At 42.2% G+C, this 72,089-nt stretch overlaps 1 pseudogene; it reads left to right on the forward strand.

The window, feature by feature from the left end:
- Positions 1-9,997: 9,997 nt before the first annotated feature.
- On the forward strand, positions 9,998-43,550 carry LOC129818271 (uncharacterized; annotated as a pseudogene).
- The last annotated feature ends 28,539 nt before the right edge of the window (positions 43,551-72,089 follow it).

Raw genomic sequence — 72,089 nt, forward strand, 5'->3', positions numbered from 1 at the left:
ATTCAAATTACATTTTCACTGCAGCCTAGAGTAGAATTTTGTACTGGCTTGAAAACAATAGCGAATTATTAATTGCATTGTGGTGTTGTAGGCTAGCCTAGGTAGAATAATTGTATTGTCCCTAAACATCAATAGGGGAGCTTAACTGTTCTTTCATGTGCAATCTCCACTGGCAATCAGCTATCCCTTTTTTGTTCTTGTGGATTTTTTAACATTTATGCAGCTTTGAATGCTTTCATTTGTGGTATGATTGCTAATTAGCCTATTGCAGATCTGGATAAACGATCCACCTAGCACTATTGTCACTATGAATGGTGGATAAAGGGCAGGATGGACCACTAGACTGGTAGACTATACTGATCTGTAGTATAGTAAAAGTTACCACACAGAGAAGCCTAGTGCATAAGGGAAGTACCAAAACACCTTGATATAGGGGAGGAGCATGCAAGTAGATGAGGAAATGTGTCTAGGTTGGAAGAAATTATATAGTAAAACCAGAAACTAGCTAATGTAAACCAGGGAGAAAAATGCACTACCCTCCCCTGTGCCCAATAAAAAAAAAACACAACCCTCACCAAAGCAAAAAAAGAAAGTTTGAACACCCCTCCCGCCCAATCTGTCCCTTAAATGCTTTGAAAGCTGACAAAATTGTAATGTTATTTGTGTGTGTGTGTGTGTGTGTGTGTGTGTGTGTGTGTGTGTAAATCTACCCCTGGGACACAAATAAAATCTGTAGTTGCAAAAGCACCAATTAATTCAAGACATAGCGACAGAGGATTATATACACACTGTTATATACACACTGCTTACAACGAACATGTGCCAAGATCAGTGGTGACCTGTCATTCAGGGCAGGTGGGGCTGTTTTGAGCCACACCTGTTTAGCAAAAAAAAATGTTTTAATTGTTGTTTTTTGTGTGTGCCTGTTTTGCGTGTTATTTAGTATTAATAGTTGTCACATATCAGTTTGTCAAACAAATACGAAAATTTGAGTTAAGTAAAGCCGCATACAAACATGGTCTTGCTTTGATTGGACTGATCATGTCAACATCATACAGTACTTTCAAAATCTTAGCTAGAAAGCTAGACAAGCGGTCATCATCATAAATCACATCGACATTCTACTGGCAAATCATTTTCAATCCTTGTCATATGAAGAGAAATGATAGATAAAACATATCGGTGCTCATTGGCCACAGGACATAAACATTACACAGCAAGTTGGAAATCGCAAATTCAACAATGAGTGGTTTGGAAGTAATCAGTGGATAACTGCAAGCATTGCAAAGCAATCACTATTTTGCTTCCCCTGCTATTTTGTGGAGAGGGTGTGTGGTCCAAGTATGGGTTTAAGGGACTATTTTCCAAGCTTAAAAGGATAAACATTCAACATTGGCCATGCTGTCAATCCAGCATGACTTCTGCCGCGTTCAAAACATCTGGAAACTTGGAACTGGGAAATCTGATTTCAGTGAGTTCCAGACAACTGGGAACTCTGAAAAAAAACTAACTTTGACTGGGAAAATACACTTTGAATGGTCAACCAACTCGGAATTCCAAGTCGGAAACTCTGGCCTATTTCTAGAGCTTCGACACGAAGATCACTGATGCCGTGATTTGCTCCCGAGTGCCGCAGCGGACTAAGGCACTGCATCTTTGTGCAAGAGGCGACAATCTCCCTCACGCTGTATCACAACCGGCCGTGATCAGGAGTCACATAGTGCGGCACACAACTGGCCCAGCGTCGTCCGGGTTAGGGGAGGGTTTGGCTGGGGTAGGCCGTCATTGTAAAATAAGAATTTGTTCTTAACTGACTTGCCTAGTTAAATAAATGTTAAATAAAAATTAAATATTTTACTTTTTTTCTGAGTTCCCAGTTGTCTTATGTTGAAAGCACCATAAATCCAGAAAATGCCAGATTTTGATGACAAAGTTTGATGTCAAAATTTGCCCACAATAAGGACCACCTTCCTGTTCAAGTGAGTACAGCGCAACAGTGAGTCCAAAAATGTATTGTATACTGCTGCGTAAATTATGTAATATGCCAGGAAGATATGTATACTGTAGCTAAGAAAGTAATACTAATAATTTAATCCCTTTCCTTCTCATAATTTAGCCTACTGTTCTGACTTGGTGGTGCACATGTAGCCTATAGACTGTTTTAGAGAAATGCCATCATTGAATATTGTAAGAGTTTTCATAGTCTACTTATACCCCCTTTGTTTATCCTATGGTTCTGACTTGGTGTACAGGGAGAATACTGCAGCCCGTGTTCTGAATTCTGTCGCAGTACATTTCAAGAGTGCTGAACAAATAGTAATATTGACTTTGTCCGTCTTAGCTTGCTCATTAATGTCTTAATTGAAATTACGGATATCCTCTTATCCGCTCATCGTTCCCTTATGCCAGAGTTTAGACATCTCAAATGTCAAATGTCAAAACCACATTTGTTTAAGCAAGTCAGCCATATCAGCTATCAACTAAGGCAGTAAATGAGGCTGAAATAATTGTGTAGCTGCCAAACAAGACTATGCGGTTGGGACAGCTTTATGTAGGCCCTAACAGTTTGTGGGCACCGTTTGTCACCGTTAGAGTGCAATTAATGCATTGTTTAGTGTTGTGTTGTGTAGTAGCTTTGCTGGCATGGATCTAAAAAAAATATATATAGAGATTGCACCACCAAGATTGACATGCTAAAATCGCCACTGGCCAAGATACTACAGTAGTCTGAAACTCTGCAGAGGAGTGGGACTACAGGTGGGACTCCTGCAGTCCATCCAGGAAGCGCTTTGCTGAATACTTCGTTTGAGGTCGAGATATCAGGATGAGATAGCAGTGTGATAGGTCTGTGTAATATAATATGACAGCTGTCATAAACAAACAAATTGGGCGACTTTAGTCATGCTTTCAGTTTGATTGGAGTTTGTTTTATGGCATGGTTAGACAAATAGCCATTTCAATCTTTAACCTTGTTGCAGAATGGATATAAAAGGCTATATGCAGAATAAACAGGTATTTTTTGTATCACTCCAACAAACTAGACCATGCCGTCTAATCCAACTACTGTTTGGTTAAACTAAACATTGAATTACCACTGCAGAGTGATTTAAAATAATGTTGAAACTACTGGCCACTGCAGGGATCTCTGTGCCGGGCGACAAGTCTGGAGTTTTACCGAGATGCAGTGACCTTTTGTGAACAACGAATTGAAAAGCAATCAAGATTGCCAAACAAACCAACAACCTTCGTCTGTTAGGAATTCTTTGTGATAGTCCTATAATAGCCATTTATTCGCACACTTGTGTGTGTGCGCATTTGTGTGTTGCAATAGCCTAATCAGTTGAACTTTGTCACGTTTGCCAAATAGGCCTACATTGTTATACATCAATGCATTGTTTTTCTTTTCATAGCCTACATATCAGTTTAGACTTGATTTCTATTTTTAACACATTAGCAGGCAATGATAGGATTTCATTCATGATCATTCATCCATGGATTAGACAGGGCTTGGTAACTGACCAAGTCATGAGATGCACCAGTGACTTTGTCTGGGGGGTAGGGGTTCAATGCATTCCACAGGAGGTTACAGTTTATGGTCTGAATGTAAAATTATAACATTGTAGTCTAGTTTTGGACCTATCCCTTGCACAAAAGGCCCACATTAGAAGATTACAACTATACCCCTTTGTTTCCCCATTGAAGGAGGAAATTGTAACTGATGGGGAAATGTGGTCATGATATTACTGTTTTTCAGAGAAATCATCTGTGTTTTATTTATTTCACCTTTATTTAACCAGGTAGGCTAGTTGAGAACAAGTACTCATTTACAACTGCGAACTGGCCAAGATAAAGCAAAGCAGTGTGACACAAACAACAACACAGAGTTACACATGGAATAAACAAACATACAGTCAATAATACAATAGAAAAAGTCTATATACAGTGTGTGCAAATGAGGTAGGATAAGGGAGGTAAGGCAATACATAGGCCATAGTGTAGAAATGTATGAAGACAACATAGTGACTGCTAATGCTGAGTTGATCCCCTAAACCTGCATGCTTTGGTGCAATTTGGATAGGTGAATTGATGGGAAGCCAGGCCGTCCCAAAAATTTGACAGAGAAAAAAAACGAAAAAACATACAATTATTTATCTTTCGTCTCTCTGTGTTTCATAATTTTCCTTCAATTCCCAGGAGGTTGAATGTATCTCACAGGAGAAAGCATTCGAGCAAAACAGCATCCTTCTGTCTCTCTATTTGTAGGCCATCTATCTGATGCTGTCTGGTCCAAACAAGTATGCCGCCCGTAGCATTGAAGCGTTGAGTTAAACTGAGCGAGCTCAACTGTGAAGGGAAGCCAGCTTGGATTTTGGCGTCACTCCTATCAAATCCCATTGAAAGCATACGTCTGTCACGAACGTCGTCAGGGAAGTGACCGGACCAAGGTGCAGCGTGGTGAGCGTACATTTTATTTTATTTTAAATGTCGCCAACAAAACAAGAAACAACAAAAACGAACGTGAAGCTTACTAGGGCTATACAGGCCACTAACAAAGACAACTACCCACAGCTAAGGTGGAAAAACAGGCTGCCTAAGTATGATTCCCAATCAGAGACAACGATAGACAGCTGTCCCAGATTGAGAACCATACCAGGCCAAAACATAGAAACAGAAAACATAGAAATAAATAAACTAGAATGCCCACCCTAGTCACACCCTGGCCTAACCAAAATAGAGAATAAAAGCCTCTCTATGGCCAGGGCACGACAACGTCATTGACAGAAAAACTTGAATTGGTGTATCTCGTTGTGTTGTTGTCCTCCGGTGGCTGGCTAGATAGCCAGCTAGCTAAAATTGTCCTTTTCCTAAATTAGAAATGAATGAAGATAGGGATTTGGACTTGTGGTTTTACTTAATTCTCTGTACTGGCCAATGATTACAATGGTGATTCTGATCCAACCATTAATTCATACATTGTTGTGCCCCTGGCCTGAGAGGATGGAGGTTCAAAATGTAGCTAATGTTAGATGCAGAAGGCTAATGTTAACTAGCTAACGTTGACCATGAATGCAAGTTAGGCTAGCGAGCAAACATTTTAGCCAGGTAGCCTAGGACAACAACAAATAAAAGCGTGTACTGTATGACTGAGTTATAGACCGTTTCGTCGACATGAAAGAGAGAAGGATGGCATTGGTGTTTCTCTACAAGTAGGGTGAGTCAACATGAACTCAGAACCATGGATAGCCACATCATATTTAGCTTACATTGGTTGGACTAAATCGTTTTTGGTATCTTTTAGTTGTCACTGTATTAGACTAAACAGAGGTGATTTGATGATGTTGAAATATTGAAGTTTAAATGGTGCTGGAATAGTGGAGGCAGCTCCTGTTTTCTTTGCGACTTGCGGTAGCTCTCTGTGGTTCAAAATCAATAGTTGTTTCATGGTCTGAAAATGTAGGAAACATTAACTTGCTTGACCAGGCTGTAGGACATGTAACTGTCTGTTACTGTACATGCAATATGCTTTGTGGACTTCACCAGACAAGAGGCTGGGATAAAACAAGGGTGTGGTTGAATTTATTCTGCCACTGTGTCTTCTTATTATCTTGGCCTTTAGGCCTACAGTGCATTCTGAAAGTATTCAGACCCCTTGAGACTTTTTCCACATGTTGTTACGTTACAGCCTTATTCTAAAATTGATTAAATAGGTGTTTTTTGGCGTCAATATACACACAATACCTCATAATGACAAAGCAAAAACTGTTTTTGCAAATGTAATTTTTTTAATGAAATATCACATTTACATAAGTATTCAGACCGTTTACTCCGGGATCTTTGTTGAAGCAGCGATTACAGCCTTGAGTCTTCTTGAGTATGGCGCTACAAGCTTGGCACACCTGTATTATGGGAGTTTCTCCCATTCTTCTTTGCAGATCCTCTCAAGCTCTGTCAGGTTGTCTGAGGGGCGTTGCTGCACAGGTATTTTCAGGTCTTTCCAGAGATGTTCGATTGGGTTTAGTCCGAGCTCTGGCTGGGCCATTCAAGGACATTCAGAGACTTGTCCTGAAGCCACTCCTGCGTTGTCTTAGCTGTGTGCTTAGTGTCATTGTCCTGCTGGAAGGTGAACCTTCACCCCAGTCTGAGGTCCTGAGCGCTCTGGAGCAGGTTTTCATCAAGGAACTCTGTACTTGGCTCCATCCATCTTTCTTCCGATCCTGACTAGTCTCCCAGTCCTTGCCACTGAAAAACATCCTCACAGCATGATGTTGCCACCACCATGCTTCACCGAAGGGATGGTGCCAGGTTTCCTCCAGATGTGACGATTGGCATTTAGGCCAAAGAGTTCAATCTTGGTTTCATCAGACCAGAGAATCTGGTTTTGCGTTGTCTGAGAGTCCTCTAGGTGTCTTTTGGCAAACTCCAAGCGGGCTGTCATGTGCCTTTTACTGAGGAGTGGCTTCCGTCTGGTGACTCTACCATAAAGGCCTGAATGGTGGAGTGCTGCAGAGATGCCTGTCCTTCTGGAAGGTTCTCCCATCATCACAAAGGAACTCTGGAGATCTTTCAGAGTGACCATCAGGTTCCTCCCTGACCAAGGCCCTTTTCCCCGATTGATCAGTTTGGCCAGGCGGCCAGCTCTAGAAAGAGTCTTGGTGGTTCCAAACTTCTTTAATTTAAGAATGATGAAGGCCTCTTTGTTCTTGGGGACCTTCAATGCTGCATAAATGTTTAAGTAACACAATCCTGTCTCGGAGGTCTACGGACAATTCTTTTGACCTCATGGCTTGGTTTTTGCTCTGACATGCACTGTCAACTGTGGGACCTTATATAGACAGGTGTGTGCCTTTCCAAATCATGTCCAATCAATTGAATTTACCACAGATGGACTCCAATCAAGTTGTAGCAACGTCTCAAGGATGATCAATGGAAATGCACCTGAGCTCAATTTTTTAGTCTCATAGCAAAATACTTATGTTTTTTAATTTTTAATACATTTGCACAAGTTTCTTAAAACCTGTTTTCGCTTTGTCATTATGATGTATTGTGTGTAGATTGATGAGGGACAAAAATAATTGTATCAATTTTAGAATAAGGTTGTAACGTAACAAAACGTGGAAAAAGTCAAGGGGTCTGAATATTTTCTGAACGCACTGTATATATCACGGTCACAAGGCATATGAATTAACAGGTTATAGAGAAAACAATTCAATTATCACAACACAGAGGTAAAGCTGCTTCAGGCCTCCACACTATTTGCTTGTTTCATTCATTTATCAGAAGTTGAAAAGCAAACAAAAAAAATATTCCTTATTTAGACCAATAGATGGAGTCATTGTACTGTGTTTCTTTATTTCTCATATACTATGAGCAGCTCCATAATGTTGTCCGTTGTACTCTGTGTTTTTTAGTTCATGCGAGGAGGCCTGCTTGCTGCTTCTGTCTGTCACCAACCTCTTCACAGGAAATTGTCTCGACTCAGGGTCTGACCTCATCAGCAGGTAAAGACTTGGTTAAGACAGGGTGAAAATGTCATTACAAATAGGCATGAATTTAGGCTAACAGTGTTTGTTTCACAGTTTTTCTTTCCTGCACAGTGTTTGTGAAAAGTGATTATAGGGTCTTTCTGCAACGTAAGAACCCTTTAAACCCCCCAGTCACATGCCTTCGTGCAGTCTTACTCAAAATACACCGGCAGGACCATACCAGAAATGTATGTTTTGTTCACTTCTCTGACTACCACTTCTTGTGGAGTGTACCCCTTGTTTAAACAGCCGGAGACAGAGCTGGTGTTAGGGCTGTTCCTGAACGTGAACCCAGAGTGAGATTACAGGCTCGGTACCCTACACTGGCACAGTGAGATTACAGGCTCGGTACCCTACACTGGCACAGTGAGATTACAGGCTCGGTACCCTACACTGGCACAGTGAGATTACAGGCTCGGTACCCTACACTTGCACAGTGAGATTACAGGCTCGGTACCCTACACTGGCACAGTGAGATTACAGGCTCGGTACCCTACACTGGCACAGTGAGATTACAGGCTCGGTACCCTACACTGGCACAGTGAGATTACAGGCTCGGTACCCTACACTGGCACAGTGAGATTACAGGCTCGGTACCCTACACTGGCACAGTGAGATTAAAGGCTCGGTACCCTACACTGGCACAGCGAGATTACAGGCTCGGTACCCTACACTGGCACAGTGAGATTACAGGCTCGGTACCCTACACTGGCACAGTGAGATTACAGGCTCGGTACCCTACACTGGCACAGCGAGATTACAGGCTCTGTACCCTACACTGGCACAGCGAGATTACAGGCTCGGTACCCTACACTGGCACAGCGAGATTACAGGCTCGGTACCCTACACTGGCACAGCGAGATTACAGGCTCGGTACCCTACACTGGCACAGCGAGATTACAGGCTCGGTACCCTACACTGGCACAGCGAGATTACAGGCTCGGTACCCTACACTGGCACAGCGAGATTACAGGCTCGGTACCCTACACTGGCACAGCGAGATTACAGGCTCGGTACCCTACACTGGCACAGCGAGATTACAGGCTCGGTACCCTACACTGGCACAGCGAGATTACAGGCTCGGTACCCTACACTGGCACAGCGAGATTACAGGCTCGGTACCCTACACTGGCACAGCGAGATTACAGGCTCGGTACCCTACACTGGCACAGTGAGATTACAGGCTCGGTACCCTACACTGGCACAGCGAGATTACAGGCTCGGTACCCTACACTGGCACAGTGAGATTACAGGCTCGGTACCCTACACTGGCACAGCGAGATTACAGGCTCGGTACCCTACACTGGCACAGCGAGATTACAGGCTCGGTACCCTACACTGGCACAGCGAGATTACAGGCTCGGTACCCTACACTGGCACAGCGAGATTACAGGCTCGGTACCCTACACTGGCACAGCGAGATTACAGGCTCGGTACCCTACACTGGCACAGTGAGATTACAGGCTCGGTACCCTACACTGGCACAGTGAGATTACAGGCTCGGTACCCTACACTGGCACAGTGAGATTACAGGCTCGGTACCCTACACTGGCACAGCGAGATTACAGGCTCGGTACCCTACACTGGCACAGCGAGATTACAGGCTCGGTACCCTACACTGGCACAGTGAGATTACAGGCTCGGTATCCTACACTGGCACAGCGAGATTACAGGCTCAGTACCCTACACTGGCACAGTGAGATTACAGGCTCGGTACCCTACACTGGCACAGCGAGATTACAGGCTCGGTACCCTACACTGGCACAGCGAGATTACAGGCTCGGTACCCTACACTGGCACAGTGAGATTACAGGCTCGGTACCCTACACTGGCACAGCGAGATTACAGGCTCAGTACCCTACACTGGCACAGTGAGATTACAGGCTCGGTACCCTACACTGGCACAGCGAGATTACAGGCTCGGTACCCTACACTGGCACAGTGAGATTACAGGCTCGGTACCCTACACTGGCACAGTGAGATTACAGGCTCGGTACCCTACACTGGCACAGTGAGATTATTAATATATGTTCTATTGTCGGATACACCAGATAGGTGCAGTGAAATGTGTTTTACAGGGTCACCCATAGTAGTACGGCGCCCGTGGAGCAAATAAGGGTTAAGTGCCTTGCTCAAGGGAACATCGACAGATTTGTCACCTTGTTGGCTCAGGTATTCGGTTACTGGCCCAACCGCTAGGCTACCTGTATATGGCATGGTGAGATCAGCCTCTGCCACCCATACTGTAGATTTACCCCTCTTAGACATGCTGCTCACACTGGGCCCCAGAGAACAATCACAACTACAATGTCAGCATATAAACAATTTAACACATATTTTAGTCTCACTTTCTTTCAAAGAACTTCCTGCCCCCTTTGCACATACAGTATATTATTTTATCAGAATGTGACCGTTGGCCTTTCAACCCCCGGTCCTTCCCTTACAGGGACCATCTCATCTCTGGCTTCTGCACAATGCTGGAGGCCAAAGACAAGCCCATGGACATCATTAAAAACAAGCTGGAGTGTGAGAGAGAGGGGTGAGTCCATAAACATGTTGTCATAGACACATACCTTGTGATCACATGTAGTGGGTCTTCTCTCCTCACTTTCATCGTCACCGTCTCTCAAAGCCTTATCACTTACTCTCGCTCTCTCGCTCTCTCTCTCTCCTCTCCTGTCTCTCTCTCTCCCCCCTCTTTCTCTCTCTCCCCCTCTCCCCCTCTTCCTCTCTCTCCCCCTCTCTCTGAATAGCCAATCAGGTGAGTCCACTACATTGCTTGTTGTCTCAGCTCTCTCTGTCCATTCATGATCTGAGCTCTAGGGGGAGTAGCATGCCCACGCCTCTAAAGAAGTCTGAATGTAAAGGGAACATCATGTCTTTTCCTAGACTTATTATAGCCAACTGGGATTTCCCTGTGGCACGCAGTGAAAATTACTTTCTTTCTTTCTAAGTTGTGTACAATGATACGTCAGTATTTTCACATATTCCCCACTTTCTGAAATCTAGCATGAGTATACAGATATCAACTCTATTTGTATTTTCCATCCCATCCCAATGTATATTATCTCTGATAATAGGAAGGGTATTAATCAAAGCAGGCCTCCTACATCCCAGTCAGTGTTTATGATGCAGTTGCTGAAATGTATGGATTGTGTGACTAAAAATAAGTTATTGAATATCGTATTATGGATGTTTTTAGTAATAGAGCTGTCAGCCAATAGATTATTGTCTTACTACCATCGCCAATTCATTATGGTCCAGTTGATGACGTCCATCTTGGAATAGTGTGACCTCATGCCTCTTTACGCATCAACTACAGCCCATGAGAGGAATTGATTGGGCTTAAATTGATTGACCCTCTTGTGTTTGCTGTGTGAGTGGAAAAAGTAATAGCTTGCATTTGCAATGGCTTAAATTGTCTGCTAGGATGTTGTGTAATGTCTTTTTCATATTTTTTTTAACACTGAGTGAGTGTGTATAGTTAGTACAATCTTCCTCAATTAAAGTTGTATTTTTTATTAGGAAAAACCCTGAGTCAATTGGACCGATGTAAAGATCTCTCCCTGTGTGAGTCCTGACCTGGAGATGTCGTTAATAAGAAGCGGGACTTCAACCAGCCAGTGAGGCGACGACACAACTAAGAGCAAGAAAAAACTATTACAAGTGTTGAGATTAATCAGACCCAAACAGGTGACAATAGATGCATATTTAATTCTAATAGCTCATGAATGTGAATCTGTCATACAGAGTGAACTGTCAGGGTGGGGAGGGGAGGATGGAGAGAGGGAGGATTGCGAGGCAAAGGAGGATAGAGAAAGGGATTCGGGAGGGGAGGATGGAGAAGGAGATGATGAATAGAGAGAGGGAGTCGGGAGACGGAGGGGAGGATGGAAAAGGAGATGGAGAGGGAGAGGAGGATAGAGAGTGAGATGTAGGAGACGATCTAGAGGGAAAGGATGGTGAGAGGGAAAGGTTTGAGAGAGAGAGGGAGAGGGAGAAGAGGTGGATGGATGATGCATACTTACACGGCAGGTGAATGAATAATGCATACTTACACGCCTAGGTTATGATGGGTAATTGATTGAGGCGTGCAGGGCTGGAGTTGGGTGGAGGAGAAGGGGGGGGGGGTTCGTCATGGGTGGAGGGAGGTTCGTCATGCCCTCCTCTCACCTGAGGAAAAGCAGCTCTGCCACAACAATAACAAGAATAACAATACCAGGAGAGTGAGAGAGAAGGAAAGTGAGAGAGAAAGAAAGAGGAGAGAGAGTGGGAGAGAGAGAGTGGGAGGGAGAGACAGAGAGAAGACAAAAGTGGGTTAGCGAGAGAGAGAGAGTGAGAGAAAGATAGAGTACTTTAACCAAGACCCAGGCAGCCAGCCAGGCATCATAGCCGCAAGGCCTCACCTGGCATCATTAAGGTGGCGGATTAAGATTCCCGAGCTGTCGGAAAGACGTGAGTAATCCTCTCAAATGGAACGAGGGAGTGTGCAGCGGCATTTTAAGCCTGTCCTGTTGTCGCTTGCTGGTGGAATATTAACTCTGAGGTCAGTGAGTCTTACTGTTCTCTACAATGACCTGACTGGGGATGATGTGGCTGAGCTAGTTTCCACTAACACAGTCAGACTATTGCTGGACTCTTTATTTCCTACTCCAGCTATGCCACTGCACTCATTCCCTTAGCCCTGGACTCTTGGACTCTCACACTTCATTCTGGAACCCATACAAGACTTTATATTCCATGACAGTTGCTGCATCACCTTTGTGTCAGCCTATGATCAGAGATGGAGTCGAGACAGCAACTGTTGAGATCCACACCCATCTCTGCCCCATGTTGTGTTTATTTATTTCCCTCAGAACTTTGTGCCCAGAGCCCCGGCCAGGTGGGCCCATATGCTGTCTGCTAATGTGGTTATACATAAAACATCCACATCTGGCCTGCTGCCTGCCTCACTGCCTGGTAGCAGGATGTGCATGTCACTGGGAATAAGTACTAGGCCTGATGAGGGGTTGTAGTCTACCGGGGACCTGTGATACAAGACTGTAGCTCCCCGGCTTCAATCAGCCATCTTTAAATGCCAGGGATCACGAATACAGACATCCTAAATATGTGAGGTCATTAGCTAACTTCCCTTTTAGACTTCCACTAAACCATAGAACTAGTGTACACATTGAGGAGATTTTTTTCACTCGGTTTTTGATAGTTCATTGCAATAAAATCTATTTTCCCAGTCTTCAAATAGTTGTATTAGAATCGTATTTACCCAGATTCTCTGTCCCTGTACCATGATCAGTATTTCTTTCAGAGAACAAAAACGTGTTTTGTCTAGCACACTGCAGAGTGGTGACACATTAAGCAATGTTTTTCAAAGGCTGTGCTTGTGTGTGTGTGTGTCCATGCTTGAGTGAGTGCGTGCGTGCGTACATGCGTACATGCGTGCGTGCGTGCGTGCGCGCGTGCGTGCGTGCGTGCGTGTGTGTGTGACCTGTAGACATGCTCTCTGCTCTGCTCTGAGAGGAGGCTCTCTCTATCTCCTGCTGGTAAACAGGAAGCAGATTCTCTATAATGACACATCAGTGCCTCTCTGTGATGGACTTAATGCCTCAACAAACCCCCCACTGCCTCTAATTGAGTTAATGCAAGAGGGACAGAGGAGAGGAAGAAGGAATTCTTCCTCGGGATTCTCTCTTGGTATTGTGCCAGTCGAACACTAGTCATTAAGAGTGATTACTGATTGCATACCAAATGTATGTTGCTATAATTAAATACTTCAGATTGTTCCTGCCATGTTCATGTCTCTAGGATTTCTAGGAAAAGCAACCACTGATGTTGAGTTATAGTCAAATTACTGCCCTCACAACTCAATGCCAGTCTCCTGTTTGATTCTCTCCAAAGGACACTACTCTGGGAGGCTTCCACATTCCCATGGGTTCCGCTGCCATGTACATCAGCCACGCCATCAAAGCGACCTGGAAGTGTTGCAGAGGACTTCCTGCCAGAGAGTTGGGGTGGAAGGTGAGGACTTTACACAGAAACTCTTCTCTTATTACTTTTACAGTAGCATTATTCACTTTTCCTATCAAACAGTGTATTAAACAGTGCATCAAAACAGTGTAGCAAGACAAAAGGGAATGAGCTCTCAGTGGAGGCACGCTCTGGGCCTGAGTGTCTGTCTGTGTGCCTCTGTTCGTGCCGCTAGCCAGACTGCAGCTGGAGTTAGTCATTATTCTCTCTCTCGCTCTCTTTTAGAATATAGCCCTTCTATCTCTCTCTCTCTCTCTCTCTTCTCTAATACCTTTAGAATATAGCCCTTGTAATGTAAGGATTTGATGCTTTTGCCATGATTGGATGTTGAGATCGAAATGAAAGTTTTCATTATGCTGATGATCACATACTTTTCCTGGGTCAATTGAGCTGCCATCTGGCATTATAGGTTTATAGGAGGAACTTCTATATTGTGAGCTTATCTTGTCCTCTTCTGAAGGATTTAACTTAGAAAGGTGGTCCTCTTTAGCTCAGTTGGTTCTAAGCTGACACATGGAATTGTTTTGAGGTCATACCATGGATCATTTTCCTATTTCATTTAGAATTTTTGGACCCCTTTAGATACCAAAAAAATATATATTTAAACGCTATTTGATAAAATATTGAATTTGGCTTTTACTACTATATTCCATAGAAATGCACTTAATAACACATTCATAAATGGCAAAAAAAGAGAGTCAAAAAATATATCATAAGGAATAAGGTTTTGAAGTGTTTGTCCTATATCTTGGCGATATAAGAAAGCTCAGGAAATATATATATATGTCTTTCCACATATTAAAACCCTTATTTTTCTTGGCACAAAATTACCTGTATACTTCCAGTCATTTGTATGGGTTTAGACGGGTCACTTATGGGAGTCCTAGAGCAAAACGAAGAACGCCATCCTGTTTGTGAGAATCTCCCCTTCCCATATTGGGGTCACATTAGTTTGTAGCCCCAAATGGTTCGGACGCTACAATCAGAAGTTGGCACATCGACGGTACTGACTTCAGACGACTCTCCTGACACTTAATATTGTGGAGTAACTACAATGTTGTTGATCTTCAGTTTTCTCCTGTCACAGCCATTAAACTCTAACTGTTAAAAGTCACCATTGGCCTCATGGTAAAATCCCTGAGTGGTTTCCTTCCTCTCCGGAAACTGAGTTAGGAAGGACACCTGTATATCTGTAGTGACTTGGTGTATTGATACACCATCCGAAGTGAATACCTTCACCATGCTCAAATGGAAATTCAATATTTTTTACCAATATACTGTACCAATAGGTGCCCTTCTTTGCGAGGCATCCTGCCTAAATGACTACCGACCCGTAGCGCTCACGTCTGTAGCCATGAAGTGCTTTGAAAGTCTGGTCATGACTCACATCAACACCATTATCCCAGAAACCCTAGACCCACTCCAATTTGCATACCGCCCCAACAGATCCACAGAAGATACAAGCTCTACTGCACTCCACACTGCCCTTTCCCACCTGGACAAAAGGAACACCTATGTGAGAATGCTAAGCGTGTTCATTGACTACAGCTCAGTGTTCAACACCATAGTGCCCTCTAAGCTCATCACTAAGCTAAGGACCCTGGGACTAAACACCCCCCTCTGCAACTGGATCCTGGACTTCCTGACGGGCCGCCCCCAGGTGGTAAGGGGAGGTAACAACACATCCACCAAAGAAGTCAAGGGATGTGAGAAACTCCCCAATTACAGGTGTGCCACGCTTGTAGCGTCATACCCAAGAAGAGTCGAGGTTGTAATCGCTGTCAAAGCTGCTTCAACAAAGTACTGAGTAAAGGGTCTGAATACTTATGTAAATGTGATGTTTCTGGTTTTGTATTTGAATAAATATGCAAAAATGTCCAAAAACCAGTTATTCCTTTGTCATTATAGGGTATTGTGTGTAGATTGATGAAGGGGAAAAAGGAAGAAAAAACAATTTAATCAATTTTAGAATTACAACACAACTGAGTGGCCCAAACCCATTAAGAAGGAAAGAAATTCCACAACTTTTAACAAGGCACACCTGTTAATTGGAATGCATTCCAGGTGACTACCTCATGAAGCTGGCTGAGAGAATGCCAAGAGTGTGCAAAGCTGTCATCAAGGCAACTTTGACTACTTTGAAGAATCTGAAATATAAAATATATTTTTATTTGTTTAACACTTTTTTGGTTACTACATGATTCCATATGTGTTTATTTCATAGTTTTGATGTCTTCACTCTTTTTCTACAATGTAGAACTGGTACTGTGTGTGTATTTATGCTCCAAACTCTGACATTGCTCCTCCTAATATTATATATTTCTTAATTCCATACCTGTTCCCATGTCCGTTGGTGGTGTGAGTACCTATGCATTGGTGCAGCTGTTATGCTGCGTGCTTTATATATTGTGTATTATGGGTATCGTCCCGTGTCGTTCAACGAGGTTTACCCTGGCTCTTTTGTTTGGGTACAGCCCAGTGTTTTTGTATACGTGTTTGTTTTGAGTGTATTAAAAACCCCTATTGTGTATTCCTGCGCCTGTCTCCAAGTACTTGATATCAGCGTGACAGTTGTGAATTGTTAGATACTACTCCACTGTTGGAGCTAGGAACACAAGCATTTCGCTACACCCGCAATAACATCTGCTAAGTATGTGTATGCAACCAATAACATTTGATTTGATATTCCTGGCACGCAATGACTACATCAAGCTTGACTCCACAAACTTGGATACATTTGCAGTTCGTTTTTGTTGTGTTTCAGATCATTTTGTTTACAATAGAAATGTATGGTAAATCATGTAGTGTCATTTTGCAGAATAGAATAGATTTCTTAACACTTCGACATTAATGTTAATTCTACCATGATTACGGATACTCCTGAATTAATCATTAATAATGATCAGTGAGAAAGTTACAGAGGTTCAAAGATCATACCTCCAAGACATGCTAACTTAGTATGTCTTGGAGGTATGTTCTTTGACCCTCAGAATGTTATCTCTTATGATTATTCACGATTGATTCAGGATTATCCGTATTCAAGGTAGCAGACACACTAAGTGTTATTAATTTTATAAAGTCATTATTGCTAATCTTTATCAAGGGTGTCAATCATTTTGGACCCCTCTGTATCAGTGGAGGCTGCTGAGGGGAGGACGGCTCATAATGTCTGGAACAGAGCAAAATGGAATCCACACTTAGTGTGGATACCATGTGTTAGGTGTATTTGATCCCGTACCACTCGTTCCTCCCCAATTAAGGTGCCAACAACCTATTGTGCACTGTTTATACTGTATGTCCTTAACAATTACACTCTCATACATAGAAAATATGGGTTCTGTCAAGAGGAAAATCATAAACACATTCATTCAATATTGTCTCCAATATTTTTCCTCCACATATTTATTTAATTGTCTCATGTTGACTCAAATAATAGCAGAACGCTGTCCTTCATTTTCTTTGGATGAATCAGAAATACTACAGGGGAGGGGAAATATGAGTCAACCGTGGTAATTGTTGATTAGCCATGAGTCAACTGTAGCTTCAAATGCCTGGGTGCAGTGAGTGAGTCTCTCTAGTCGTTTCTACACTGCTGCAGTATAGCATAGAGCATGATGCCCATGGCTAATCAACAGAACAGCGTGTAAAAACTCTCTCTTCCTGTTCACTTTCCCCACCGGCAGATGGAGGCTTCATTTTCCCTGGAGGGTCCACCACTGCCCACCCCCATCCCAACCCCCACTCCGTGCCGTCCCCAGGCCTCTCTCCTCTCACTGAGCTCTGCTACCACCCCCCAACCTGTCATCCCCTCTCAGTGGTCTGATTCCTTGCCCCCAGCAGAGGCCGTCACAGCTGGTGATATGGGAACAGGAAGTGAACTGCCACTCACTGTGACCTCATACAGGGCAGCCAGGCCAGGCCAGGTCTCATCATGCATCATACCCTGCAGCAGTGGGAAGCATCTGACAATGAGGCCAGTTTGATTCACTCTCTGAACCTTTCTATCCTTCTATTATTCACTCTCTCACCGACCCCCTCATCATCATCATCATCATCAGAGCACCTACCGTGTTACTGATGCATAATTTCATGGTATGAATTTCACACATTGTTATCAGGCACTTATCAGACATTATCACAGTGTTACCACAGAATTTCACTGTAACTCTATTATGACTGTATGTTGTCTCTTACCAGGTCCTTGGGCTCTAAGCATTGACAGCCTTATCAACATTATCTCTGATACTCAGTTGTTCTCATGATAGAATAGAGATTAAGAGGAATCCCCTAGATATACAGATGCTTGTGAAAGTCTACACACCCCTTGCACAGTCTTCACATTTTTCTGCCTTAATATTACAAGTAAAAAAGGATTACATTAGATTTTTGTTCTTACCAATCTACACAACCTATTCCACAATTTCAAAGGGAAAGAAAAATAATAGAACAATGTCCTAATTAATAATAATAATACAAAAACAAAGATGTGTTGATTGTGTATGTCTTCACAACCCAGAGTTAATACTTGGTGGAAGTACCTTTGGCATCCATTACAGCTATAAATCATTTTGAATAAGATTCTACCTACTTTTCACAAATCTTAGGGCAACATATATCCAAATTGCTCAAGCTCAGTAAATTCGGCAGGCAATCATTGACGGACAGCAATATTCAAACCTCTCTGATTTTCAAGCAGATTTAAGTCAGGACTAAGACTAACCCACTCAGGAACACTCAACACCTCTTGGAAAGCCATTCTGGTGTGTCTTTGGCCTTAAAATTTGCGTAATGGTCCCGCTGAAAAATAAAACTCTATCCCAGGGTTTGTTTCGCAGAATACTGAGACAGCTTTTCCTCTTTTTAACTGGGCTTTGCTCCTTTCATATTTATTTTGATTCTGACAAACTCCCCAGTCCCTGCCAGTAACAAGCATACCCATAACTTGATGCCACCACAAAACTTGAAAATACAGAAGGTTTCACTCTGTATTGTGTTATGTTAGATTTGATGCAAACCTGTTTTTCATTTAGGCCAAAAAGTCAATTTATTTGATGTGTTTGTCTTGCGTGTAATGCCTTAACATATATTCCAGAGATGTAGCAAATAGTAAAGGGTCTGAATACTTGTAACAGGGTTATAAAGTCTTTGTGAAGCCTTAATTTAATATGATTTATTAGGCCGTTAATTAAGCGGTGCTTATGCCATCCTTTATAAAGCACAGGTTTATGTCATATTTGACATTGGTGGTTATTTCACACAGTTATGCCACATTTATGAACCCTTTATAAAGCATGACATACGGTTATAGATGATTTGTAACACATTAATGTAGTGTTTATGAAGGCTTTATAAGCTGCACTTAATTTTAAGCGGGACCAAATGTAATGTGAGAATTGCATTGTGAAACATGGATGTCTAGATGAAACACTAATTAAGTTTGGTGAAACTGTACGATTTTGTGTGTTGTTCTTAGTCAATTGAAATTGTGCTTAGCGTTTTCAAACGCCTTTTGGATGATCTGTTTTGAATTTTGTACTAAGAGTTGTGAAAATGTACCACATACTTGTGGAAATTGCACCAAACCGACAAAAAAACGGTATCCTTTTCCATACAGTGTTGACTATAACTTGACATACAATTTTTGTAGAATTTGTATCCAATATGATAGGTTGTGAGCATGTTAAGAAATATGTCTGTCCTACAGTTTTATTATACAGTACATTCGTCGGATAAATCATCAGAAATGGGGGTAATGTAAAGCAGTTGACTGCTGTGTAAACGTAGTACGGTGTTTTATGCAATTTCTGCCCCCTGTAACATTGTACAAGACCACCTTTTCTTTACGTGACTTGTCAACTGATACATTATCGCCTGTCCCTCTGCTTGAAATGTATCAACTTCGTGTATTAATACAATTCAGATAATGATTGGCATATATTGTCACATTCAAACCAGGTATTTCAGCAGTGCATTGAATACTACACTACATGTGTAATTCCAAATGGTAGAATATAGATTGACTCTTACAACTCTGTCCTATTGATGCACACTGGCTGATGGAGAAGGATGACCTATTATTTACAGCCACGTCCATATTTGGTTTTACCTTCAACCATAAATTGATGTCAAATTGATGCATTTATGAGGTAGAAATATAGAAATGTACAGTGTTCAGCAGTTATCAAACTAAATACATTAACTCGGCACTACATAATGTTGGTTCAATAGTTATCAGTTTGGAGCAGTTTGATTAAGTTCATTGTATTGTTAACAAATTAGAATAGAATTTTGGAAAAGCAGATACATAGATTGAATATGTATCCAAATTGAAAGAGTGATTTGGTGCAGTGAACAAGTGACGTGTGAATTTGTTTGTTGAAAATGTGCTTAGAGTTTTGAAAATGAACCATCGGTTTGTGAGACAGAGGGAAGGACTATGTTTATGTGTAATGTGGATGAGTTCAGAACTACACAGGCTGGTTTTCAATCAGGTTGAGTTTAATGGGAGAGAGTCCATATGCTGCATAGAAAATAAACCAGGTAATGGGGTTTATGTTGTTTTTGTTGTGGTGTTGCTCAAGGGAGGAGATGTACAGTCTGTTGTGCTGTCTGCTTTTCATGCAGCAAAGAAAAAATTGAAAGTAATTCAACCATTCATTTCCACTTCTCACTGTAGCACTGCACCACTATCAGGACTGGTAGACTGGAATGTGACGGTTTAGGGAGGACAGTGATGGAGAGACGGGGCTATCTACAATAAAGAAACTGCTTAGTACTGCTCTCTCTATCATCACACCCAGAATAGAGGCAAGCTAATAAACAACCTATTTATGTGTTCATTTCACTTTTACTTTTTGACTCTTTGTTGGTTTGCCAGACATCCACTATTATCAGAGCCCCATAGATTCCATCTCTCCATTTAGGCAGGAAGTTGATCTGGGGTAATGGAGTGTACCTGTTGTATCTGCTACTCTTCTATTTCCTCTCAGACGAGCCGGACGCTCCTTTTGGCTGCTGTTGCTATGGTTTCCATGCAGCTGTGCAACAGATGTTGTGTGCAGCTGTGTGGGGCAGGGCAATGAACTTTGTTTGTCTCCAGCAGACAGCCTTGGTGTAACTGAAACCCTGGACCATAGACAGATAGCAGCCCGAAGACATTTGGACACATCTCTTATAGCTGTTATTGAAGGAGGCCACATCAAGACATCAAGTGTTTTAATAAATCCTCTACGAGATTGGTGACCCGCCCGCGGGACGGTTGAGCTAACGTGTGCTAATGTGATTAGCATGACGTTGTAAGTAACAATAACATTTCCTAGGACATAGACATGTCTCACATGGACAGAAAGCTTGAATTCTTGTTAATAGCAGCAAAGGGGGGGGGGGGGGGGACAACTCCATATTAATAACCTTAATTTTGGAATGAGATGTTTGACGCGCAGGTGTCCACATACTTATCATACTTTTGGTAATGTAGTGTATCTGTGTTTGTATTAGTATTTATTATTCACAACAGATTTCACAACACACAAGTGTGTGCCCTCAGGCCGTACTCTACTACCACATATCTACGACACAAAATCCATGTGTACGTATGTGTATAGTGCGTATGTTAGATGCATGTGCCTATGTTTGTGTTGCTTCACAGTCCCAGCTGTTCCATAAGGTAGGGGCCTAGACAGCTGCCCTGGGGAATTCCTGATTCTACCTGGATTATGTTGGAGAGGCTTCTATTAAAACTTTTTGGGGATCGGTGTCCCTTCCATGGGACGGTTGAGCTAACGTAGGCTAATGCGATTAGCATGAGGTTGTAAGTAACAAGAAAATTTACCAGGACATAGACATATCTAATATTGGCAGAAAGCTTAAATTCTTGTTATTCTTGTCCAATTTACAGTAGCTATTACAGTGAAATAATACCATGCTATTGTTTGAGGACAGTGCATAATTTTGAACATGAAAAGTTATTAAAATAAACATATTAGGCACATTTGGGCAGTCTTGATTCAACAGTTTTAACAGAAATGCAATTGTTCATTGGTTCAGTCTAAAACTTTGCACATGCACTACTGCCACCTAGTGGACAAAATCTAAATTGCCCCTGGGCTGGAATAATGCATTATGGCCTTTCTCTTGCATTTCAAAGACAATGGTACAAAGAAAATACAAAAGAACGGTTGGATTTTTCTTTGTATTATCTTTTACCAGATCTATTCTGTTATATTCTCCTACATTCCTTTCACATTTCCACAAAGTTTAAAGTGTTTCCTTTCAAATGGTACCAAGAATATGCATATCCTTGCTTCAGGGCCTGAGCTACAGGCAGTTAAATTTGGGTATGTCATTTTAGGTGAAAATTGGAAAAAAGGGGGCGTATCCCTCTGCGTTCTGTTAGACAGGTGCTCTTTATCCACAATATAACAGGGGGTGTAAAAAGCCATAACACATACGTTTTTCCAGCAGCAGACTATGATGATAAAAAGATTGTGGGGCTGTTTTGTTTGACTTCAGAGTGGCTTTGACATTATCAATCAATTTATCTCAGCCAATCATCAGTCATTTGTGTAAGTGCTGTGCATGCTGAATGTCCTTCCTTTTACTAACGTAAAAAAAGTAACATAATAAAAATAACAATAACGAGGCTATATACAGGGGGTACCGGTACCGAATCAATGTGCAGGGGTACTTTGTACATGGTCTCTATGCATAAAGTGACTATGCATAGATATTAAACAGCGAGTAGCAGCAGTGTAAAAACAAAGGGGGGGTCAATGTAAATAGTCTGGGAGGCCATTTTATTATTGTTCAGCAGTCTTATGGCTTGGGGGTAGAAGCTGTTAATGAGCCTTTTTAACTTAGACTTGGCGCTCCAGTACCTCTTGCCATGCGGTAGCAGAGAGAACAGTCTATGACTTGGGTAACTGAAGTCTTAGACACATTTTTGGGCCTTCCTCTGAGACCGCCTAGTATATAGGTCCTGGATGGCGGGAATCTTGGCCCCAGTAATGTACTAGGCCGTACGCACTACCCTCTGTAGGGCCTTATGGTCGGATGCCGAGCAGTTGCCATACCAGGCGGTGATGCAACCGGCCAGGATGCTCTTGATGGTGCAGCTGTGAAATGTTTGAGGTTCTGGGGACCCATGCCAAATCATTTCAGTCTCCTGAGGGGGCAAAAGTGTTGTCATGCCCGCTTCACGACTGTCTTGGTGTGTTTGGAGGGGCCCCAATGTTGAGGATCAGCGTGGGAGATGTGTTGTTGCCTACCCTTACCGCCTGGGGGCGGCCCGTCAGGAAGCCCAGGATCCATTTGCAGAGGGAGGTGTTTAGTCCCAGGGTCCTTAGCTTAGTGATGAGCTTTGTGGGAACTATGGTGTTGAACACTGAGCTGTAGTCAATGAACAGCATTCTCACATAGGTGTTCCTTTTGTTCAGGTGGGAAAGGGCAGTGTGGTGTGCAATTGAGATTGCGTCATCTGTGGATCTGTTGGGGCGGAATGTGAATTGGAGTGGGTCTAGGGTTTCTGGGATGATGGTGTTGATGTGAGCCATGACCAGCCTTTCAAAGCACTTCATGGCTACCAACATGAGTGTTACGGGGCGGTAGTCATTTAGGCAGGTTACCTTCGCTTTCTTGGGCACAGGGACTGTGGTGGTCTGCTTGAAACATGTAGGTATTACAGACTTGGTCAGGGAAAGGTTGAAAATGTCAGTGAAGACATTGTTGTCCATCTCTCTCAACCATACATTTTTTAAATTCCCCATCAATCCATGGGGATTTAACAGTTTTTACGGTAACTTTGTTAATGGGTGCATGCTTATTAGTAACTGGGATAAGCAATTCCATAAATGTGTCAAGTGCAGCGTCTGGTTGCTCCTCATTACACACCACGGACCAACACATATTCTTTACATTAACAACATAGGAATCACTACAAAACATATTGTATGACCTCTTATACACTATATTAGGCCCAGCCTATGGAACTTTGATTTTCCTAGATATGGCTAATATATTGTGATCACTACACCCGATAGATTTGGATACTGCTTTAAAGCAAATTTCTTCAGCATTAGTAAAGATGTGATCAATACATGTTGATGATTTCATTCCTGTGCTGTTTGTAACTTCTCTGGTAGGTTGCCTGATAACCTGAGCCAGGTTGCAGGAACTAGTTACAGTTTGAAGCTTTCTCTTGAGTGGGCAGCCTGATGAAAGCCAGTCAATATTTAAATCGGCCAGAAAATATAACTCTCTGTTGATATCACATACACTATCAAGCATTTCACACGTTATTCAGATACTGACTGTTAGCACTTGGTGGTCTATAGCAGATTTAGGGGAGGCAGTTGAACCTGTAGCCATATTACTTCAACAGTATTTAACATGAGATCCTCTCTAAACTTTACCGGAATGTGGTTCTGAATATAAACGGCCACAACACCACCTTTGGTGTTTCTGTCTTTTCTGTGGATCTTATTTATTTTATTTTATTGCTACCACTGTATCATCAAAGGTATTATCTAAGTGAGTTTCAGAGATTGTCAGAATATGAATGTCATCTGTAACTAGCAAATGATTGATTTTATGAACCTTGTTTCTTAAACTACATATGTTGATATGGGCTATTTTTAGCACTTTTCTGTGATGATTGATTGTTTTTATTGCTTTACTGGGGAGCTTAGCAGAGGCAGACATGCTCATGTTATTTATGTTAGTGCAGGATGAGCTGCACACAGTGGACTTCCTACTAGGGCACACCGCCTCAGTGCTAACTGTATCACTCTGATTCATAGGCACATGATTACTGCATACAATACAATAGCTGTGGGATCAGCAGAGGCATTCAAGGCAGTAAGAGAAATAGAAATTAGGTTACTTACATTGTGCCTTCCAACGCCCCTGGTATAATGTATATTTGCTGAAGCATTATGACAACTCAGCGACACGATGGTAGGGATTAAATGAGCTGGACTTGGGTCATTGATAAGTCATTGTCTCAACGCAGCTTTATAATGCTGTGAAAGGATCCAGGAACCCAAATGATTTGGGTGGATCCCATCCTTCTTAAAATACGAGCTTTGTTCGGGTATCAAAATTGTCAATAAATGTTACACCCACAGAGCTGCCATAGTCTCGTAGCCAGCTATGAAGGCTACAAGTCTGCTGAACCGTTCAATGCCACGATTTAGGGAGGGCAGAGTGCCAGATATTATGGGCGTTTGTTGATGTCAAGTAGTGACCCAATACGTTCTTTAAAATCCATCTTCAGCTGTTCTGAGCTGCATTTCATAATGTCGTTGAATCCCACATGAACTATGATAGACTCAATTTCCTGATGCTGGTTTAAAATGTTTGGGAGCAGTTTATTGATGTCACGTACTCGTGCTCCTAGATAGCACAACGTTTTTTCTCCAGGGACTGAGACATTTCTCACCATTGAACTGCCCAATAGAACGTCCGGAGAAGGGAATTGAGAAATCCGCCCATTGCTCTTATTTAGTATGCGAGGTTGGTTCTCAGTTGTCAGGAGCTACTGGTCAGAACCAGGTTAAGAGAGAGGATGATGGCAGCTCCTGCTGGTTCAGCCAGCTGCTTTATTGTTCTCTGTGTGAATCATGCAATCATGAATTAGATTTATGATCCCTCCTGTTACAACGGTTCACTCCACATAATAAGGAAAACGCTTTAATGCTCTGGTTGATAGTTATTGTAGCACATTAGATCCAGGCTCCATTCTCAAGTCCTCAATAATAGTGATTGTCAATTCTCAAGATGCACTGGAGTTATGATGATGATAGAGGGGTTAATGCAGGGGTCTCCAACAAGTAGATTGTGAGCTACCAGTAGGTTGCAGCCTACCTATGAGTAGCTCGCCAAACAATTCTGAAAGTACATGCAATTTTGACGTGTTCCACTGCCAACTGTCATAAACAAATCTCACAAGTATCAGACACCACAAGCTCCCAGCTACTATCTAATCAATGCAACATTGACATTATCCCAACCTTGATTGGCCACTATTGTCTTAAAAAGCCAAACCTAACACAATACTGTAATTAATGCCAATTGATTTCAGCAATATTGCTCTTGTCTGTCTGTGTGGTGCGCACGTTTGTTTATCACTCTGTGTAGCCAGCTGATGTGATAATCATCTTGTGGGTTGACAGAAATATTTTCCCCATAACCTTCTCAATTAAATGTTAACCACAAAGTAGGCTTACCTGGCAAAAGTGTATCATGGGTAAGTATATAATTTGCTTCTATTATTTGTTATTTGCAAACTTTGCCATGAAATGAGTAGCAGCAGTAAAGAACCATCGCTAGGCCGCACATTCCTCACTCACTAGATGCACAATTAAAGGGCCAGATGCGCAATTAAAGGGCCAGATGCGCAATTAAAGGGCCAGATGCGCAATTAAAGGGCCAGATGCGCAATTAAAGGGCCAGATGCGCAATTAAAGGGCCAGATGCGCAATTAAAGGTGTGCAATTAAACACTAAACAGTCTACATTTGTTCATTTTCTTCCAGACCTAAAATAAATTGTCTTCTGATGTGATTTGGACTCAGAACATTCAATTTCGTTGTTTCTCTATGAACAATTGTAATTTTAGGAGTGAAAAATAAAACTGAGAACATAATTTTGGAAAATATAAAACAGAATTTTGGAAAAAACACAACAAAGATTTGATAGGGCCCCCCTTAGAGTTGTTTATTAACCATTCTTTTTACCAGGTATATTAACAGAAAACATAGTGCACTACTTTATCTTGTACACTAAGGACCTGGGGAAGAGTTGCAAGGGAGAGGAGAAGAGAAGAACATTCCTATTTGAAAGCTAGAAAAAGTAGCTTGTGACATGTACCATTTTTTAAAAGTAGCTCTCATTTTAAAGTAGCTCTCATTTTAAAGTAGCTCTCATGCTAGGAAAGATTGGAGACCCCTGGGTTAATTAATATCGGATGTGACATTGTCTACAAAGCTTTTGTTATTTATTCATATTATTTAACATATTTCATAATCTCTAGCTAGGTTTCCATCCAATTCTATAATTCTATAATCTGCATAAAAACAATATGTGCAATTTCCGACCAGAGATGTGTTTCTATCAAATTGATTTGTTCCGGATAAAAGGCTGTGCGTGATGACGAAGTGCACACAAAATATACAATACATTTTATTTAAATTTTATGTATACCCCTTTTTCTCACCATTTTTGTGATATCCAATTGTCCCATTGCTGCAACTCCCGTACGTACTCAGGAGAGGCGAAGGTCGAGAGCCATGCGTCCTCCGAAACACAACTCTGCCAAGCCACATTGCTTCTTGACACACTGCTCGGAAGCCGGTCACACCAATGTGTCGGAGGAAACACCGTACAACTGGCGACCGTGTCAGCATGCAATGCATCCAGCCCGCCACAGGAGTTGCTAGAGCGCAATGGGAGAAGGACATCCCGGCCGGCCAAACCCTCCCCTAACAACGCTGGGCCAATTGTGCATTGCCTCATGGGTCTCCCGGTCGCGACCGGCTGCCTGGAGTCGAACCCGGTTCAGTAGTGACGCCTCAAGCATTGTAGTGCCTCAGACCACTGAGCCACTTGGGAGGCCCTGACAAAATGTACATTTTGCTTAAGTTTTCATGTACCGAATCAAAATCTAAAGTTCAATGTGTCCATCACATTTTGAACTCTACCAATAGTTGTGTCACAAAAACTGTTGCGTTAAATAGCAAATGTGCCTACTCTGGTTTTGGCACGTGTGCTCCAGCTGGTAGCTCGCAGATAGGCCTACAGTGTGGGTAGGCTGTGCGGGTAGGCTAGTCTACATGATGAGAGTATTATGGATAAGAATGTATTTATTTGTCAAATGGCAGTCAAGCATCGACCATCATGTCACCAGAATAAGACCCGAGATATTTATTGGAAAGCAGCATCAAGCTCATCACCATGCACCTTCACTACCCTGTTTCATCTGTAGCATAACAAACTGCACCGTTTCCCGAGTCGGAGGACCACACACCATATCTCCAAGTTTACGTCAATATGACGGTTATTATATCAATGCTCTACCAACTGAGCCTCACGGGGTCACACTAAGACATTATCCCATACCACTACATTATCCCATACCACTACATTATCCCATACCACTACATTATCCCATACCACTACATTATCCCATACCACTACATTTTCAAGCTTTTTGGGGTGGTGGGGGGGGGGGGAATACATGAAAGCAATATTTGCTTTTAAACTTACAAGAGCATCAGGCTTGGTTGAGTGAGCTGTTTTGTCGTGTAGTAATGTGGTGCCTGCCTGTTTTTCCCTAAACCTTTATTTTAGCAGTACATGTGATTGAGATACTTTTTAAAAATGTCATAACATCAGTAGGTGTCCAACGTAACAACAGGTGGTGGTGTGTTGGACACAGTCATACAGATATAAAGAGCTAGCCTGTCTGCATTCCTGATTCTTGCAATCGTTAACTACCTGTGCAATATTGCCATGAGCTCAGAACCACTTTTCTTTAGCAAACATGGTCCTGTTTTATCAATTGCTGTGCTGGTCAATGGACAGTTCCTTACCTCTGTCAAATTAATATGTAGCTTCAAGTTATGCTTGTATTTGTATTTAGTTTTGCAATGAAAATGGTGACAGTGCAACAATACACATTTACAGGCCTTTATCTACAAATACATACAGCCTAATATACTGTACATATATAGGAATATGTTATTTTAATAGCAGAACACTGTAAAGTCCATTACCCCCTATAAAGAGAATGAATTAGGCTGTTTGAGAAGGTTTGCCATTGAACCCTCCATTATTGAATGTGAGCTGCAGATCTATGAATGAACCAGGGGGCATCTCTCTCTCTCTCTCTCTCTCTCTCTCTCTCTCTCTCTCTCTCTCTCTCTCTCTCTCTCTCTCTCTCTCTGTCTCTCTCTTACTCTCTCTCTCTCTCTCTTGCTCTTGCTCTCTCTCTCTCTGTCTCTCTCTTACTCTCTCTCTCTCTCTCTCTCTTGCTCTTGCTCTCTCTCGATGTCTCTCTCTCTCTCTCTAGCAGATAGCTGTTGTCATGGCAACTGGCCACCTGACTGTGCCTTTACCGATGGGGATTCCCCTATCAAAGGATCCTCTAGGATTTTTTTTACAGCAGCGGTGGCAAAGGAAGTGGGGGGTTGGAAGTGCTCTTCGCTGGGGTGGCCCAGCAAATGTTGTAAATGACTACTGTAGCTGGAAACGGCTGATTATTTATGGAATATCTACATAAGCGTACGGAGGTCAATTGTCAGCAACCATCACTCCTATGTTCCAATGGCACATTTTGTTAGCTAGTCCAAGTTAATAATTTTAAAAGAAATGATAGAAAACCCTTTTGAAATTATGTTAGCACAGCTGAAAACTGTTGTCCAGTTTAAAGAAGCAGTAAAACTGGCCTTTAGACTAGTTGAGTATCTGGAGCATCAGCATTTATGGATTCGATTACAGGCTCAAAATGGCCAGAAACAAAGAACTTTCTTCTGAAAATTCTCAGTCTGTTCTTGTTCTGAGAAAAGAAGGCTATTCCATGCGAGAAATTGCCAAGAAACTGAAGATCTCGTACAATGCTGTGTACTACTCCCTTCATAGAATATCACAAACTGTCTCTAACCAGAATAGAAAGAGGAGTGGAAGGCCTCGGTGCACAACTGAGCACGAGGACAAGTACATTGTTAACCAGTTTGAGAAACAGATGCCTCACAAGTCCTCAACTGGCAGCTTCATTATATAGTACCTGCAAAACACCAGTCTCAACGTCAACAGTGAAGAGGCGACTCCGGAATGCGGGCCTTCTAGGCAGAGTTGCAAAGAAAAGCCATATCTCAGACTGGCCAATAAAAATAAAAGATGTGCAAAAGAACACAGACACTGGACAGAGGAAGATTGTCAAAAAAAAGTGTTATGGGCAGATTAATCTAAGTTTGAGGTGTTGAGATAACAAAGAAGAAAATGTATGAGATGCAGAAAAAAGGAAAATATGCTGGAGGAATGCTTGACGCCATCTGTCAAGCATGGTGGAGGCAATGTGATGGTCTGGGGGTGCTTTGCTGGTGGTAAAGTGGGAGATTTGTACAGGGTAAAAGGGATCTTGAAGAAGGAAGGCTATCACTCCATTTTGCGATGCCATACCATACCCTGTGGACGGCGCTTAATTGGAGCCAATTTCCCCCTACAACAGGACAATGACCCAAAGCACAGCTCCAAACTATGCAAGAACTATTTAGGGAAGAAGCAGTCAGCTGGTATTCTGTCTATAATGGAGTGGCCAGCACAGTCACCGGATCTCAACCCTATTGAGCTGTTGTTGGTACATCTTGACCGTATGGTACGTAAGTGCCCATCAAGCCAATCCAATTTGTGGGTGGTGCTTCAGGAAGCATGGGGTGAAATCTCTACCTCAACAAATTGACAACTAGAATGCCAAATGTTTGCCATGCTGTAATTGCTGAAAATGGAGGAATCTTTGACGAAAGCAAAGTTTGAAGGACACAATCATTATGTATAACCTTGTCAATGTCTTGACTGTATTTCCTGTTCATTTTGCAACTCATTTCATGTATGTTTTCATGGAAAACGAGGACATTTCTACCTTTGAACAGTAGTGTACTGTAGATCATAGGGTGCCATTTGGGACACGGCTTCTGGAATATTATTAATGCAAAGGGAAGCTTGGCTTCTGACCAGAGTATTGACTAACGTGATCCTGTGTCTTTTTACCAAATGTTATGGGTCTTACTTTCTAGGAAAGAAAGCCAGCTCAGGGGTCATCAGTCTGTGTGATGATAAGTCCCTGTGTCTCTGTGCCCTTCACCGCACTGCAGACAGAGCTGCTGTAGAGGATCCCCCCCCCCCACCCCCCCTTCATCAGCTGAGGCAGGGGGCCAGGGGGCTGCTCTGCTCTGACTCACTTCTGAATCATCCCCCTCCCCAGGGTTTCATGGGAGAGAGCAGCATCCCTCTCTCCCAACTCACAAACACACACTCAGATGTTAACACAAGCAGAGACATTCCACACAAACACACACACACAAGTGCACACACACAAACATATACCAATGGACATTGCATGGATGCAAAGAGACATATAGATAAACAGACATGCAAGAAATATGTAGACTACAGTACTTCAGTCATAAGGCTAATACAACATAAGAATGGAAGCACAGCCATAGATTGATTTAAAATTGTTAATTTTATATGAATATGAATCATTGAGGCCACTCAAAAAAATATGATTACATGAATAAAACATTTTGTCGAGATGTGCTTCTATTTTTTTTATTTCACCTTCAAAGCGATAGTGCAATTTATGCCCTTTTTCTACTTACCCAGAGTTAAATTAACTAATGGATACCAATTTTATGTCTGCATGCAGTTCGAAGGAAGTTGATAACTAAGTTCAATTGCTATCTATCGTTAGCGCATTTGCTAACATCATGCTAGCTGTTCCTCTAAACTTCTAGTCATTGTGCTAACGCTAGTTAGCAATGGTTTGTGAAACTACCTTCAACTTCCTTTAAACTGCAGGTAGAGACATACAAATTGTATCTATGAGTTCATCTGACTCTGGGTAAGTGGGAAAAGTAATGAGTTACCTAATCTTGCACTGTTACACTGATCAATTTGATGTTATTTTAATGGACAAAAAAATGAGCTTTTCTTTCAAAAACAATGACATTTCTAAGTGACCCCAAACTTTTGAACAGTAGTGTATGTAGGGCTCTATCTTGGGAACAGGGTGCCATTTTGGATGCAGACAGAGCCTCTCCTTATCACCTGCCTCTTCAAATCAATCAACTCGCTCTTTGAGGACCAACATCCTTCCTAGAGCCTCTTCATCTACATAAACCCTTTGAGACTGTAGTGTTTTTCATCAGCATACGGAGAACAGTAACCCCTAACACCTATAATCCAGGCTGGGGTTCTCTCCCTCTTGTCCTGATTGCTGTCGCACTCCTCTTCAGGCCTCGTCATGTTCAATTAAATGCAGAAGGAAAAGTAATGCCCCACCTCTTTTTGATGGTGTCCATTGCGCTCTTCCCGTCATTGAGTTCTTCTTTTCTTTCTCTCCTCTGCTTCTCAGCTCTCTCCTCTTTCTCTTCTCTCCTCTCGTAGTTCCTGTCTTTTTTCTCTGTCCCTGTCTCCTCAGTGGACATCAGATGGAGTGAACTAAGTGCTGGGTTTCAGTCAGCTCTGGGGCTGGATCAGTCCTGTAAGCAACACTTATGATTGTCCAGTCCTGTTATAAGATGTCATGCATGGACCACAACCCTGGTCTCAGCAGTCAGGAAGGCAGGGTCATCTCACTTCTAGGGCCCACTGACAATAGTACACCACTCAGACTGGAGTAATCATGCTAAAAGGCAAACAATCATTTCTTAGAATGTGGAATCTCTCGAATGTGCTTTAGAATGTAATTTCCACAAAATCCCATAACTTGCCTGTTGGGACAGAGAAGGACATATAACTTGCAGCTGTGGAAACGTTATCTGTTCTGTCATTCAGAGGGACTGGAAGAGGGACTGGAGAGGTGGAGATGCTTGCCCTAGTGTGAAAATAATTTGGCCTGAGGAAGGATGACAGTGAGATGTCCTGCTGCCGCTCATTCACACCTGGCTAGTAGTCACTGACAATATGTGCTGTGCAGGAAGAGAGAAGAGCGGACCCCAAGAACACCATTCTCAGTATAATATATCTAACATTCGATATGACGATGATTTGGCGATATATCATTTTCCAAGAAAACATTCTGCATGCAGCTCTCTTTCTGAACAACCAGACATTCTAAAGACTCAAACATTCTAAGCAGTCGTCATTCTGGCAGACATTCTGATGGAACGATGGCGGTTTTATACATTCAGTTATTGTTTGTGTGGGCTGTTTTCAACCTCTATTGCTTCCTCGAGACTGTGATATGCTTGACCCCTGAGGGGTATGATATTTCATTCATCTGCAGGTGTGACTCATAGCAGAGTCCTGGACCCCTCCCTGCATCATAGCGACTGACTGCATACTCACTGGTACACACTGATAGCGATGGTGAGGCAACATTCATGCCTTGTATGCCTGTATGTTAGGTTGGGTGTAAAAAAGACTTGAATCAATATACTGTATATATTTCCCTACACTCTGTGGCATCTAAAATACTGTATGTTTGTTCAACGTGGTTTACATTATCACAGTTGCACAACTCCCAGGAAGTACAACAAAGGGGATGGAAAACCATTTCACACATTATAATAACAGTGTTGAAGCTGACCACAGGATCCGATGATCCGGTTAGAAAACACAGCTCTGCTGGATTTTGGAAGCCAGCCACTCAGAACCTGCACTTCATCTCTGTCCACTTAGTGCATTAGTCCACACTCCTGTCTCAGAGTAAGCCAATATGCTTCCTCTCACTCGGCTTCCTTCCTGTAATACTAGTGGAGAAAGAGAGCTGAAGTATATTCAAAAGCGTGTTAGTTAATATGTGTGGTGCGGAGACGAGTAGGTTCCTGCTGTCAGTCTCACTGCTACTCATTCACTACCACCCATAGACAGGTTAGACAGAATGAATGTAGGTAGCTAGAAAATTATAAACTGGGTGGTTTGAGCCCTGAATGCTGATTGGCTGACAGCCGTGGTATATCAGACCGTATACCACAGGTATGACAAAACGTTTATTTTTACGGCTCTAATTATGTTGGTAACCAGTTGACAATAGCAATAAGGCACCTGGGGAGTTTGTGGTATATGGTCAATATACCACGGCTAAAGGCTGTATCCAGGCACTCTGCGTCGTGCATATACCACACCCCCTTGGGCCTTATTGCTTAATTATACTCTGAAAAACAGACCATATGGACATATACTTTGATAACATAACATGATGTCAATAATATGGATTTGTGGATATCTACAAACCGATGTTGTGTATTAAATTAATATACACTCCCCGGACAGTTTATTAGGTACACCCATCTCGTCCGGGTCGGACCCCCCTTTGCCTCCAGAACAACCTGACTTCTTTGAGGCATTCTAGTCGGAAACATTCCAACAGGGATGTTGGTCTGTGCTGACGCGATAGCATCATGCAGTTGCTGCAGATTGGACGACGGTTCATTCATGGTACGAACAGCCCGTTACCTCAGAAACAGCCCGTTTTTTGTTTGTCGCACCATTCTTGGTAAACCCTAGCCACTGTCGTGTGTGAAAAGACCAGGAGGGCGGCGGTTTCTGAGATACTGGATCTGGCGCGTCAGCAACCGACGATCGTACCACGCTCAAAGGTCACTTTTTTCCCAACGTTAAATCAAACAGTAACTGAATGCCTCAATGCCTGTCTGCCTGCTTTATATATATTTATTTAACCTTTATTTAATTAGGCAAGTCTCTTAAGAACAAATTCTTATTTTCAATGACGCCCTAGGAACAGTGGGTTAAGTGCCTTGTTCAGGGGCAGAACGACAGATTTTTACCTTGTCAGCTCAGGGATTCGATCGTGCAACCTTTCGGTTACTGGCCCAACGCTCTAACCACTAGGCTACTTGCCTCCCCTATATAGCAAGCCACGGCCATGTGACTCACTGTCTGTAGGAGTGAACCATTCACGTGAACGGGGTGGTGTACTTAATATACTGGCCGGTGTTGTGTCTATCACTGCTTTCCATAGAAACCCATGGTAGACAGTCTCTAGATGCATAGTCCTAAAGGCAGTGATAGCAGTGTTCTGTTGGCTCCCTGATGCTGCTGACTCAATCACCAGGGTCGTCACCCCACATCTCTGCACCACTGCAGAGATGTGACAGCTACAAGCCACAGCGCCCAAGGTCTCAGCTTTAGTCATATGAGGAGAGAGAAATTAAACAGAGTGGTAAGAGAAGACTGTGAAGTAATGAACTGGTTATGCTGTGCTTTGTTGTCTGTCTTAGAAACGCAGGACCGGAGGATCTACTCTGCAGCCTAGGCAACGGAACTGCATTGGAGTCCAGCTCAACAATGTCTTTCTCAAGGTTCCTCCTCTCATTTACTCTCCTCTCATCGCTCTTATTCCTTTCAGTGTCAGTGAGATACACTGTTATCATTTCTCTTTTTGCTCCATCGAGTATGGATTTAACATGATGCTACCAATGTCCCTTAAAAAGAAGTAGTATTTGGTCTATGTAAATGTCCAACATTGCTGACCATTTAGATAGGAAAGGTCTGTCTCCAGTGCTTGAATGTCTGTGGCCAGTTTCTCAGCAAGTAGAGCACCACTCAGGAGACAGAGACTGGTCTGTTCAGTAGGGATTGCTCTTGGCTAAAGGGATAATGCTGTTACGGTGGTAAGTGTTGCTGTAGGTATTCTATTTGGCTGCTTGTAAGAACAGGCCAGCTGTGCAGGGCCCTCTGTGGCGTCACTGCCAGGCAGGCAACTGATAACTGAGGCCATCTGTCTGCATCCCAAATGTCACCCTATTCCCTATGTAGTGCACTACTTTTGATCCTAGCTGTATGGGCCCTGGTCAAAAGTAGTGCCTTATAAAGAGAATAGTGTGCCATTTGGAATGCAGAACACTTCTGTCTGTCCAGGTGAGAAACAGGACAGGTGTGCTGCTGCCATGATGACAGTGAGGTGGTGCCGGTGGCTATGACGACGTGTGTACCAATAGTCTATATCCAGTGGTTTTGACAGGCAGGAGCCAGGAGTCTTAGCGTCTGGTCACCAGATCGCTCGCTGCTTATCAGTCAATGGAACAGAGATGTGTGACGGGCCCTGTTGACAGGGATATTGATGTCCAATGTTTGCTGATCACAGTCAGGGTCGGCCGGTGGTGGTGACACAGGATGTCCAGTCATTACACTCTAAAAATATCACCAACACGGCAACGATTGTTTTAACAACAGCAGCTGCTTAAGCCCCCGCAGATCAGATCCTCTGTGAGGCTGTGAGGGAGCCTGGGTGCCTGCCTGTCATGCCTTGGCGGTGTCCCAAATGGCGCCTATTCACTTTATAGCGTACTACTTTTGACCAGGGCCCAAAAGGCTGTGGTCAAAATCAGTGCACTATAGGGAATAAGATGGCAATTTAGGAGGCAGCCCTTATCCTGTCAGATCAGCCTACTTCCTCTGACGTACTGAGCTGAGTGTTTGTACTGAGCTCTCTGATGCCCACTGATAGACAAGGCTCTGGGAGATTGCCATCCACTAAGCAGGGAGTATGACTCACTCTCTATTGCTTTTCATCCAAGAGAACCAGTTACTGTCAGTCATGTAGACGATAGGTACCACACTACTTCATTCAGCCCATCACTCACCCTGGGAATTGCAGATTTTCAGAACTATGCGGTAATATGAGACCCCCAAGGCCTAGAATCATGACAGGAGGAGCTTGTGTATGCTTACGGACGTCATCAACTTCCCAAAATAATCATCCTTTTCCTGTTTAGTGATTTTATGATTTAGTGCATGCGGGCGGACAGGGGTATTGTGAGGGACTCAATCCTGATCCTGATAATGGAAGAGCTGATGCTGAAGTATACTTACACTGCCTCCTGCATACAGATGTGCTGGCTGACAAAGGCTGTCTTACGGCTGCTATAAGAACTGTTTTTCTCGCTTACTGTAGCTGCTTTGTTTGTAGGAATGGAATGCACTCATTGCTCAATTGTGGTGTAGGTTGGCCTATAGTGAAAATATAGATATCAAGCTCATTATATATGAGATATTGTGTCTGTCTGAGTAACTGATCATTGATGAAAGAGCGAGAGCATGAAGCATATCTTTGAGACGGGTACCATGGCAACAGACAGACATTGGTTTGAGAGGATGAGCTGTACTGAGTACTGTCTGTTTTGTTAAAACAAGCCATTTTACCTAGCTCAGGTCAAAACCTCAAAGTAATAAAAGCAATGTTGATGTTTTTTAAGAGTAAGACACCCTCCTGGGCAGACCACATCATTTCAACGTGGATAATTGGGTAATATTTGGTTGAGAGGTTGATCAATGAGGTTACAAACTATATTCACCCACTCAAAAAGACATCCAAAAGTTTGTTGAATTTCCAATGTGTTATCATTATGCTTTCGACCATCTATGTAGAAGCAGAACCAAATTCCAATGGGAAAACAATGTCAGACATTTTGTTTAATTATACAACAGATTGGTTTATCACTGTGCTTCATCTAATAGCAGAACCAAATGACCTGGGGCCTCATTTATCAACCATGCATAAATGTCTTACTAAATCCTGGTGTACATGGAGATTCTAGGATTTGCGTTCGCCACATATTATTTGCATTTCTTAAACGTGAACGAGCCCTACAACCCCGCCTAGAAAATGCCCTCCATTCACCTTATATGGTAACAAAAAAAACAATGAATTTGCTGTATGATTTGATGATGTTGGAACTGGACCATGGTAGTTCCTAAAAGAAAGCGCAATGGCACATTTGATCCCATTTCTGTAGAGGCGTGGGCAAAATGCTGCAGTGACTTTTCCAAACTAAAAATGCATACCGCCTAGCGAGTGCCAAACACTGGCCGCGCATTCTGCTAGATTGATTGTCCTTTCGAAACAATTGAAAAGTAAAAGCTGCAGCGCACACTTCTATGCAAAAGACAAATTGTTGTTCAATATTTTGTTTATCAATGCATGATTGTGTTTCTATTTCCTGCCTTGCTATAGGCTCTGAAATTAAATAGGCTAGGCTATGATGTCGCTCTCCTAAGCTAGAGATATCCAGCATGGGCTGCGTCTCAATCCACCTCATCCGCCAATGGTGGCCTTCCCGCATCTGAGGTGGAGGGTGGCCCAGCTACAGTGGTGTCAGACCACGAGACCACGAGAAAATTGCTCTTCTCACGAAAACGTCTGTAGCGTCCGAATGGTTTGACCCCTCTAACTAATTTGACCCTTCTATGGAAAGGCGAGACTCTCACGAACACCTACATGGTGGTTGTTTTGCTCAGAAGCTTAACAACACTCTCCTGAACGTAGCCCGCTACCAGTTAAAAACTTTTATGGAAGTATATATGGAAGTGGTTTAGTGCCTAAAAAAACGGGTTAAATATGTCAAGAAAATGTTTAAATAGATTCCTGATCTTTCTTCAATCTCTCAGATATAGGACAGACACTTCAAAATAGACTTCCTTTCGATTTTTAAAAATGTAATTTCTGTTTTTCTGTGTATGAATCTGTTATTCAATGCATTTCTATTGGCTAATAGCAGTATGACCAAGTTCAATGTTTCATTCAAAAAATATATATAAACCTAAAAGGTTCCTAAAACTCTAAATCAGATAGCTAAACGATCCTTGGTATAACCATTTTAAAACAATTCGCTTAGTAGAACACCCCTCCCCCCAATTGAGACTTTTAAGCTCCTAATCCTATCACACAGCAATGCTGTAGCCTACCCATACTGTCACATACTGCCAAGGCTACCGGTCTATTTACTTTAGACCCTGCTTGGCTATTGAATGAGCGACTGATAAATGGTAGCCTACTATTGAATGAGCGATTGATAAATGGTAGCCTACTATTGAATGAGCGATTGATAAATGGTAGCCTACCATTGAATGAGCGATTGATAAATGGTAGCCTACTATTGAATGAGCGACTGATAAATGGTAGCCTACTATTGAATGAGTGATTGATAAATGGTAGCCTACTATTGAATGAACGATTGATAAATGGTAGCCTTCTATTGAATGAACGATTGATAAATGGTAGCCTGATGGTATATATAGGTTCCGAAGTGTCCACTGCGGTACTTGAGACAAGATTCACAACTCTTAAGTTTAGATCCTAGGTGATGGTGCAGTGTAAAGAAGTATATCCTACAGTATCTCGTCATGCCGGGGCTGCTAGCCAGCTGCGGTGGGCAGTGACGTTAACATTGAACCCAGACATACCCATTCTGAGGAGTTGGGGCGGTCTCAGTCATGGGACAGATGATGTTGGCTTAGTGAAATCTAGCGTGGCCAGCCCCTCAAACCTAGGTCACCCCTGAGGGGACAGTCCATTTGTCATCTTCCTTTACACATGGCAGCCTCCAAACCCACACACACACCAGCAGGGCTTTCTACAGCAGAACCAAGAACACTACTAATGTAGTGCTGAGCGATTAACAGACATTTGGTTAGTTGTTTAAAAACGGAAAAATTATTGATGATGGTCGGTTCAATTATTTGAATTCCATTTCATTAAGGTTTTATCTGTGATCTCAATGCACAGTTTCTACAGAGATAAATCAGATCAAGCCCAAAACTGTGTGATGAAGTAGGGAGTTGTAGTTCCCAACAGGCTATAAAATATTCTACATAGTTTAGCGCGGAAAATGTAGTAATTAACTAGAATTACCATAATCCATTGCGCGCCTACTAGTCCTGTCTGTGTGCGGCAGACACAAAGAGGTTGGAAAAGAGACAGAAGATGCACGATCGAGAGGGATAGAGAGCAGTTGCTTCGTGAGGTATCTCTACATGAAAATACATGATCTAAGTGATTGATTAATTGGTATTCAGCAGTCATAAAAGTATACCTTGTTTACTTTGAAGAACTACTAAAATAGTGATTTTGTCAGACAGCATAGGTAGCAGCTCTATAGAGATGAGATGATGACTTGGAATGAAATAATGAAGTCATTAAATTAAACAAATGTAATATACACAACTGAAATATTTTATAAAGTAAAAGTAATGTGAAAAAAATTATGGTTAATGATCAGCAGTAATGGGCAGACACTACCATCATAGGACTTTATTAATTGTTTTATTATGTGTTGTTACAGCATTCAACCCACATAATGCATAGTGCATTTAATGTTGAAAAAAATATTCGTAATCGGAAACCGTGATTTTTTATTTTTTATAATCAAACAGAAACCGAACCGACCTCTAAAAGCACTAATTGATCAACACCATTCTATAGGACCATGAGTTGTATGAGCGGTGACAAGAGGTGTGTTTCAGAGTCATGGGTCTACTCTAAGTGTTGATTTATATCTACGTAAACAAAATCATATATTTCCCTTTAAGCATAAAGGCATATATTAAGAGAAGAGAAATGGGGTGTCGTTCAAAAACAGTCAATGAATGTATTGCATGGAACCCTTCTTTAGCTTTTGTAATCAAATGCATTGGAATAGCCTCTTGGAATCCATCCGAAACATGCTCTCTGTATTCTTGTGATTTATTACCTGGCCCATCCCAACTGCAGCAGTGTTCTCAGTGGTCATTACTGAGGCACCATCACAAGAGGGGTAGCTGGCAGTTTCTGTCTTGGCCAGGCTAGTGATTGGGATTTGTGTGACCAGAGAGGAGACTCTGGAGAGCAGTAGGATGTAGGTCAGAAGCTATGAGTCATCTTCCCCCTTCCCTCTCCCTTACCCTCTCCCCTTACCGCCCCTGGCAACGGCACTCACTCGGAAGGAAAGAGGGGAGGGGCAAGGACGACCTGTCATTCCTGTACTGTTAGCATCAAACTGGTCACTTCAGAGATCCTGCAGTTGACGAACAGGACACAACGACACCATATGTGACCCACCAGTTTACATAGCAAATTTTTTTATTTTTTTTAAAAAATTTTTTTTACATTGGATAAAAGTAGAGACACAGAGCTAGAAAATAGTGTATCATATACTGCAGTTGAGGAACAATGTGAAAGTTATTCTGCTTTGAAAGTTGATCAACTTTTGAGAAAATGGCCCCTTGAATGTTTTGGAGAGCTCTTCTTTGTCTACACCCGTTCAGCATCGTTCACACCCTCTTAAGCCTTACACGGAACCCAAACCGGCTGTGCGAGTGCGCCATCGTGCACCATCGTGCATAAATGTATTTTGTCCCCCCCACACCAAACGTGATCACGACACGCAGGTTAAAATATCAAAACAAACTCTGAACCAATTGTATTAGTTTGGGGACAGGTCAGAAAGCATGCAACGTGAGCGGTGTAGTCAGCCTGTTAGCCCCACCTATCTCTTTAAGGATTCACATGTGAGGCCATGTGCTAAACAGAGTGAGCTAAACAATTAACCATAATCCAAACACATATTACTAGAAATACAAACTGATTGTCATAGCTAGGCACCATGCATGAATTTGCAGCTAGCTAAAGCTAACCAACTAGGTTTAATGTTAGCTAGCTAGCTATAACTAACAATGCAAATGGATTTCTGAGATATAACTAATATTACTACACAGAACATACACGTAGAATGTTAGCTCGCAAGCCAGTCAGCTAACGTTAGCTAGCTAACAGTACACTTTAACTTGCAATGAAAACAACTTTCTGACGAAATTAGAAACTAGTTAGAAACTAGAAACTAGAATTAGTTTCTTAACCGTTTACATGAATGAATGCTTCTCCCTATCTGTCATTGATGCCATGGTTTCCCTTAGTTTGAAGATGTAATCCAGAGACAGGTGATTTATACAACAACTTTCTGTGTTCTCTTTTCAACTCCCTCCACATTCACAAACATACTCTGCTTCAACCGGGCATTCCGCTGATTTCAACACTCGGTCAACTTCTTCCGTGACAACAACACTGTTGATCGCCGTTTCTTCCCCATCACTATAATCAGATGACTCTACAATGTATGATTCAATGAAAATGTTTTGACCTAAATCAGGGATTTCCTCATCGTCTGATTCGTTTTCAGAGTCAGAGAATGTCAGCATGGCACGATCGTTCGCGAGAAAGTAGTCCCTCACAACTTTTTCCCACTGATCTTTGTCGATAGAGCCTGTTAAATTCAGGGCAGCAATATTGAGAGCAGTATTAACACTTTTACAGTTCTCCATGATATCTTTCAAAAAAGAGGCAGTAGCAAGGATTATCTACACACATTGAGCAGCTCATGTTATAGACAGAACCATGCTACATGGCAGACCAATCCAAACTCATATCGGCATGTCCAGCCCACCATTAGCTCAGCCAATCATGGGCAGCGGAAAGGTTCCCCCCTTTTTCCGTGGCTAAACCAACTAGGCTCATAATTTAACAATTGTATTTGTACATTCAGGTGGCATACACATTTGTTATTAAGTCACATGAAAGATCCAGAAGGCATTTCTGCCAAAAAAACGCATTAAAAAATGTTTACGTTCAACTGCATCTCCTGTGAAGTAGTGACGTGCAACATACGTCTAGCTTCTTGAAACGGATCACATATTTGGACCTCAGTAGCCAGATTGGCAAGAGTGATAGTTTATGTACCCTAATGTGTTTTGTCTTAACATAACATCTCTTTTGAGGAGGGACATCTGTATTTCTGTTTCAGGCAGCGTGTGGGTACCTGCTCCAGTACTATGACTGGGACCTGAGCCCCTCCTCACAGGCCCTCCAGTATAAATGTCTCCCTGTGTCCTGCCTCACTGTCCCCCCCCATGGTGCGCTTCACTGGGCTGGAGCTGGAGAGCAGTGCTTCAGACCTGCCTGATGGTACACCCTAAAGACCAGAGCATGGACACTGAGAGGCAGGCGGATTAGATCTGGAAGAGGCCTCTCTATGGCAGTGGTCCCTGGTCCCCAGTATGTACGTGCCTTAGTCAGTACCAGTTACTCGATCTTCAGGTACTGATCTTTAAAGACGATTTCGATGTCGATATGGATCACTGTTCACATGTTGATACTGTATGTTGTCCAGAACAGGACTGACAACAGTGGGAGTGTCATATCTCTGTTGTTGATGTGAACTGCTGCTTTTTGATTGTCACGTGGCTGTCAATGACTGGAACACAGGTTCAGTACATACTGCGGCCTGCATGAGATCCCGTTGGCCTATGTTAAGATTGTTGTTGTTGTTCTTGTTTATACGTGTGTTTATTGAGGATGCTTTAGGGCTGTCTCTAACACTGCGCCATTAGCCTGTCATGTGAGTGGAGTTTGGGTTTGAAACAGTTTTGCAGCAGCACCAGCTGTCAAGGAATGCCCTCAGATTTCAGCGTTGCACCAAGGGCTCCCCGAATGTTCTCACTCTCACTTAGCAACCAGAAGTGCTTAGCAACGGTTCGCCCCAGCGACTCAGAGCTACCCAGCCCATGTTAGTGTCTGGCTGCTAGTTATCATGCAGCTCTCATCCGCACACAGACAGACATCTTCACATTAAATATTTTGTTTATTATAGCAGAGGGTACGAAAATAACGTATGAATGGCAATGAAGTGCAAGCTGTTTTGGGTGAATTTGAATATGTCAATGGATATCTTGTTTTTTTTTATGTTCAATATTTACTCAAAAATTATGGCAATGCTAGAGCACTTTTAAAGGTTAATTCTAAGTTCTGTATAATATATTTGAATCCATATTTATTTAAGACTACGATAGACTGAGAAGATGATGCTGTATCTGACTGATCATAAGGATAGTTAATTGTGCCCTTTTTTATTAGACTGATTGTGATGATATAAATCATTACTTATTTCTCCAGATCATGCAATGTACTCTATATTACCTCGAAACACAATTCCATCAGAGGTCATATGTCCTTGTGTTTTAAATGTGATGTTATAAGTTATGTCAAAAAGTTATGTCAAATATTTATGATGCATTTACCATTTACAGATTTATTTTTACCATGTAACAATGGTTCCACTCTGTTTTTCTGTCAATCACAAGTAGAGAATCCCTGATAAAGCTATTTGAATGTAGAAACACTCACTGCCTAATGATAAACATTTGCACAACAGTAACTCAGTTCTAGTTAGTGAAAATAAATCAATGAAATGTAAGCTATGCTGCCTATCCTGGATAATGTTCCTATAGATTCTACAGGACACTATTGTCCAGCACTGCTACACTGCACAAACCTCGTCAGCACACAGGAACACATTTCAGACATCCTGCTTGCTCTCTCACAGACAGAGCACAGAAGGTCTGGTAAGTAATAGCTTGTTTGTGAAAATGTAAGTAATGCAGGAGTCACTTCATTGTTTTTTATTTCACGTGGAATAGTATGGACATTCCAAACTACTGGCCTATGTGTGTTTTGTATTCCTCCCTGTTTTGTGCAAAATAATTAAACCCATTCCATCTACGTTCTCACACACTGCTCTATTCATTCTGTTGCATTAATGTAGCATTTTGCGCACATAGCTCTGTATTTCTATGCACACTGTAGGCTCCTACCTCCTACTCTGCCTCCTACACGCAGGAAACACAATAGCAGGCAGTATGCCTCCAGTAAGGGTACATAGCTCTATACATTCTGTCTGCAGAGGCCAAGGCCCATGTAATGACCTAGCGCTCAACACTGTCAACGGAAAGAAAGAACACATGTATGAGAATTCTTAGATGACTTTGAACGTGTACATAATATCACTCAGGCTACAAATACTTGCGTGAAGTCTGGCTGAAACGGAAAACATACAGAGGCCCCCTACAAGATCAGTTTACCGCTGCTCGTGCTTCATATTTTCAGACTTCCTGTACAGTAGTACACTGGAGAGAAAAACACACACCCACACATACATTTTAGCACCTCGAGATCCGGTGGTAGCTCTTCCTGTCCCTGACCTATCACCCCATGCGCTGTCATGGTGGTGAGGCAGTTATAGACCACTTCCTGGTTTTCTTTGGTCTGTTTCTCCACCCCTGATACAGGAGGTAAACGGGGAACCAGATGTCACTACAAAGGCACAGGGCCTCTTTTAATTACCATGCCTAATTAGAGCATTGAGGCTACAAGGAGCCCTGTGCCATTCACCCTCACAGGACTGCCTTTCACATTGTAATCAGAGGAGGAAGAGGCCACAGGATACACCCCTGCATGGTCTGGAACTGGATACTATATGGAGGGACACTGTAATTGATCTGCTTTGTCGTTATTTGACTTTAGCATGTTGAGCATTTCCTGTCTTACATAGTGCTCCTTATATGGAGCTGTTTGATGAAGATATAGGTCATTAAGACGGTTCAATAAACATTAGGACACAGCAACTGCGGTCAATGTAAATGAAGTAACATCCCAGCGCCGGGACAAGACAACCATCCCTCCCTCCATTCTTCCGTCCATCGCTCCCTCCATCTCTTCCTTGGCCCAGCAGGAACCATGTCGAGGCACAGCCCCAAGGGTCAGGTCAATTCCATTATCACAGATTGAATTGGCTTCCTGTGCAGCTCTGGGACCGTAATAACCATCGTACCCAGCTTCCTGTGAGGCTATGGGACCGTAATAGCAGTCACACACACAAACAGCTCCAAGCTGGACCACAACCTTGAGTAAGGGAATGGAATGGCAGGAGGGTGGGGGGAGGCTGTCTGAGACAAGGAAGGCTCTTCAGACTGTAAGAGCAGCATAATCAACAGGGCCATTGTGATCATTTAAGTGTGCATGCTTAGGCCTTATTAATGCGTGCTCCTGTCTTATAGTCATGCGACCAGCAAACAAGCAGTACAGGCTTTCTTCCTCTGGCTGAACATACGATAAATGGCTACAATAACTTAAGCAATTGAATTTTAAAGTGCTGGTCCGGTCTGTGTGCATTTGCTCAATTATTGGGAAGGGGACACATGCCTTCTCTCCTCATAGCTGGGAAAATCTCTACCCTTCCATAGAACCATTCATGCTAACTGTAATGAATACTGCAATTCCATTCACCACCACAGCTGAGTCATACAAGTCACGTTCTGACCTTTATTTCCTTTGTTTTGTCTTTATTTAGTATGGTCAGGGCGTGAGTTGGGGTGAGCAGTCTATGTTTGTATTTCTATGTTTTCCTATTTCTGTGTTTGGCCTGATATGGTTCTCAATCAGAGGCAGGTGTTTTGTGTTGTCTCTGATTGGGAACCATATTCAGGTAGCCTGTTTTGTGTTGGGTTTTGTGGGTGGTTGTTTTCAGTCTTTGTGTGTCTGCACCAGATAGAACTGTTACGGTTGTCACTTTTGTTGTTTTGTATTTTGAGTGTTCACCTTTATTAAAACAAGATGAACAATTACCACGCTGCGCATGGGTCCTCTGATCCTTCTAACTTATCCTCCTCAGACGAGGAAGACGACAGCCGTTACAATACACTCTATTTGCAGCCACTTGGAGGCTCATGCCGTGAATCGTTTTGCGCGCTACATGCCTACTAATGTTATGGCATAATCTGCAATAAATCAATTACCGTCCTGAAACCACACATTTTTCATTGTCACCTCGGCAAGCGCAGGAGATCATTTGTTTAGATTTTTCTGGCTTTATTGTCATATTCCATTAGGCAGGAAGTTAGAAGGTGATAAAGTAGACCATTATTTTTCACAGAGACTCAGAGCCAAGTGTGACACCCACAGAGCCCAAGTACCAATAATCTATTCAATCTTTCAAGCAAACATGAACTCTGTTATATTACAGAGGCAAGTAAGAAGGAGAATGATAGATACTCTGTAGTGGATATCTTATTACTTCCATACCAAGCACCTCTCTTCTTTAGTGTCTTCCTATGCCATGTAAACTTAAGCCCAGTATACACCCACCTATACATACATACCTGCTCTCTATGCTCCTTCCACTGATTGCTACTCATTGACACTCAGCACTGACATCCTCTGTCTCACTCTGCACCTGCACGCTCAGCTCAAGTACACACGCACGCACACATGCATGGACGCACGCAACACACACACACAGACACAAGCACACACACACACTTCATCTCTCTCTCTCTGATGTGTGAGTGTTTGTCTGCCTGGCTGGCTGGAACTCCAGAGCTGGCAAGAAGAGGGGCCATTACTCACTGGGGTGCCATGAACGTCTCTTTAATTGTGTCATTTTTCCTCCCAAGAGCCACAGCTCTCTCTTGTCTCCTCAATCAACACTAGTCGTTAATTGCAACACTATGGAACAACACTTGAGCTATTTTTACACCAGAATCACAATGGCACTGTGGAAAGGGGAAGAGAAGTAGGTTAGAGACAAGACAAGGTGAACCAAGGTGACAAACATTTCCTGAAGAGACAAAAAATGGATTGCATTTCATACTCAATCTACAATACCTGACAATATTTGAGAAAAAAACATGGCCCATATAGCTATTACTAAAAATGACATCCAAAATCCTGGAAAACTTTTCAGTCTCTTGGTATACAGTAAGGAGCAGTACATCTTCAGTACCAGTCAAACGTTTGGACACACCTACTCATTCAAGTGTTTATCTTTATTTGTACTATTTTCTACATTGTAGAATAATAGTGAAGACATCAAAACTATGAAATAACACATATGGAATCATGTAGTAACCAAAAAGTGTTAGACAAATCAAAATAGATTTTAGATTTTAGATTCTTCAAAGTAGCCCCCATTTGCCTTGATGACAGCTTTGTACACTCTTGGCATTCTCTCAACCAGCTTCACCTGGAATGCTTTCCAACAGTCTTGAAAGAGTTCCCACATATGCTGAGCACTTGTTGGGTGCTTTTCCTTCACTCTGTGATCCAACTCATCCCAAACCATCTCAATTGGGTTGAGGTCGGGTGATTGTGGAGGCCTGGTCATCTGATGCAGCACTCCATCCCTCTCCTTCTTGGTCAAATAGCCCTTACACAGCCTGGAGGTGTGTTGGGTCATTGTCCTGTTGAAAAACAAATTATAGTCCCACTAAGCACAAATCAGATGGTATTGCGTAACGCTGCAGAATGCTGTGGTAGCCATGCTGGTTAAGTGTGCCTTGAATTCTAAATAAATCACTGAAATTGTCACCAGCAAAGCCCCCGCACACCATCACAACTCCTCCTCCTCCTGCTTCATGGTGGGAACCACACATGCAGAGAGAATCCGTTCACCTAGCTAAGGCTAAAACTGAGTTTAGAGAGTATTTAGGATATTGTTATCCACGTCGGCACCAACGATGTTAGGATGAACCAGTTAGAGGTCACCAAGCGCAACATAGCTTCAGCGTGTAAATCAGCTAGAAAGATGTGTCGGTTTCGAGTAATTGTCTCTGGCCCCCTCCCAGTTAAGGGGAGTGATGAGCTCTACAGCAATCGCTGGTTGAAACTGTTTTCTGCCCTCCTAAAAGATAGAATTTGTAGATAATTGTCCCTCTTTCTGGGACTCACCCACAAACAGGACCAAGCCTGGCCTGATGAGAAGTGACAGACTCCATCCTAGCTAGAGGGGTGCTCTCATCTTATCTACAGTGCCCTGCAAAAGTATTCAATCCCCTTGGCGTTTTTCCTATTTTGTTGCATTACAACCTGTAATTTAATGGACAAACACAAAATAGTCCAAATTGGTGAAAGTGTGAAGAGATGGAAAGAAAATAATTACTTTTTTCAAAAAATTCAAAAAAAGGCATTACAGAAAGTGGTGTGTGCATATGTATTCATCCCCTTTGCTATGAAGCCTCTAAATACAATCTGGTGCAACCAATTACCTTCAGAAGTCACATAATTAGTTAAATAAAGTCCACCTGTATGCAATCTAAGTGTCACATGATCTGTCACATGATCTCAGTATATATACACCTGTTCTGAAAGGCCCCTGAGTCTGCAACACCACTAAGAAAGGAGCACCACCAAGCAAGCGGCACCATGAAGACCAAGGAGCTCTCCGAAACAGGTCAGGGACAAAGTTGTGGAGAAGTACAGATCAGAGTTGGGTTATAAAAAATATCAGAAACTTTGAATATCCCACGGAGCACCATTAAATCTATTATTAAAAAATGGAAAGAATATGGCACCACAATAAACCTGTCAAGAGAGGGCCGCCCACCAAAACTCACAGACCAGGCAAGGAGGGCATTAATCAGAGAGGCAACAAAGAGACCAAAGATAACCCTGAAGGAGCTGCAAAGCTCCACAGCGGAGATTGGAGTATCTGTCCATAGGACTACTTTAGGCTATACACTCCACAGAGCTGGGCTTTATGGAAGAGTGGCCAGAAAAAAGTAAGCAAACATGTTTGGTGTTCGCCAAAAGGCATGTGGGAGACTCCCCAAACATATTGAAGAAGCTACTCTGGTTAGATCAGACCAAAATGTTGCTTTTTGGCCATCAAGGAAAACGCTATGTCTGGTGCAAACCTAACACCTCTCATCACTCCGAGAACACCATCCCCACAGTGAAGTATGGTGGTGGCAGCATCAGGAACTGGGAAACTGGTCAGAATTGAAGGAATGATGGATGGCACTAAATACGGGGAAATTCTTGAGGGAAACCTGTTTCAGTCTTCCGGAGATTTGAGACTGGGACAGAGGTTCACCTTCCAGCAGGACAATACCCAAAGCATACTGCTAAAGCAACACTCGAGTGGTTTAACGGGAAACATATAAATGTCTTGGAATGGCCTAGTCAAAACCCAGACCTCAATCCAATTGAGAATCTGTGATATGACTTAAAGATTGCTGTACACCAGTGGAACCCATCCAACTTGAAGGAGCTGGAGCAGTTTTACCTTGAAGAATGGGCAAAATCCCAGTGGCTAGATGTGCCAAGCTTATAGAGACGTACCCCAAGAGACTTGCAGCTGTAATTGCTGCAAAAGGTGGCTCTACAAAGTATTGACTTTGGGGGGGGGTGAATAGTTATGCACTCTCAAGTTATTTGTTATATGTTTGTTTCACAATAAAACATATTTTGCATCTTCAAAGTGGTAGGCATGTTGTGTAAATCAAATGGTACAAACCCCCCCAAAATAAATTTTCCTTCCAGGTTGTAAGGCAACAAAATAGGAAACATACCAAGGAGAGTCAATACTTTTGCAAGCCACTGTATGAACATAGACAGGGCTCTAGCTCCACAATGAGATAGGGTGCAGGCCAGGCAGCAGGCTGTTAGCCAGCCTGCCAGCTTAGTGGAGTCTTCCACTAGTACAGTCAGTGTAGTCACCTCAGCTATCCCCATTGAAACCGTGTCTGTGCCTCAGTCTGGGTTGGGCAAAACTAAACATGGCGGTGTTCGCTTTAGCAATCTCACTGAAATAAAGACCTCCTCCATTCCTGTCATTATTGAAAGAGATTGTGATATCTCACATCTCAAAATAGGTCTACTTAATGTTAGATCCCTCACTTCCAAGGCAGTTATAGTCAATGAACTAATCACTGATCATAATCTTGATGTGATTGGCCTGACTGAAACATGGTTTAAGCCTGATGAATTTACTGTGTTAAATGAGGTCTCCTAGTTACACTAGCGACCATATCCCCCGTGCATCCTGCAAAGGCGGAGGTGTTTCTAACATTTACGATAGGAAATGTCAATTTACAACAACAAAACATATTCTAGTCATGAAATCTATGCAGCCTACTCACTTTTTATAGCTACTGTTTGCAGGCCTCCTTGGCCGTATACAGCGTTCCTCACTGAGTTCCCTGAATTCCTATCGGACCTTGTAGTCATGGCAGATAATATTACATTTTTGGTGACTTTAATTTTCACATGGAAAAGTCCACAGACCCACTCCAAAAGGCTTTCGGAGCCATCATCGACTCAGTGGGGTTTGTTCAACATGTCTCCGGACCTACTCACTGCCACAGTCATACTCTGTACCTTGTCCTGTGGAATAAATATTGTGGCTATTAATGTTTTTCCTCATAACCATGGACTATCGGACCAACATTTTATTATGTTTGCAATCACAACAAATAATCTGCTCAGAGCCCAACCAAGGATCATCAAAAGCCGTTCTATAAATTCTCGGACAACCTAAAGATTCCTAGATGCCCTTCCAGACTCCCTCCACCCACCTAAGGATGTCAGAGTACAAAAATCTGTTAAACACCTAACTGAGGAACTAAATTTAACCTTGCGCAATACCCTAGATGCAGTCACACCCCTGAAAACAGAAAACATGTGTAATAAGAAACTAGCACCCTAGTATACAGAAAATACCCAAGCTCTGAAGCAAGCTTCCAGAAAATTGGAACGGAAATGGCGCCACACCAAATTGGAAGTCTTCCGACTAGCTTGGAAAGACAGTACCGAGCAGTATCGAAGAGCCCTCACTGCTGCTCGATCATCCTATTTTTCCAACTTAATTGAGGAAAATAAGAACAATCCAAAATGTATTTTGATACTGTCATAAAGCTAACTAAAAAGCAGCATTCCCCAGAGAGGATGGCTTTCACGTCAGCAGTGATAAATTCATGAACTTCTCTGACGAAAAGATCATGATCATTAGAAAGCAAATTACGGACTCCTCTTTAAATTTGCGTATGTCTCCAAAGCTCAGTTGTCCTGAGTCTGCACAACACTGCCAGGACCTAGGATCAAGGGAGACACTCACGTTTTTTAATGCTATATCTCTTGACACATTTATAAAAATAGTCATGGCCTCTAAACCTTCATGCTGCATACTGGACTCTATTCAAACTAAACTACTGAAAGAGCTGCTTCCTGTGCTTGCCCTTCCTATGTTGAACATAATTAATGCCTCCCTATCCACCGGATGTGTACCAAACTCACTAAAAGTAGCAGTAATAAAGCCTCTCTTGAAAAAGCCAAACCTTGACCCAGAGAATATAAAAATATAAAAAACTACCGGCCTATAATCTCCCATTCCTCTCAAAAATGTTAGAAAAGGCTGTTGCGCAGCAATACACCACCTTCCTGAAGACAAACCATGTATACAAAACGCTTCAATCTGGTTTTAGACCCCATCATAGCACTGAGACTGCACTCGTGAAGGTGGTAAATTAATTTTTAATGGCGTCAGACAGAGGCTCTGCATCTGTTCTCGTGCTTCTAGACCTTAGTGCCGCTTTTGATACCATTGATCACCACGTTCTTTTGGAGAGATTGGAAACCCAAATTGGTCTACACGGGCAAGTTCTGGCCTGGTTTAGATCTTATCTGTCAGAATGATATCAGTTCGTCTCCGTGGATGGTTTGTCCTCTGACAAATCAACTGTAAATTTCAGTGTTCCTCAAGGTTCCGTTTTAGGACCAGTATTGTTTTCACTATATGTTTTACCTCTTGGTAATGTCATTCGGAAGCATAATGTTAACTTTCACAGCTATGCGGACAATACACAGCTGTACATTTCGATGAAACATGGTGAAGCTGCAAAATTGCCCTCCCTGGAAGCCTGTGTTTCAGACATAAGGAAGTGGATGGCGGCAAATGTTTTACTTTTAAACTCGGACAAAACAGAGATGCTAGTTCTAGGTCCCAAGACAATTAATCTTGATGGTTGTACAGTTGTCTCAAATAAAACTGTGAAGGTCCTCGGTGTTCCTCTGAACGCTGATCTCTCTTTTGACGAACATATCAAGACATTTTCAAGGACAGCTTTTTTCCATCTAAGTAACATTGCAAAAATCAGAAACTTTCAGTCCAAAAATGATGCAGAAAAATGTATCCATGCTTTTGTCACTTCTAAGTTAGACTACTGTAATGCTCTACTTTCCGGCTACCCGGATAAAGCACAAAAAAAAAAAAAATTTTGATCATATTACTCCAGTGCTAGCCTCTCTACACTGGCTTCCTGGGTAAGGTTAGGGCTGATTTCAAGGTTTTACTGCTAACCTACAAAGTATTACATGGGCTTGCTCCTATCTATCTTTCCGACTTGGTCCTGCCGCACATACCTACACTTACGCTACAGTCACAAGACGCAGGCCTCCTTATTGTCCCTAGAATTTCTAAGCAAACAGCTGGAGGCACAGTTTTCTCCTATAGAGGTATTTTTTTATGGAATGGTCTGCCTACCCAAATTGAGAGACACAGACTCGGTCTCGACCTTTAAGTCTTTATTGAAGTCTCATCTCTTCAGTGGGTCCTATGACTGAGTGCAGTCTGGCCCAGGGGTGTGAAGGTGAATGGAACTGCACGGGAGAGACGAACCGCCATTGCTTTCTCTGCCTGGCCGGTTCCCCTCTCTCCAATGGGATTCTCTGCCTCGAACCCTATTACGGGGGCTCAGTCACTGACTTACTGGTGCTCTTCCATGCCGTTCCTAGGAGTGGTGCGTCACTTGAGTGGGTTGAGTCACTGACGTGATCTTCCTGTCCGGGTTGGTGCCCCCCTCGGGTTCGTGCTGTAGGGGAGATCTTCGTGGGCTATACTCGTCCTTATGTCTGGGTAGTAAGTTGGTGGTTTGAAGATATCCCTCAGGTGGTGTGGGGGCTGTGCATTGGCAAAGGGGGTGGGGTTATATCCTGCCTGATTGGCCCTGTCCGGGGGTATCGTCGGACGGGGCCACAGTGTCTCCCGATCCCTCCTTTCTCAGCCTCCAGTATTTATGCTGCAATAGTTTGTGTCGGGGGGCTAGGATCAGTCTGTTATATCTGGAGTATTTCTCTTGTCTTATCCGGTGTCCTGTGTGAATTTTAGTATGCTCCCTCTAACTCTCTTTCTCTCTTTCTCTCTTTTCTCTCTTCTCTTGCAGGACCTGAGCCGTAGGACGATGCCTCAGGACTACCTGGCCTGATGACTCCTTGCTGTCCCCAGTCCACCTGGTCCTGCTGCTGCTCCACTTTCAACTGTTCTGCCTGTGGCTATGGAACCCTGACCTGTTCACCGGACGTGCTGTCTTATCCCGGACCTGCTGTTTTCGACTCTCTCTGTCTTCCGCAACTGCTGTCTCTAACTCTGAATGATCGGCTATGAAAAGCCAACTGACATTTACTCCTGAGGTGCTGACCTGTTGCACCCTCTACAACCACTGTTATTATTATTACTTGACCCTGTTGGTCATATATGAACATTTGAACATCTTGCCCATGTACTGTTATAATCTCCACCTGACACAGCCAGAAGAAGACTGGCCACCCCTCAGAGCCTGGTTCCCCTCTAGGTTTATTCCTGGGTTCCTGCCTTTCTAGGGAGTTGTTCCTAGCCACGGTGCTTCTACATCTGCATTGCTTGTTGTTTGGTAGTTTTAGGCTGGGTTTCTGTATAGCACTTTGAGACATTGGCTGATGTAAAAGGGGCTTTATAAATAAATTTGATTGATTGATTGATTGACCTATTCTGCGACTCAAAGACACAGCGGTTGGAACAAAAATCTAAAATTTGGACTCATCAGACCAAAGGACAGATTTCCTCTGGTCTAATGCCCATTGCTCATGTTTCTTGGCCCATGCAAGTCTCTTCTTATTATTGTTGTCCTTTAGTAGTGGTTCTCCTCTGAACAGTTGATGTTGAGATGTGTCTGTTACTTGAACTCTGTGAAGTATTTATTTGGGCTGCAATTTCTGAGTCTGGTAACTCTAATGAACTTATCCTCTGCAGCAGAGCTAACTCTGGGTCTTCCTTTCCTGTGGTGGTCCTCATGAGAGATCGTTTCATCAAATCGTTTGATGGTTTTCGCGACTACACTTGAAGAAACTTTCAAAGTTCTTGAAATGTTCCGTATGGACTGCCCTTCATGTCTTAAAGTAATGATGGACTGTCGTTTCTCTTTGCTTATTTGAGCTGTTCTTGCCATAATATGGACTTGGTCTTTTACCAAATAGGGCTATCTTCTGTATACCACCCCTACCTTATCACAACACAACTGATTGGCTCAAACACATTAAGAAGGAAAGAAATTCCACAAATGAACTTTTAACAAGGCACACATGTTAATTGAAATGCATTCCAGGTGACTACCTCATGATGCTGGTTGAGAGAATGCCAAGAGTGTGCAAAGCTGAGTAGGTGTGTCCAACTTTTGACTGGTACTGTATCTGTACTGTGGTTCTGTATCTTATACATAACATAACAAATCCTCTCCTCCAGGGATTTGATCAGCTCTACAGATGTAGGATCTTAATTTGATCTATATCGTCACAGCTAAAATAATCCTGCAGCAACAGGATTTAAACGTTTAGTCCATCATGTTGCTTCGTCGGTGGTTAGACTATTAGCTGCCAAAAGTAGGCTACATGAAAAGTGCAATGCTGTTAATAGAACCGTGTGTTAATGTGGTCTTTCAGTGAATTTCTGGAAATCACAAAGCTCATTTGCATTCCCTGCGGTGCAGGAAAATTCTCAGCAACGAAAGATTGATCCAATGAAGATCCTACATCCGTATCTCCAGTGGCAGGCAGCCGGCCGGGATATCAGGACGGGCTATGTCTCTGGTGACTCACTACAAGGGAAGCTGACAGGCCACAGCCCAGCAGCATATCAAACAGAATGATTCATCCCTGTTCTATTCTTCCCTTTAGACAAGACACACCTGGATGACTGACCTCTGACTATGTGATGTTACCAAAGCGATTAATCTCCTTCGTCCTATGATGAATGCAGTTTGAATTGGTTCTATCTAACAAGGACAAAATGTCCTTTGTTTCACTATTTGAGAAATCAGCATCAGGATGTTACTACTACTCAGTTACTATGGTATTACTGTAGTCCATTACGTTCACTAATAGCTTTAGTTTCAGCAATAACTCTCTTATACATCAACTTCTTTGAAGGGTATGGTAACGCTTGCTTCAGTTGATTTAAGTCAATATTAGACATTTAAATAACCAACTGTAGTCGGATTCTGTCTCGTTCTGCGGAAACACATGGTTTCTCAGAATCAGCAGGCATTCCATACATAGAGGAGTTGTGTGGCAAACATACACATCAGACTCTCCAGCCTCTCAAGTTTGCAGATGACACAACTGTAGTGGGTTGATTACCAACAACGATGAGACAGCCTACAAGGAGGAGGTGAGGGCACTCGGAGGGTGGTGTCAGGAAAACAACCTCTCACTCAACATCAACAAAACAAAGGAGATGATCGTGGACTTCAGGAAACAGCCGAGGGAGCACCCCCCTTTCCACATCGACGGAAGAGTAGTGGAGAAGGTGGAAAGTTCCTTGGCGTACACATCACTGACAAACTGAAATGGTCCACCCACACAGAGTGTGGTGAAGAAGGCGCAACAGGAGGCACCTAAAACCCTCACAAACTTTTACAGCCTGTCGGGCTGTATCACCGCCTGGTACGGCAACTGCACCACCCTCAAATGCAAGGCTCTCCAGAGGGTGGTGCGGTCTGCACAACGCATCACCGGGGGAAAACTACCTGCCCTCCAGGACACCTACAGCACCCGATATCACAGGAAGGCCAAAAAGATCATCAAGGACAACAACCCGAACCACTGCCGCTAACATCCAGAAGGCGAGGTCAGTACAGGTGCACTAAAGCTGGGACCGAGAGACTGAAAAAAAGCTTCTATCTCAAGGCCATCAGACTGTTAAAGAGCAATCACTAACTCATAGAGGCTGCTGCCTACATACTGACTCAAATCATTGGCTACCTTAGTAAATGGATCACTAGTCACTTTACATAATGCCATTTTAACAATGTTTACATATCTTACATTACTCATCTCATATGTACAGTGGGGCAAAACAGTATTTATTCAGCCACCAATTGTGCAAGTTCTCCCACTTAAAAAGATGAGAGAGGCCTGTAATTTTCATCATAGATACACTTCAACTATGACAGACAAAATGAGGGGAAAAAATCCAGAAAATCACATTGTATGATTTTTTATGAATTTATTTGCAAATTAAGGTGGAAAATAAGTATTTGGTCAATAACAAAGGTTTATCTCAATACTTTGTTATATACCCTTTGTTGGCAATGACAGAGGTCAAACGTTTTCTGTAAGTCTTCACAAGGTTTTCACACAATGTTGCTGGTATTTTGGCCCATTCCTCCATGCAGATCTCCTCTAGAGCAGTGATGTTTTGGGGCTGTTGCTGGGCAACACAGACTTTCAACTCCCTCCAAAGATTTTCTAGGGGGTTGAGATCTGGAGACTGGCTAGGCCACTCCAGGACCTTGAAATGCTTCTTACGAAGCAACTCCTTCGTTGCCCGGGCGGTGTGTTTGGGATCATTGTCATGCTGAAAGACCCAGCCACGTTTCCTCTTCAATGCCCTTGCTGATGGAAGGAGGTTTTCACTCAAAATCTCACGATACATGGCCCCATTCATTCTTTCTTTTACACGGATCAGTCGTCCTGGTCCCTTTGCAGAAAAACAGCCCCAAAGCATGATGTTTCCACCCCCGTGCTTCACAGTAGGTATGGTGTTCTTTGGATGCAACTCAGCATTCTTTGTCCTCCAAACACGACGAGTTGAGTTTTTACCAAAAAGTTCTATTTTGGTTTCATCTGACCATATGACATTCTCCCAATCTTCTTCTGGATCATCCAAATGCTCTCTAGCAAACTTCAGACGGGCCTGGACATGTACTGGCTTAAGCAGAGAGACACGTCTGGCACTGCAGGATTTGAGTCCCTGGTGGCGTAGTGTGTTACTGATGGTAGGCTTTGTTACTTTGGTCCCAGCTCTCTGCAGGTCATTCACTAGGTCCCCCCGTGTGGTTCTGAGATTTTTGCTCACTGTTCTTGTGATCATTTTGACCCCACGGGGTGAGATCTTGGAGCCCCAGATCGAGGGCGATTATCAGTGGTCTTGTATGTCTTCCATTTCCTAATAATTGCTCTCACAGTTGATTTCTTCAAACCAAGCTGCTTACCTATTGCAGATTCAGTCTTCCCAGCCTGGTGCAGGTCTACAATTTTGTTTCTGGTGTCCTTTGACAGCTCTTTGGTCTTGGCCATAGTGGAGTTTGGAGTGTGACTGTTTAAGGTTGTGGACAGGCGTCTTTTATACTGATAACAAGTTCAAACAGGTGCCATTAATACAGGTAACGAGTGGAGGACAGAGGAGCCTCTTATTAAAGAAGAAGTTACAGGTTTGTGAGAGCCAGAAATGTTGCTTGTTTGTAGGTGACCAAATATTTATTTTCCACCATAATTTGCAAATAAATTCATAAAAAATCCTACAATGTGATTTTCTGGATATTTTTTCTCGTTTTGTCTGTCACAGTTGAAGTGATGAATGATGAAAATTACAGGCCTCTCTCATCTTTTTAAGTGGGAGAACTTGCACAATTGGTGGCTGACTAAATACTTTTTTGCCCCACTGTATATACTGTATCTTATACCATCTATTGCATCTTGCCTATACCGCTTGGCCATCGCTCATCCATATATTTGTATGTACATACTCTTATTCAATCCCTTTAGATTTGTGTGTATTAGGTAGTTGATGCGGAATTGTTAGATTACTTGTTAGATATTACTGCACTGTCAGAACTAGAAGCACAAGCATTTCACTACATCTGCTAAGCATGTGTATGTGACCAATACAATTTGATTTGATTGGATTTGGGGGGGGGAAGCCTAGTAGTACTTCAAATCTTCATCCGAATTGGAGGGGACTATACGGTCGTCAGCCTTATCCAATCATGAGTAGAGATGGCTGGCCTCACATGGTTGGCGTCATTCATATCGTCAGAGTAAAGACTACTGTGTGTTCTACTGCTTCATTCAAACCAGAGCTGACCTTTGCACTGGGACAGAGGGCCCAGGAAATAAGCATATTTATCCTGGTTGGGAAACAGGGTTTTACAAACACTCACTGATACATACCCAACAAAAGGCCACTTGTTTCGGCGTTCTTGCTTTTATCGTTGCAACAGACCAGACCAGGGCAGAGTTAAAAGGGTAGTGTTTCTGACGTTCGTTTCACATCGAGGAGGTCAGCTGCCAAGCTTGTATTTGTCCTTATAAACCTTGATTTGTAATAAGGTTAGATGAACAACCAAAACTACTTTTGACTCTTTTAAATAGACAATGTTATTAGTTGCCTTGTTACAAACATGACTAGACCAATCACACTGTGTGGTACGAAATCAAATTGTTCCTTAGATATTCCCATGGTTCCTTGGAACCACATGGTGTGGTACGACATTCACATTTTCCTTGGAAAGCACAGAGGGTTGTTTGTTGCGAAATAATGTTTATTGCAGTATAATCCGCTGTGCTACCTGAGTAGAAGACATATTGGGGTCGTTGTTAGGCAATTTCCTCATCCTCCTTCCTCAACAGTATAATTAGGCAGCAGATTACCTAGAAAACTGTGAGTAACCGCCATTAAAGCCTAGATCCACGCAGAGATAGTCATAAGGTCATGAACAGTCTACTCAAACAACGTCATATTCTTCACTTGAAATTATCGCAGCACTTGTTCTGCATATTTTCTACCAGATTACTCATTCCAACCAGATTTGTTTAAGAACATTATACTGCAAACTATTATAATCCTTCAGACAAGCTGGACAGGAATAGTTTATGAAAATGAAAGGGTTGAATTAAGGTGATTCTGTACAGAGGTCCTCATTACTTCAGCGGCAGTTTCTCCCTGTATTGTGAGAGGTATATATAAGTATTAAGTAATAGAAGTAATTATACAGTCAATAATGAACGGAACCTCTCTTCTGAAGGCAATGTTGTACCCTGAATGTATTGTCTTCACCTGTCCTTTTAGGCTTCGATTTTTGTCTATCCTACAAGCATATTGCCAGGGCATTCACATTTCCACTGAGGTGTTTCCACGGCAACTCGTCTTCCTATCAGGAACAGACGTCCTTGATGCCTCACCTCTCTCTTCGCCCTAAAATCACTCCAACCCACACCCCTGTCCTATGGGCCTACTTCTTTTGTACAGATTTCACTTTCAATCTGTCTGTCTCTGGACAGTTAGAAAGGATATGATTAAGACCTTTGAGGAGAGGGCAGTGACTGGCACTGACTAATTAGGGCTTAAACAGGAACCTGGCGCCTCCACCAAGGTTTGGTTACTGTTACTTTTGGTTTTCATTTCGTTTCATTTCCCAATACACACATCAGTAGAGGAGGTGCCTATATTATCACCTTGCCCCTGTGTGAGTGGGGTTGCACTAAGCATGGCATCTTCACTACCTCATTATATACTGTCATGAGCCCGCCCTCAGTCCCCACTCCAACAACTCACAGGTCCTCAGATGGTTGTCAGATAGTTGTCAGGTTTTTACAGCGGGTTCAGCCCACTGTGGCAGTTAGACCAACAGAGTCAGATGTATTTGCTTTAGCAGCCTATCATTTCACATGTGAGAGAGAGTGCCGACTATTTGCATATCGTTACAACACGGTGCATAGCCATAATATGACATTTCAAATGTCTCTCTTACTTGAAAACGTTTGTGAGTGTAATGTTTACTGTTCCTTTTTATTGTTTATTTCACTTTAGGTTATTATCTATTTCACTTGCTTTGGCAATGTAAACATATGTTTCCCATGCCAATAAAGCCGTTTGAGTTTAATTTAATTGAGAGAGTTCAGAGTGCAAGGTTACAGCTAGTCCCACACTGGCTTCGTGTCGAATGTTGATTAATTCCCTTGGAATCCATTACAACATATTTTGATGTCTGTCGGCTGACTGCACAAGGATCAGTTTATTATTGGCCTATAGTACACACACAGATGCTTGATTATCCATTCTAAATACTTTAGCTGTCTTGATCTGTAAGAGAAGAAATCACACATCAATTAAAAGTCAGGAAAGAAATTCAATTACTTGGAAGTACCACTGTCACATTAGTGAGAGGACTTTGCTTCCTCCCTCTCTGTCATCTCTCCTGTCTGTTTCATCCCTATCACCCCTCATGTCCACTCTCTCACCCCTGGCCTGCTGGGGAGGGGACCAGGTGCCAAAAGTCTACACGTTGAAGTCTGCCTCCTCCCTTCTAACTTTCACTGACATGAGAGGGAGGCTTCCTGTGTCTGGCCTTTGTAATTTTTTAGTCTAGCAAAGCATAAAAGAGAGGACAGCTTAGCGCATATCTTCCTGAGCATAATCTGTCTTTAACATAATTCAAAAAGATGAAGGCTGTAGTGCTTTAAAATGCCAAGATCTTGAACACTTGAGTTTTTCCATTAGAACACACGGCAATTAGCATTACATAACACACACTGGCTTGGTGGATGTGTGTGCCATTTAACGTGTCAGTATTCATTTGATTAAAGAAGGTTAATTTAGTTCAAAGTGAATTACATTTCACAAAAAAAGTCTATTGATTCAAATGTCTATTCAAAGGTTATTATGTTCTCATGATCTGAGTGTTGAAGAAATGTATCCCAGCACTGGAAAACAAAATCACACTATCCTATCTGGCAGTTGTTTACAAACAAATCCAAAGAAAACCGGTGGAAAAAACGAGGCCCATATTTTCAGTAGGAGTAGATGTGTCATCATCAGACAGGCGTGCGTTGCCTTGGTTACTGTGTTCCTAGCTGTTTCTTAGTCTGTCTCGAACGCAAAGAGTGAGAACTTGACAGGTGATGTGACGTCGTGACCCCTCCCAGAAGCTGTATAGCAGCCTGTCCATGGCCACAGTCAAGGCAAGGACGTGAATGTTAGTAAACAGCTGGACAGTATAGTGTATATGATTCATGACACATCTCTGGATGTTGGTTCTGTGAATGCGTAGTACACGTCCAAGCCAGAGCATCAAAGGGTGCATATTTAATTTCTATCTCAATTCATCATATTATAATGCCACCTATAACCGCATAAGTTTACAAGGCTTTTGGTCCTAAGCCCACACATATTGCTATATTTGGAAGGGCATCTTTTGACACATACAAAGATTGTATTGTAGCAGAATCAGTATCCATCAACGAATATGATTCATTGTTGACGAAGAGATGCTGAAGCCATTTTGCAACTTCAACACTCCCCACTCACCACTCTCTCTTCTTTCTGAAGAGACTTCCCATAAGAGATAGGTGAGCCTGGTGCATAGATATCCAGTTGCTTAGCAACAAATCAAACTTCATAATATCCAATATCCTGCTTATTATGGAGAAAATGGTTGTAGTGTGGCTGAAAGGGGTGCTGTAACCTTATCCAGAGAGAGAGAGAGAGAGAGAGAGAGAGAGAGAAAGAGAGAGAGAGAGCGGAGAGAGAGAGGAAGAGAGAGAGAGAGAGAGAGAGAGAGAGAGAGAGAGAGAGAGAGAGAGAGAGGGGGGGGGGGGGGGGTAACAAGGTCAAAGTACTGAGCCACTTCCATTTTGATGTCATTTGCGATTAATGTCAGTTTTCTGCTTTCCTGTTAGTCAAGATACCTTGGCCATGAAAATAAATATCGGTATGAATAAAATATTGTTGCTAAGCACCCTTTGAGAGCTTCGAGGAAATGCAATATTACATGTACTTTTCTTCCAGGATTAAGTAGGAAGGTTTGAAAATACTCTTATACTTACTGTGTGTATACTTGTGAGAAGTATCCCATCTCTCACAGTATAAAGATCAACCCACAAGTCTTTCTCATCAAAACAAATCAGCATAAATTACTGCTGGGTGACGTAAAATAGCTTCAGAAAGTGTTCACACCCCTTGACTTTTCCCACATTTAGTTGTATTACAGCCTGAATTTAAAATGGATTACAAAGAGATTTTGGTCACTGATCTACACACAACACCCCATAATGTCAAAATGGAATTATGTTTTTAGAAATGTTTACAAATTAATAAAAAATGAAAAGCTGAAATGTCTTGAGTCAATAAGTATTCAACCCCTTTGTTATGTTATGCCTAAATAAGTTCAGGAGTAAATATGTGCTTAACAAGTCACATAATAAGTTGCATGGACTCACCCTGTGTGCAATAATAGTGTTTAAAATGTTTTTTTTAAATGACTACCCCATCGCTGTATCCCACACATACAATTATCTGTAAGCTCCCTCAGTCAAACAGTGAATTTCAAGCACAGATTCAACCACAAAGACCAGGTAGATTTTCCAATGGTTCGCAAAATTGGGTAAAAGAAAAAGCAGACATTGAATATCCCTTTGAGCATGGTGCAGTTATTAATTATGCTTTGGATGGTGTGTCAATTCACCCAGTGACAGCAAAGATACAGGTGCCCTTCCTAACTCAAAGATTTCACCATGAGGTCAATGGGGATTTTTAAAACAGTTACAGAGTTTAATGGCTGTCAAAGGAGATAACTGAAGATGGATCAACAAAATTGTAGTTACTCCACAATACTAACATCAATGAGAAAAAAGAAGGACGCCTGTACAGAATACAAGTATTCAAAAACATGTATCCTGTTTACAATAAGGCACTGAAGTAATTCTGCAAAACAATGGGGCAAAGAAATGAACTTTTTGTCCTGAATACAAAGCGTTATGTTTGGGGCAAATCCAACACAGCACATCACTGAGTTCCACTCTTCATATTTTCAAGCATGGTGGTGGCTGTATCATGTTGTGGGTATGCTTGTCATTGTCTGTAATATTGCCTGTGTGTAGCTGGTGTAGAGAAGTCAGGCGCAGGACAGCAGATATGAGTAATAAACGTATTTACTCAAGATTCCGCAAATACAACACAAATAATCGAACCCACAATAACGGACCGTATTACAAAACAAACAATCACTCACAAACAAACATGGGGGAACAGAGGGTTAAATAATGAACAGGTAATTGGGGAATTGAAACCAGGTGTGTAAGACAAAGACAAAACCAATGGAAAATGAAAAGTGGATCAGCGATGGCTAGAAGGCCGGTGACGTCAACCGCCGAACGCCGCCCGAACAAGGAGAGGGACCGATTTCGGCGGAAGTCGTGTCATTGTCAAGGACTAGGTGGTTCTTTAGATAAAAATAAACAGAATAGACCTAAGCACAGGCAAAATCTTACAAGAAAACCTGCTTCTGTCTGCTTTACAACAGACACTGGGAGACAAATTCACCGTTCAGCAGGACAATAACCTAAAACACAAGGCCAAATATACACTGGAGTTGAATATTCCTGAGTGGCCTACTTACAGTTTTGATTTAAATCGGCTTAAAAATCTATGGCAAAACTTGAAAATGTCTATCTAGCAATGATCAACAACCAACTTGACAGAGCTTGAGGATTTTTTAAAGAATAACGGGCAAATATTGTACAATCCAGGTGTGCAAAGCTCTTAGAGACCTGTCCAGAAAGACTGTAATTGCTGCCAAAGGTCATTCTAACATGTATTGACTCAGGGGGTTGAATACTTATCTAATCAAGATATAAAACGTGGAAAAAGTCAAAGGGTGTAAATACCTTCTGAAGGCACTGTATAGCCAAGCCCTACTCTATTTAGGAGTGAGTCAAGAGGCATATAAATAAACCTTAGCAGCAGCAGCAGCAGCAGCAGCAACAGTGTGGTGCAGGAGTCCACGTGTGTTGGGCCTCTCCACAGCTTCCTGGATCCAGGGGGTTTAGCTCTCACATGTTGTTTAAACCTCTTAAATGTAAAGTCCCCATATTTGGGGACCCTATTAGATATTTGTTTTTCAATTCAGTCTGGTATGAGAACGGTAGCCCCTATCTGCAAAAGCAAGGGGTCTGCGGATAGCTGAGTATCTTGGCTATTGATCGGTACATTCAAATCTTTGGTATGACTTGCTACCATATATGGGTATACAAATGCATAAGGGCAGGCCGAGCCAATGACCTCTTTTCAAGATGGCTGCTACCTACATTCCGGCTAGCGTTGTGAAGCATAAACGAAATAAACACGGAATACGTTGATACACACGGAAAGCCGGGACTCCACAGATCATGTGGATATCTTATTTGTCTGCCTGTGACCTACCGTTATTGATCACCAGCCCCGACAGTCAAAATATTTTTACACAACGTTTACATCAAACAGCAAACATCTTACAAGGTAAACTTCGATTTGGTCTGGGTTTGAGCTATAGCTACATGGGAGGTATCAAATGAATGCTTGGTTGGTAGGAACAAATCTAGCCTATCGCCAATGTTATCGGATGATGTATGACTTAATGGCAACGTCGAATGTCCACCAAGTGATTATATCTTTGCGCATCAAAAAACATATGTTGTCTGCTTAGCCATATCCCCTGTATGTCCTCAGACACCAGCACAATGTGTGAGAGAGGTTGGTATTGTAGAAATTATGTTTTTATAATGAACAATAACTTTTAGGCACATCCAGTGTGCAAAAACCATTTGGAAAGGTTGAAGGGACACTTAAATGTACCCTGGAAACCCCCACCACCACAATGTTTGAATGAGATTGATATGGTAGAAATGGTGTTTTTATACTGAACAAATAGCGTTTAGGGATTGCAAAGTCATCAATAATTCACTTTTAGCTTGTCAATGAAAGATGACCTTCAAAATAAATAGAAAAAATATATAAAATAATATTTTGTGTGTGCTTGATCTTGTGTATTCTGAACTGTGACTCCTATCTATCTTCTGTTCATTTCCTAATAATCTCCCAGATGTCTTCTTTCCAGATATACCAATGTAATTACACAGGAATAGCAGTTACTTTTGGGTATGTCTATTTAGGCGGAAATCTACATTTGCCATTACATTTAAGAGGTTTTAATATTAGTGTTTTTCTGCTCCCTTATCCCTGAGTGTCCACACTGCTCGCTTGCCTCTTACCACAGACACTCTTTAGCACTGCTTCTCCCCATGCCTCCCACTTTGGCTGGCCTGGTGGGCTGGCCGGGGCCGGGGATAATCCATGTTCATCCCCTCATAGCACAGCAGAGCAGACCGCCTGAATCTGGACTTCCTGGGGATGGAGGGATGGCTGTGTGGAAAAAGCCAGACAGACACAAGTTGGACACCGGCTTTGACTGTCTTGAAAAGATGCTTGGAATCCACTTAAGACTGAACTATGCAGCACTGTTTATTTTAGGGGATTGTAGTCAACCAAAGGGCATTCACACAGTACATCTATTATATTGTATCTTTAAATATCCCCTGTAACAGTTTGTTTGTTAAAACTTCTTATGGCTGGGGGTGCTATTTTCACGTTCGGATGAAAAGAGCTTTGTAGGTTTTCAAGTCTTTGACTATCCAATATACAGTGTACATGGGGTCATATTGCACTTCCTAAGGCTTCCACTAGATGTCAACAGTCTTTAGAACCTTGTTTCAGGCTTCTACTATGAAGGGGGAGCGAATAAAAGCTGTTTGAACCAGGGGTCTGGCAGAATGCCATTAGTTTAGTCACGCGTGCAGTCGTGAGGACGAGCTCTGTTCCTTTTCATTTCTAAAGACAAAGGAATTGTCCGGTTGAAACATTATTGAAGATTTATGATAAAAACATCCTAAAGATTGATTCTATACATCGTTTGACATGTTTCTACGAACTGTAATATAACTTTTTTGACTTTTCGTCTGGACCTAGTGCCTGCGCCTTGTGCATTTGGATTACTGGACTAAACGCGATAACAAAAGGAGGTATTTGGGCATAAATTATGGACTTTATCGAACAAAACAAACATTTATTGTGTAACTGAGATTCCTGGGAGTGCATTCCGATGAAGATCATCAAAGGTAAGTGAATATTTATAACGCTATTTCTGACTTTTGTTGACTCCACAACATGGCGGGTATCCGTTTGGTGGCTGAGTGCTGTACTCAGATTTTGGCATGGTGTGCTTTTGCCGTAAAGCTTTTTTGAAATCTGACAACAGCATTTGCATTAACCTCTCTAGTGTATGTGTGACGGTAGCATCCCACCTCGTCAACAGCCAGTGAAACTGCAGGGCGCCAAATTCAAAACAACAGAAATCCCATAATTTAAATTCCTCAAGCATACAAGTATTTTACACCATTTTAAAGCTACATTTGTTGTAAATCCAGTCAAAGTGTCCGATTTCAAAAAGGTTTTACGACGAAAGCACACCAAACGATTATGTTAGGTATGAGCCAAGTCACAGAAAAAGACAGCCATTTTTCCAGCTAAAGAGAGCAGTAACAAATAGCAGAAATAGAGATAAAATTAATCACTAACCTTTGATAATCTTCATCAGATGACACTCATAGGACTTCATGTAACACAATACATGTATTTTTTGTTCGGTAAAGTTCATATTTATATCCAAAAATCTGAGTTTGGGCAAGACGCTACTGTATCACTTGGCAAAAAGCCTGAGAAAATGCAGAGCGCCAAATTAATATTAATTACTATGAAAATTACTATAAAATCAAACTTTAATTAAATCACACATGAAAGATACCAAATTATAGCAACACTGGTTGTGAATCCAGCCAACATGTCAGAATTCAAATAGGCTTTTCGGCGAAAGCATACGATGCTATTATCTGAGTATAGCACAATAGTAAACAAAGAGAGAGAAGCATATTTCAAGCCTGCAGGCGCGACACAAAACGCAGAAATAAAAATATAATTCATGCCTTACCTTTGACGAGCTTCTGTTGTTGGCACTCCAATTTGTCCCATAAACATCACAAATGGTCCTTTTGTTCGATTAATTGCGTCGATATATATCTAAAATGTCCATTTATTTGGCGCGTTTGATCCAGAAAAACACAGGTTCCAACTTGCTCAAACATGACGATAAAATTTCTCAAAGGTTACCTGTAAAATTTCAAACTACTTTTGTAATGTAACTTTATGTATTTTTTAACGTTAATAATCGATAAAATTGAAGACGGGATGATCTGTGTTCAATACAGGATTAAAACGAAATGTAGCATTTCCTTTTGGACATGCACTTCAATTAAACATGACACCTGGAGTGACTCGACTTCAAGATGGCCGTATTTCTTCATTATACAAAGGAATAACCTCAACCTATTTCTCAAGACTGTTGACATCCAGTGGAAGCCGTAGGAGCTGCAAGCAATTCGCTTAGAAATCTGGTTTCCCAATGAAAATACATTGAAAAGACAGTGACCTCAAAAAAAAAAAAATCTAAATGGTTTGTCCTCGGGGTTTCGCCTGCTAAATAAGTTCTGTTATACTCACAGACATGATTCAAACAGTTTTAGAAACTTCAGAGTGTTTTCCATCCAAATATACTAATAATATGCATATCTTATCTCCTGGGGATCAGTAGCTGGTAGTTGAATTTGGGTATGCTTTTCATCCAAACGTGAAAATGCTACCCCCTACCCTAGAGAAGTTAAGGAGAAATATATCTTTAATTCTATGTAAAACACTTGTGTAACGGCTTTCTTCCAGGGGTGAAGGAGAGGACCAAAGTGCAGCGCGGCTAGTGTTCAGCATGTTTAACCTGTCTAGGATGAGGGTGCCGCTAGCGGCACTCCCCCCCCACCCCCACTGAAAAGGCAGAGCCGCGAAATTCAAAAAAAATATTTTTTTTAAATATTTAACTTTCACACATTAAAGTCCAATACAGCTAATGAAAGACACAGATCTTGTGAATCCAGCCAACATGTCCGATTTTTAAAATGTTGTACAGGGAAGACAAAATATGTAAATCTATTAGCTAACCACCTTAGCAAAAGACACCACTTTTTCTAACTCCATCAGTTTTTTACTCCATCAGCAGCTATCACAAATTCGACCAAATGAAGATATATATAGCCACTAACCAAGAAACAACTTCCTAAGATGACAGTCTGATAACATATTTATTGTATAGCATATGTTTTTTTTGAAAAATCTGCATATTTATGGTATAAATCATAAATTACATTTCAGCTACACTCAAAAATTGCACCGAAAGCAGCCATAACATTTACAGACACCAACATCAAATACCTAATTACTCCTCATAAAACATTTCGGAGAAATACATACTGTGCAGCAATTGAAAAACAGGATTCTTGTGATTCCAGACAATATTTCCGATTTATGAAATGTTTTACATCGAAAGCTAAATGTAGCGCTAAATTAGCATAGCCACGCCAGACAGACACACTTGGGCGCGCGCGACCAGTTGACATGCACGACAGATATATGAAATAACATTATAAATTTGGTCTTACTTTGGCTGATCTTTCATCAGAATGTTGATCAAGTTGTCCTTAGTCCAGAATAGTCATTCAATCCATTCAGAATGGCAACTTTCCATCTTCCTTTAGCCTGGGTACTAGTCGAGTGGCATGGATCTCTCCAAAGTAAACAAAGGAAACATTACAGAACACGGCAAAACTCCCGAAAAAATTCAAATAATCTGATTAAACTATATTGAAAAAACATACATTACGATGACATGGTCTCATTTATCAAATCAAATCCGAGCTGGAGATAGTTCACATCAGAAACGGCAGCAAACAAAACATGATATCTCTCCCAAGTCGCGCGCTTCTGACTTCCTGAAATTGACGGTCACGCTAAAGAAATAGGTCTTATTTCACGTCAGAACAAGATAAACGCAAGATTTCTCTTCTGACGTCCTCTTGACACCCAGAGGAAGGCGTACGAGGTGTGTTTCGGGTCATAGGTGGCATGACCATATATAGGCAGAGCGTTGAAGCGAGCATAAACATCTTGCATTTTACTTCCTGGTCGGGGAAAGTGCTGCCAAAGGACTTGTGTTCCACTCAGAGAAAAAATTAAAACGGTTTTAGAAACTATAGACTCTTTTCTATCCAACAGTATTAACAATATGCATATTGTAAGAGCAAAAATATATTAGGAGGCCGTTTGAAAATTTGCACATATTTTCCATTTTTTCCAAAACGCCCCCTACAGCCCTAACAGGTTTTAATTAAAGAACAAGTGAAACACTACAAACAACATACAAAATAACAAATGTGAAAAAACCGAGACAGACCTATCTGGTGCAGACAAAACACAGAGACAGGAAACAACCACCCACAATCCCCAACACAAAACAAGCCACCTTTATATGATTCTCAATCAGGGACAGCGATTGACAGCTGTCTCTGATTGAGAACCATATTAGGCTGAACACAGAAACAGACGAACTAGACACACAACATAGAATTCCCACCCAGCTCACGTCCTGACCAACACTAAACAAGCAAAACACATAAGAACTCTGGTCAGGACGTTACAACTTGTATCTTTCATCAACGTTTATGATGAGTATTCCTGTAAATTGATGTGGCTCTCTGCAAAATCCCCGGATGTTTTGGAGGCAAAACATTACTGAACATAACGTGCCAATGTAAACGGAGATTTTTGGATGTAAATATGAACTTTATCAAACAAAACATACATGTATTGTGTAACATGAAGTCCTATGAGTGCCATTTGATGAAGATCATCAAAGGTTAGTGATTCATTTTATCTCTCTTTCTGCTTTTTGTGACTCCTCTCTTTGGCTGGGAAATGGCTGTTTTTTGTGACTAGGCGCTAACCTAACATAATCGCATGGTATGCTTTTGTCGTAAAGCCTTTTTGAAATCGGACACTGTGGAGGGATTAACAACAAGTTTATCTTTAAAATGGTGTATAATACTTGTATGTTTGAGGAATTTTAATTATGAGATTTCTGTTGTTTGAATTTGGCGCCCTGCACTTTCACTGGCTGTTGACGAGGTGGTCAAATCAATCCTGTTAACGGGATTTCAGCAGTAAGAAGTTAAAGTATGAGGTTCTGCAATCTACTCTGTGAACATTTCAATTTCCCATGCTGTCAGATCACTGAAGAATGAATAGGTTTGTGTTTTTTCCAGGAGCTTCATCCAACAGGGTGCCGTCTTTCGGATGGGACGTTAAACGGGTGTCCTGACTCTCTGAGGTCATTAAAGATCCCATGGCACTTATCGTAAGAGTAGGGGGTTAACCCCGGTGTCCTGGCTAAATTCCCAATCTGGCCCTCAAACCATCATGGTCACCTAATAATCCCCAGTTTACAATTGGCTCATTCATCCCCCTCCTCTCCCCTGTAACTATTCCCCAGGTCGTTGCTGAAAATGAGAACGTGTTCTCAGTCAACTTACCTGGTAAAATAACGGTAAAATAAAATAAATAAATAAAAAAACAATATCATTGAGTAACATCTTGTCAGTGGCCTGACCTGAACCCATCTGCTCCCATCTGCTTGACAAATTTGACTATACAAAACAGGGAGCTTGAATGAGGATACAGCAGTTTCCGGAGATGTGTGGGTGGAATTTGTGTCTGAGCACACACACACTCACACTCACACTCACACACACACACACACACACACACACACACACACACACACACACACACACACACACACACACACACACACACACACACACACACCTAAACACAGAGGGGGGAGAGGAAGAGATGGAGAGAGAGAAAAAGAGAGCGATAGCGAGGCTGTGGTTCTGTGACTTATCGCATCTTTAGGGTCATTCAGCGAAATGGGTGCCTTTTGTGTCCCTTTGGTATTTTAAGTAGACGTTGTGCACCAATTTTGCATTTTAAAAGCCTGTTATGTTCAATAAAGTGTCCTTTAATATAGACCACATGGATAATTCAATAAATCTGATTTCTTTTATATGAATAAAGACTTGCTAAAGAGCCAAAATGCAGTATTATGACATGTCCCTCTGCACTCCCTGTGACTACCAGGAAGATTTTAACCCACTTAACCCTATCATTTCTCCAAGTTTTCACCATCATTGCAAAGCGCTAGTTATTTTGTTGCTTTGACAAAGTCATTTCTGAAGATTATTATTTAAAGTGATTAATGATTGATTTTAAGCTAAAAAAAACAATAACCTGTACCTCATTTTAAGGTCAAACCTGTTACATGAACTGAACTCTCATTTTAATATGGTGAGACACATTTTGAATTTTTTATTATTTAAAGTAAATATTGGACATCTAATAGTCAAGTCATGCAAAACAGGGGTTCCCGCGAACCCAACCATGTGAAAAAATGTATGTAATTAAAAGCCAAAGTTAACTTTATTTGGGACTATGGCAGTCAATTGAAAAACATTCTAGCAGTATTTCTGATTGTCTTCTCAACTCACCATCACATACTTTTAATGTGGGACTATGACTGTCAATTTCAAATGAGTCTGACATAATGTCTCTTATCTCACCGCCACTAATGAGGTGGGTGTGCTTGATGCATGTCGAGTCAGAGCTTCTCAAAGTCAGGGGACGTGGTCAATTAGGCGCACCTCCTCTCTGCTCACATCCAACCTGGATCGATATTAGGTTTTAATGCAGACGAGAGCACTGAATCCAGATTCACACAGATATGAGCTAGCCTACCATGAGTTTTATGGTGCTTTCAAGACAACTGGGAACTCTGAAAAATACGAGGTAAAATCATGATGTCAGTGATCTTTAGGTCAGAAAATCAGAGCTCTAGAAAGAGGCCCGAATTCCCAAGTTGGAATTTTGAGTTGGATCTGTTCAAAATTATTTTTCCCAGTCGGACCTCATTTCTTTCCGAGTTCCCAGTTGTTTTGAACGCAATGGTGCAGCTGTAGAACATTTTGAGGATCTGAAGGGCCCATGCCTAATCTTTTCAGCCTCCTGAGGGGGAAGAGGTGGTGTCATGCCTTCTTCATGACTGTGTTGGTGTGTGTGGACTAGAGGTCTTTACGGATCCACCTGTACCCGAATACCCGAGACCCGTGAAGACCTCTAGTCTGGACCATGATAATTCCTTTGTGATATGGTCACCAAGAAACTTGAAGCTCTCGACCCGCTCCACTACAGCACTGTCAATGTGGATGGGGGCGTGCTTGTCCCGTTGTTTCCTGTAGTCCACGATCAGCTCCTTTTTCTTGCTGAAGTTGAGGGAGAGGTTGTTGTCTTGGCACCACACTGCCAGGTCTCTGAATTCCTCCCTATAGGCTGTCTCATCGTCGTCGGTGATCAGGCCCACTGTTGTTATGGTGGTGGTGTTGGAGACGTGGTGTTGGAGACGTGCATGGCCACACAGTCGTGGGTGTGCAGGGAGTACAGGAGTGGATTAAGCACGCACCCCTGATGGGCCCCAGTGTTGAGGGTCAGCGTGAGGGATGTGCAGTTGCCTAGCCTCACCACCTAGGGGCAGCCTGTCAGCAAGTCCA

This window comes from Salvelinus fontinalis, chromosome 21 (assembly GCF_029448725.1).
Source record: "Salvelinus fontinalis isolate EN_2023a chromosome 21, ASM2944872v1, whole genome shotgun sequence".
Lineage (NCBI taxonomy): Eukaryota > Metazoa > Chordata > Actinopteri > Salmoniformes > Salmonidae > Salvelinus > Salvelinus fontinalis.